Source organism: Durio zibethinus, chromosome 22 (genome assembly GCF_047325235.1).
Source record: "Durio zibethinus cultivar Kanyao isolate XHJ-2024 chromosome 22, ASM4732523v1, whole genome shotgun sequence".
Lineage (NCBI taxonomy): Eukaryota > Viridiplantae > Streptophyta > Magnoliopsida > Malvales > Malvaceae > Durio > Durio zibethinus.
In genome coordinates this window covers 16039465-16111553 of record NC_143183.1, presented here as the reverse complement: position 1 = coordinate 16111553, position 72089 = coordinate 16039465, and the positions used below count along the sequence as shown (strand labels likewise).

General features: G+C 31.4%; 4 protein-coding genes and 1 long non-coding RNA gene across 14 annotated transcripts; 2 read left to right on the top strand and 3 right to left on the bottom strand.

Annotated features, from left to right (window-relative positions):
* The first annotated feature begins 12597 nt into the window (after positions 1–12597).
* Positions 12598–22685, top strand: LOC111306665 (protein argonaute 10-like). 3 transcript variants are annotated; one of them, XM_022904462.2, is made up of 22 exons: positions 12598–12782; positions 13807–14485; positions 14800–15008; positions 15243–15392; positions 15487–15620; positions 15719–15828; positions 15915–16021; positions 16198–16336; positions 16441–16557; positions 16969–17076; positions 17160–17231; positions 17672–17794; positions 17918–18077; positions 18241–18362; positions 18528–18665; positions 18781–18923; positions 19010–19072; positions 19452–19515; positions 19611–19746; positions 19852–19925; positions 21778–21904; positions 22202–22685. In XM_022904462.2, exons 2-22 carry the CDS (start codon positions 13985–13987, stop codon positions 22390–22392), a joined length of 2988 nt encoding a protein of 995 aa, XP_022760197.2. In that variant the 5' UTR covers positions 12598–12782; positions 13807–13984; the 3' UTR covers positions 22393–22685. The 3 variants fall into 3 exon arrangements, with proteins under 3 accessions (XP_022760197.2, XP_089608136.1, XP_089608135.1); XM_089752010.1 differs by lacking the exons at positions 21778–21904; positions 22202–22685 and adding an exon at positions 20857–20997; XM_089752009.1 differs by lacking the exons at positions 21778–21904; positions 22202–22685 and adding an exon at positions 20692–20904.
* Positions 22686–25270: 2585 nt separating this feature from the next.
* On the bottom strand, positions 25271–28444 carry LOC149512633 (uncharacterized). The gene is made up of 2 exons (XR_016332141.1): positions 27544–28444; positions 25271–27366 (listed from the first exon to the last, which is right to left on the bottom strand). It is a non-coding gene; the product is annotated as an uncharacterized LOC149512633 (long non-coding RNA).
* A 7074-nt stretch (positions 28445–35518) lies between these two features.
* LOC111306664 (uncharacterized) lies at positions 35519–42209 on the bottom strand. Of its 4 annotated transcripts, XM_022904457.2 has the most exons (12): positions 41347–42209; positions 40708–40972; positions 39853–40015; positions 38982–39723; positions 38423–38849; positions 38113–38294; positions 37596–37752; positions 37138–37365; positions 37026–37053; positions 36703–36794; positions 36259–36360; positions 35519–36170 (listed from the first exon to the last, which is right to left on the bottom strand). In XM_022904457.2, the coding sequence occupies exons 1-12, from the start codon at positions 41913–41915 to the stop codon at positions 35934–35936; spliced, it is 3192 nt and encodes a 1063-aa protein (XP_022760192.2). In that variant the 5' UTR covers positions 41916–42209; the 3' UTR covers positions 35519–35933. The 4 variants fall into 4 exon arrangements, 3 of the variants coding, with proteins under 3 accessions (XP_022760192.2, XP_022760188.2, XP_022760193.2); XR_016331879.1 differs by lacking the exon at positions 37026–37053; XM_022904453.2 differs by having other exon boundaries at positions 36703–37053.
* Positions 42210–50416: 8207 nt separating this feature from the next.
* Positions 50417–54661, top strand: LOC111306662 (meiotic recombination protein DMC1 homolog). 5 transcript variants are annotated; one of them, XM_089751614.1, is made up of 16 exons: positions 50417–50651; positions 50738–50820; positions 51385–51476; positions 51568–51639; positions 51739–51777; positions 51886–51943; positions 52041–52086; positions 52232–52277; positions 52584–52706; positions 52801–52862; positions 53235–53301; positions 53384–53476; positions 53560–53628; positions 53721–53799; positions 53962–54128; positions 54356–54497. In XM_089751614.1, exons 1-16 carry the CDS (start codon positions 50635–50637, stop codon positions 54398–54400), a joined length of 1158 nt encoding a protein of 385 aa, XP_089607740.1. In that variant the 5' UTR covers positions 50417–50634; the 3' UTR covers positions 54401–54497. The 5 variants fall into 5 exon arrangements, with proteins under 5 accessions (XP_089607740.1, XP_089607741.1, XP_089607739.1 ...); XM_089751615.1 differs by having other exon boundaries at positions 52581–52706; positions 53420–53476; XM_089751613.1 differs by having other exon boundaries at positions 52581–52706.
* Positions 54662–54698: 37 nt separating this feature from the next.
* LOC111306663 (stem-specific protein TSJT1-like) lies at positions 54699–57428 on the bottom strand. The gene is made up of 4 exons (XM_022904451.2): positions 57070–57428; positions 55820–56060; positions 55608–55728; positions 54699–55108 (listed from the first exon to the last, which is right to left on the bottom strand). Exons 1-4 carry the CDS (start codon positions 57270–57272, stop codon positions 54918–54920), a joined length of 756 nt encoding a protein of 251 aa, XP_022760186.2. The 5' UTR covers positions 57273–57428; the 3' UTR covers positions 54699–54917.
* Between the last annotated feature and the right edge of the window lie 14661 nt (positions 57429–72089).

The window sequence follows — 72089 nt, the reverse complement described above, 5'->3', positions numbered from 1 at the left end:
TATGCATGATTAAGTATGATTTAATGTAATTTAAAATTTTAATTATGATGATGCAATTATATGAACATAAAGTGAAAAAAATATGTTAGCAAATACAATGGATACAAAAATAAAGAAAAAAATATATAATTTTACAAATAAAAAGTAAGAAATGTCCTTTCATATGTCCTATTTTAGGATTTTCTATATAAAGGGAAGCATAAGGCTCAACATAGGGTTGAATTTTTTAGATTTATTCACATGTTGGGTTTAAAGGTTTTAGCAATCTAAAAGTTTCCAAATTATTTTTTACATCATTGTCTATTATAAAATAGTAAGATACCTCAATCTTGACCCATTATAGGCTCAAATAGAAAAAGTTTAATTTGAGTAGGAGTCATTTATTAGCTCACATGAAAGTTATTACCTCATAAAAGTGCAAATACTCACTTTCTCTTAATAAAGAAAAAAGGTCAGGTCTAGAGCTTATGCATGAATGTGCATGTGTAGTATGTGTGAAAAGACATATTAACCTTTTAATATTTTATTCATAAATCCAAAATCTTACATGCCCCCAAATTAAATGCTATACAAAAGAACAAACAAAAATATTAGTACATATGGAAAACATAAATAATCACATAAATAAATAAGCAAAATAGAAACCATCAAAGTAAGGGTTAAGATAACATATGAATAACAACTGGCTTAACTTTTTAAATCTCTTCAATAAAATCCCTAAACTGTCATAACATTCAAATTCGAGAACCTACTCATTAGATACAAAAATATGAACTCACTACTAATATTTTTTATTTAAGTGTGATTGGTCATCTATGTAAATTTATTCATTTTAAGGTTATGTTGAGCTTAAACTAAAGGTTCCTAAAACTAATAAATTTTGGTCTACATTTTTAGAACTGGATTCGGGAGTCGATTTTGTGTAAAAAAGGTTTTAGCATCCCATAGAGTCAAAAAATTGGTACCAAATTAGTCTTATATTATTTTGTTTAAGCCCTAACAAAAAATAATTTTTATTAATTTCGGTATTTAAATATTAAATTTTTTTTTTAGGTTTTTACTATAAAAAAAAATTTCTCACCTTAAGATTATTAAGATAAACTTGTTATTTACTTAAAAAGATTCTGTTATCAAAAATATTAAATATCTTAAGATAAAGAAACCAATTTAATCCTTTTATTTATTTACAAATATTAATTACAAATAATGATGCAAACATATTTATAGCTTTTTAATCATAATATATTTACACTTTAAAAAAAAAAGGTTCAAGTTTTATTTTTATTAATTAAATAAATAAATAGGTAAAAAAATAGACCCTAAATAAATAATAAATAATGAATAAATATAGAAATAAATAAGTAATTCCTTCATTCTACCTGAGACCTCTTCCTTCAAAACTCAAAGTTTTGTATTTGCTCTATTTACTGTGTTAGTTGCTTGATGATTGTTGTAGACACCCATTTGTGTCTGGAGTCGATTTTCATCATTACTTTTTTATTATTTGTTATTATTAATACTATAGTATAGTATGCTCTTATTATTATTATTATTATTATTATTATTATTATTATTATTATTATTATTATTATTTATTTCCTTTTGATTTTCATTCCTAACTGGCAACCAATGAAACTGAAATTGGGAATTGAATTTGGTTAAAAGGCCAACCAGAACTAAATTACAGGACTTTGGGATTTAATCTAGAAAAAAACCTAGACCTAAAATCGGGTTAAGACAGAATTCAATCTCAAGATTTAAGCCTAGATTGATTTTGCCTGTTTCCTAAAAATCCTCCTAAGGTTGCCTATAAATTGAACTAAGAATCAAAAGAACAAACAAGGATTAATTGGAGGGTGGAAGGAAAACTTTAGAAAATTTTTAAGGGTAAGTTTCGGTTATTAGGGATTTTTTAGTTCTGGAATTTTTGGATTGAGATTTTCGGGGTTTGATTTGAAGTTTTTGGGCTTGCATTTAGGTTTTTAGAGTTGGAATTTGGATTCTTGAAGGAGTAATCTGGGCAAATTTGGGAGAAATCTGAAAAAGTTTGGAAATTTTGGGTTTTTTTTCTAGAAAACATTAATTTTTCGATGAATGTTTGAATTTTTCAATGAATTTTTCAGTGGAATATGGATTTTTTGATGAGTTTTCTGGCAAAATATGAATTTTTTGGTGTGATTTTCTAAAAACTAGTGAGGATTTCCAGTTTTCAGTGAGATGTCGACTGGGTTTTAGAAAGAAATCAAAGCTTTTGAAAATTAGAGAAAGAAGGAACTCGGGAATTCTGAGAAAAAAAAGCTAATGACTGTCTTTTATACCATTCCAAAATGATAACGTTTTGGAAGCCCCTGACCCGCGCGTCTACTCGACGACCCGTATATCGACTCCCGCACTGACTTGACCCATGTCGCAAGGTTTTTTTTTCCAATTTATTTTTTTTTTCTAATTTTATTTTATTTTATTTTTTAGCTTATCTTATTTTTAGTTTTTTTAATTATTTTTTTGGTTTTATTTTTGAGAAATTTTATTATTCTGTAAAAATTGTTTCTGTTTTTTTTTTTTTAAATTTTATAAATAAAAAATCTTTTTAGTAAAAAAAAAGAAAAAAATATTTTCAAATAAGTTTTTAAAATAAAATAAAACAAAACAAAAAAAAAGAAAAGATCTTTTTAAGTTTTCAAAAAAAATCCTTTTAATAAATAACAAAAAAAATCTTTTTCAAATAAAAATCCCTGCAAAATAAATTCATAAATTTTATTAAACTATTAGAAAATTTTCATAGATTGATTTTTTAAAATTGAATCCACCAAACTATTGGAAAATTCTATAAATTAGTTTTTTTTTTTAAAAAAAGATAATTTTATCCTCCAAACTATTAGAGGATTGCTTCAAGTAAGTCCTACCAAATTATTGGGAGGCTTTACTAATTTTTTTTAAATAAAATAAATTAATAAATCTGACGATGGAACATCTTCAAAATGTGACACTAGTCTACATAAATATTCCTGAGGTGAGAGGATTATCTTAAAGTCGCTACCAAACTATTTGGATGATTTTAAGACTAATTTTCAATATTAAACAATGTAGTAAATTGAGGCTTGGATAATCTGAAATCAAATTGGTACCATCCTTTAGATGGGTGCATAATCTTCTCCATGCGTAATTATACTTTCAAATCTAAACTTTGGTTTTATGGATCAGAGTCTACTTCAAGTGGTCAATCACACCTAAATAAAAAAGATTGATGACAACTCTCTTTCATCCATATTTAGCAGTAGGTATATAGATCTATATGTTATGACAATTACTGATTGTGCTTCTTATTCTTTCTAAGCTTGGAATTGAGTTTATATATGTATATATATATATATATATATATATATATATATATAAAGATTGAATTCCTTTTCAATTTAGAAAATTTTAATAACAATTGAATTTGTCAAGATCCTACCAAAATTTTTTTCTTTCCTGTAAAAACTTGATTTCCAAGATTACTAAAATTAAACTCAACCTTTAAATTCCAAAATTAAATAAATTACAATCTTTATAAAAAAAATCAAAATTTATGCTTTTTTTAATTAAATAATGAAACATAAAGAAAAATAAATAAAGAAAAGAAATTCTAATCAAAGATAAAAAAACAATGTATATATATTTTATTAAAAATAATCTCCAAATATATAGAGAAGTTGATATGTACAAAGAGAAGCCCATAAAATTAGGACATAATCGTTCAAACATAGAAACAAATAAAAGACCAAAAATATAAATCTCAACAAATTAAGAAATTTATCCTAATTTGATACGTAGTCTGTCAACACTCTTGCTCATGTTGGAAAATGAATATTTATCATTATCAACTTGTCAACAAGAATCTTAAAGCTTGGTTTATATAGTCCCTTATGTTAGGATATCTGTTACTTGTTATTTTGTAGAAACATAGGTCATATAAATTATTCATATATCAATGTTCTCTTTGATAAAATACCTACAACTTCCACATGCTTTATTAGGTCATGATGCACTGGATTATAAGCAATACTTATAGCAACCTTGTTATCAAAATACAACTTAATAAGTTATTAAGTTGTCATTGTCAATTCTATGAAAAGTCTTTTCAACCAAATAAGTTTACAAGTTCTTTATGTAAGAGTTCTAAATTCTGCTTATGTACTACTTTAAGTAACAATAGACTGTTTGTTGTTCTTCTACATAATAAGATTACCCTAAGCCTTTATATAATATCTAAAGGTGGATCTTTTGTCTTTAATTGATCCTACCTTATCTGCAATTGTAAATGCTTTCATATTTTTTTGTTCATTATTTTTAAACAACAAACTCTTACCATGTGCGGCTTTCAAATACCTTAAGATCTAATATATAGCTTCAAGATATTTTTTAAATGGAAAGTGCATGTATTGACTTATGACACTAACTACAAATGCAATATCAAGTGTTGTATGAGACAAATAGATAAGCTTTCCAACTAGTCATTGATATCTCCTCTTATCTACTAGAATTCTTCACTTTTTTCCAAGCTTTACATTAGAATTTATAGGTGTATCAGTTGATTTATAGCCAAGCATACTAGTTTCCTTTAAGAGATCAACCATATATTTCTTTTACGAAATAATAATGCCATTCTTGCTCCTTGTAACTTACATCCCTAAAAATTATTTTAGTTACCCAAAATCCTTAATTTTGAATTTTTTTTCAAGAATATTCTTTAGCCGCTCTATTTCTTTATGTCATCACCTGTTAGTACAATATTATCAACATAAACAATTAAGATAGTCTTTTTGTCATGCTTTGAGTGTTTTAAAAAAAAGTATGATTCTTTAGTTGCTCTATTTCTTCATGTCATCACCCGTTAGTATAATATCATCAACATAAATAATTAAAATAGTCTTTTTGTCATGCTTTGAGTGTTTAAAAAAAGAGCATGATTAGTTTGTCCTTGATTGAATCCATGTCTCTTACTAACTTTGTAAAGCAATCAAACCAAACCTTTGGTGACTGTTTTAAACCATAGAGAGATTTTTTCAGTTTGTATACTTTTTTATCATTATTTGCCCCTTTAAAACCTAGGAGGCAAATTCATATAAACTTTTTTGCCTAGCTCCTTATTAAGAAAGGCATTCTTGACATCCATTTGGTGTAATTGCTAGTTAAGATTAATACTTAGTGAAAACAGCACTCGTATAGTATTTGATTTAGTACTTGGAGCAAAAGTTGTGTGTTTTTATTCCACAATTTGAATTATACTTAATAGTAAACACCCACTTACATTCAACTAGTATTCTTCTTTTGGGTAACTCCACAACATCTCAAGTTTTGTTCTTTTTTAGTGTTCTCATCTCTTCAAGTACTGAACTTTCTATTTTGGGATTTTTAGGGATTTTTGAATATTTTATGGGACCTTAGTTACTTTAATCTTTCTAGAAGGGCATGAAATGTTGTAGATAAATGACAATAGGATAGATAATCAGAGAACACATGTTGAATGCATGATCTGATACCTTATTTAAATGCTATAAGTCTGTCTAGATGATCAGGTTGAGTATTCACTAGTGATGTGTTATAAGCCGAACATTTTCTAATTCAAAATTTACTTGTGGATTAGATTCTTGACAATGTGGCTAAGGCATAAAATGGTTTCATTGTGAATGAACATGAAGCATTGTTTTGTTAAGGACTAAGTATAGATGAATCTTTATCTATTTCCAATTTAGTTTCTATTGTGATATAATAGGAATGGTTGATTTTATTGGAAGAAGAACGAAAAAATCTTAAAGCCTATTTTCATAGATTGTTTCCCTTTAAAGAGTTGGTTTTGGGTAAAAGGATTGATTTTTAAAGAATGTGACATCTAATAAGACAAATGTCTATTTGGGGGATGAACAGTAGCCTTTAGTGGATGGATAATAACATTTATGCCCTTTTTGAGTTAGAAAGTACCCAACAAATATACATTTTATAACTCTAGGTTCTAGTTTCTTATATGATGGATCTTTTTTTTTAACAAAATATATACAACTAAAAACTTTTAAGGGTAAATAAGTAAACACCTAGTTTGTGGATATGACTTAGGTAACATGTTCAATGGTGTTTTGAACTTGAGAACTCTATTAAGAAATCTATTTATCAAATATAAAGCTGTTAAAATAGCAATTCCCAAAAAAAAAAAAACTAAAAAAATTTTATTGGTAAACATGATAGCACAAGCAACTTCTAATAAATGACTATTTTTTCGTTTTACAACCACATTTTGTTGAGAGGTGTTAACACTAGAACTTTGGTGAAAAATATCATTTTTTGTTAGATAATCACCAAAATTTGAATTGAAATATTTCTTCCCATTATTTGTGCAAAAAATTTGGATTTAAGCTTGAAATTGAATTTGGACATTTTGTTGAATTACTGAAAAATTTTCTTAGCATTAGACTTCTCTTTTAACAAGTAAATCCAACAAGCTCATGTGTTATGTTATCTATAAAGGTTATAAACTACCTAATTCTAGTTATGTTATTTTTCCTATAAGGGTCCTCAAATATCACTATGAATGAAATAAAAAGTTTTTAAAAAATCTATATGGATTTCTTTCCAAATATATATATATATATGGATGATTTGGATAAGGTACATGATTGTGTTTGGCAAGTTAACAAGTTTCACAACCAAAGGAATAGACATCTTTATTCTTAAAAGAGAAGAAAATATAGTTTTTAGATATGAAAAGTCCTAACCATTGTGTTGTAACATAATTTCACTAGAAATAGAAATAAATTCACCGCTCAAAGCCAAAGCATGTTTATTCACTTGTTAAGTATCCTCAAGGTAGTATAAGTTTTCATGCTCCTTAGCATTGCCAATCATCCCCCTCAAGAGTAAATCCTGAAACTCACAATATATAAGATAATACTAAGCCATATAGTTCAAGTCATTTGTCAACTTACTAATAGACATTAGGTTACATGTTAAATTAAGAACAAGCAAGACTAAAAGTAGTGTGATATTAAATACCTTAATATTTTTTTTCTAGCAATAGAGGATAGTGATCCATCATAATATGAATCTTAAGATTTTCAGGATAGGGATGATTTGTTGAAAATAGTTTATGGCAACTGGTCATATGGTTGAATGCCTTAGAATCTATAATCCAAGAGTTTTTAAAATTATATTACACCTAAAGTAGAAAGGTAATTATCTTTTTATGCAATTGTGCACTTTGGAGTAAGGTGTAGTCATTTAGGTGTTGCTTAGGAGTGTTTGGAGCTACTAAAGTTGCTTATTGCTAAAAATCAAACCTTTAACCTTGTTGTCTTCTATAGCAACTTGAAAACCCTTATTCTCTTTATTTGCATGGTTTCCAATTTGTTGGGTTTTCTTGAATTTTTCAACAAGTTTCTTTTGTATAATAAGGGCATTGACAATAACTGCACTAAGCTCCATCGTTCCTACAATTATCACGTTAATCTCCAAGTCTAGAATAATCATTTTTCTTAGAAATAAGGGTAGTTTTGAGAGGTGTCTATAGCAATGGTTTCTTTATTTCTTAACACGACTCTCATTCGACTTTTTTCTTTACTTCAACGAAAGCCTCCCTAATGCTTGAAACGGGTTTGGTTCTAAGTATTTTGCCTCTCACCTTATCAAGCTCCTTATTTAGATATAGAGAAAATAAAAAAACTTTTTTTTCAAGCATCATTTTGTATTTTTTGCTGTCCTCTACACAATACCAATTTTTATTAGAAAACAAATATGTTTCTTGCTAAACGCTTGTCAAGTCTTTGTATTACTCAATCACAGAATTATCCCCATGTTTCAAATCTTTCAAGGTTGACTTGATTTCAAAGAATTACGATGAGTTTTCAAGATTTGAATACATCCTCTTTACCATATCCTAAATTTCTTTAGCACTTCTATAGAAAAGATAGGTTCTTTCAATCCTGGACTCCATAGAATTAACTAATCATGCTATTACCATAGAGTTTTTTAGAAATCCATGTTGAATGATTTGATTCTCCTTCATTTGGTTCCTTTGTTACACCATCAGATAGCCAATTTTCCCTTTCCTTTGAATCACAAGCATCACAAATTGAGACCACTCTAGAAAGTAAGTTCCATTGAGTTTATGTTGTGTTATTTACAGGGAATACGAGTCACTTGTAATAGGAGCCATTAAAGAAGAATTTTGAATCAATTTAGAAGTTACCTCTAATGCATTGTCTTGAAAAGGTACTAGCCATGGTTGTTTTAGCCATTAGAAAAGAAAAAAAAAATCAAAAGCAAACCTTACTCTCATACCATGTAATCAACGACAAAAAAACAATTTTGAATTAGTTGAGAAGTTACCTCTGATGCATTGTCTTGAAAGGTACTAGCCATGGTTGTTTTGGCCATTAGAAAAAAAAAAAGAAGTAAACCTTACTCTCATACCATGTAATCAAAAACCAAAAAACAATGTTCTCTCTATATATTTTATTAAAAATAATCCCTTAATAGATAGAGGAATTGATATGTACACAAAAGCCTATAAAATCAAGATACAATAATCCAAAAATAGAAACAAATAAAAGATCAGAAATATAAATCCTAAGAAATCAAGAAATTGATCCTGATTTAATACATGATCTGTCAACAAATATAAATAAATTAAAAAAATACTTTTCAACCTTTAAATTTTGGCTTAAAATTCAATTTCATAAATTAAAGTTCGATTGAACAAATTCACAACCTTTTATTGAAATAAAATTTGAAACCCATTGAATATGAGAAAAAATTTTTAAACAAAATAAGGTGTGCACACATTAAGATTCCATTCAATTGCCTTGATTCATGGAACGTTTTGGAAATAGAAAGTACAAAAATGTGGTCAATTGCCTTTAGAGAGCACTCGACTACTCTAGTGAAAAATTATAATTTTTTGAAACATAAAAAATTATTTCTATTAGAATGAAAAATAGTGATCATTCAAATGAATTAATATAATTTAATGATTAAAAAATGTATCTTTCTGATAAAAGGAAATGATATTTGATTGAAATAACACAATCAAAGACACAACCATAGAATTAATCTTTATAAATAAAGATTATGAGTGTTCATTTGGTTGCGATTTTTTTTTTCAATAAGTTCAAGATATGAACATATTTAGAAAACTTTTTCTTCTCTTTCTAATTTGTTCAATATAAAGGTTTGTTTCTTTGGTATTGTTTTATTGCAAGAAATATTATTAAAAATAAGATATTTTCGTCTCTCATCAATGACCTTTTGGTGGTTAAATTTTTTTCGTATAAGGAAAATCAAATATAAATTTTATTCTTGGAGGCATTTTGACATATCTTTTTTGCATACCGTAATTGGTAGAGACAAAATAAACCTTAAAGAAAGTGACAGTTGTAGCATGCCTTGAAACCATTTCATTTTTTTCCAATTTTAGTTCAACAAAGTTGAAGGAGGGAAAACTACAATCAAAGATACAAGTAGAAGATCATCATCAACTACAAATTTGTGAAGTTGTAAGTCTTGAAACCAACAAGTTGGATATAAAATTTCTTTCAATTTATGGATCCGAAATTCATTTCTTTTTTTGACATAATAGGTCACTCATGAGGATAGAGGAAAATTTTGCTACTATTAAAATTTGAACTCTATATCTAGTGAATAACATTTTTTAGGAACAATTGTATAAATCAACTAAATGAAAATTTAAATTCAACTTCAATTTAGTTTTTCATATTCTATAATTATGATATTATTGGAGTAGAAAATTTTCCTTTTCTTTGTTTAGTAAAAAAGAAAAATGAAAGGCTTATAATTTAACAAAGGATCTTTTCTTTGTTTAGTAGGAAAAAATATGGAAGGCTTATAATTTACATAACAAGGGATGATTGATACCCAAATTCAACCAAACTCAAGTGATCAATTAAGATTTCATTTGAATTGACGGCCAACGCAGTGGTTGTTAAGCGGACAATTTTGTTAATGCTTTAAATTCCACTTATATTTCCAACAGGTACCATTATGCTTTCTGTTTTCTTATTTGACAGAAGGAATTTAGCAGGTTATGTATAGATAATTAACTTTGAAGTCAAAGATTGGCCTTTATAACAATTCAATTTTAAGGATTTAGTCCTTCACCCACAATTTTAGAAACTCTAACCCTCATTAAACTTTGAATAACCTCGGATTGATTCGAATTATTAAAAAATTGTGGCCTACAGTTAAATATTGTTTATTACTATTATTTTGCCAACACTTTTTGAAGGAAGGATGTCGTATTCACACTGATTATGCGTTTGGGGCACAAACCACTGTGCTCCGATTGTTTTATTACTCATTAGAAAGTCGAACAACACAGTGTCCCCAACAAACAGCAAAGCAGCCAAAGTTGAGATGGGTGGAATCATAGCAGCAATTAGCACTGTACAATGTGGAATGTTGTTGTTGGGATGTGTTGTTATTTGCAACCCCTTTGTATCGTGAAGGATGGGTCCCACTGTACTTTTTTTTATTTATTTAAAAATTTTAAATATAATACAATAATAAAAAGATATTAAATAATAAAATTTAAAATTTGAATAAAAATTATATATAAATTTAATAAAAATATATAATGTATTTTATATTTAATACAATAATATAAATTATTATATGATAATTTTTATATTTTATATTTATTTGATACAAAATAAATACAAATTATCATATATATATATATATATGTACGCATACATTCGGATAAGAATAAAACCCTCCCCATAATCCAAACAGCCTTCACTTAGTATATTTTTTGGTGACAAAAAAAATTCCAATCTCAAGCCAAAACAAACCTTGCCCATCTATCCTAGTATCAACTGTCACTAAAACTATTATATCTTCATTGACATTCAAATTAGAAAATTTCAAAAACTATTTGTATGTGCAAACAAAACAAAACAAACCCATATCCAATCCTTTTTTAGTTTTGACCCTTCCTTTCTCTTTCTTTTATGGCCTTGCTTTGGGGTAATGATTTGGTGCATTTATACTTTGATGGAGTTTTATGGGAATGCATGCCACCAACATTATCCAACATTGGAGTAAATCTCACATCACAAGATCTTGTGATGATACTAACCTTTTTTTTTTTCTTGCTCTTTAATTAATAGACATCCAATTAACAGAATCAAGAAGATCTTGGTGGCATGATCTTATTTGGAGGCAAATGGCCAAAGCAAGGGCTACAAACACACAATCATTTCAAACTATCTTGAAACTTGGTCAACAAAACAATGATCTACAAACCAGTTCATCAATGTGAAGCATCCAAAATATAATGAGTGAGGGAGGGGCTTTCCCTTCCATCAAAAAACTTAAATTGGATGAACTTTAGCATATTCTTAAGGTCTTAAAGCTGGGACCCAAAATCTCCTCAAGTCCAGAATGTCATAATACACACCTCTTTGCTGGTCTTTTGTCCTGTAACTCTCAGAGTCCACTGATCCATCATAAGGTATAATAGTGTGGATCCTACCCCCACCACATGACCACATCAGTACCTTTGATCTCTGGGTCCCAAAACAATAACAAAGTGGACCCAATCCAATGCACTCATAATTTTTTTGGGATGGAAACTTGATTTTCTTGGTATATAAATACTGGTATATAGTAGTAGTACTAGCATAACTTATTTGTCATTCTCTACCCAGCCAATTTATCTATACAATCATTTTGTCGCCAAAATTTAACATATGATTATTACTTTTGCCATTTTTTTTTATTTTTAAAATTTAATAGTACTAAATAATTTTAAAAATGTAAACTTTCTATAGCCGAGTTCATTTAATTTAAACAAATAGTCAACACGATGACAAGGCAAAAAAAACTAGTGGGCACAGTGGCCACATCAAAAAAGGAGGACCCAAACACCAATCTCTAATAAATCGACCGTTACAAATAGCCTTATGAAGATGGACGGTATAGAAGTAGTATGTGTAGAATAGATATTTTTAATTTAATTTAATAAAAAAATGTTTTATGGTTTTGGGGGGGGGGGGAGAGAGAGAGAGAGAGAGAGAGAGAGAGGAAGGCAAAGCAAAGCATTACATAAGGACTACAGAGAAGGGAGAGAGAGAGAGCAGCAAATGGAGAAGGTGCAGGAGAGAGTACTGCAAGTTCGAATTATTCTTCTTCTGTGTATGATTGCTTTTATAAAATCCTCAGTTAGTTGTTTTGGACTATTTAGCAAAGCCCCATCCATCCCTCCTCCACCGGAACACCATCACCAAAGCCAACCACTTTCTCTGTTTATGTATCCAACTATCCATATCTATACATAAATAATGTATGTGCTTTTCAAAGACAGGGGTTTTTACTTTATTAGTCTTAAAAAAATATATGTCATGGTACGTCCCCGAGGCTGCGCCATCAGTTCAGAACCAAGAACAAAGCGAAAAGAGAGAGAAAGAGGAGGCTAAGCTAAGGCCAAAGCCATTTTTTTAAAAGCAGAGAGAGAGGGGCTCACAAAGGCTTTTACACATGATAAAAGAAAACACCAAAAGCACTTTCCGTGCGTGTATAAAGATTCACCACCATCATCTCCTTTCTTTCACTACGCCATCTCTCTCTTTACTTCTCTGAATCCTCCTCAAAAACCCATCTTTTATCTCCCACTTTTGCCTTTTCTTTTAATCTCTATTCGCCTTCTCCGGCTTCAACCCATCTTTTCTATCCTCTTCTCTACTCTCTTGTTTTGCTTCAAAGTTCACTGCTTTGTATGTTTTTCCACTTGCTTGGTGAGTTTTTTTGGGGTATACTAGCAATATTTTACGATGCATTTAATGGCTTCATTTTATTTATTTTCTCAATCATTAAATTTTTGTATTTTTTTTGTTTGGGATAACCATGAGATAGTGATTTCACTGCCCTTTTCAATGTTTATTCCTTCTCTTTGTATACATGTTCTTGTTTTCTGGTTTTCTTCTAGATGGCTTTTATTCTTACTATATACCAAGTCTCATCATGGTTTCAGAATCTGTTCTTTACATAAAAAATAAATAAAATAAGTGAAGTTTCTTTAATGCTGTTGCTATGTTTTTATCTGCTTGGGCTTATATTTATTTGTGGTCTGATTTTTTTTTTCTTTTTCCTAATAAAATTTCAGTTTTTGGTAGGGACAAGCCTAGGGGAATGGTTTTGTCTTCTGGATATAACCACTTTTTGTTTTGGGTATTGTTATAAAATAATTCTTAACTCATTTTGCTAATGTTGTCTGTCTTACGATTTTATGGTCATTGGTTTCACAATAGAGGCTTCTCGAGAAGGTTTGGTTTTGGAGTTGATGTTCAGTTTGTCTTTGCTTCTTGCCATTTCTTTTTTCAAGTTGCAGAGCTGATTCTTTTTTTTAGTTCGGAGCCTGGTTTGGGGTTTTGTGCCTTTTTTTGTCCCTCCTTTGCTTGGCCTTTTGAGGTCTTTTTTGCATTTCTATTTTAAACGGACTTATAAAATGGTGTCTATAGTTATAAGTTTTGCATTTCTATTTTATTTTTTCATGAATTTTAATTTTAGTAGCATGTTGTTTTGGGAGTAAGATGCTGAAAAAAAGGTGAATGATTGAGGGATTAGTGTTGCAAAAGAATGGTAAAGCTTGTAATGAGCAAGAAAGTCTGGACTTTTTTCCCATAGCCATTTACTTTTGTCTATGCAACTTTGGTGCATTATCAACATTTATTTTTTAATCTTCTGCAGTTTTTGCAAGATTTGGTGTTTTTTCACTGACATACATTTCCCTATTTGTTTCTTGTATTTTCAAACTGAAAGGGTGATTAATCCGTGAAGGGTAGGAAGAGGAAACAAGTATGAGAATAGAGGAGAAACCAGTTCTTTATGCGTGTGCCATTTCGTGAAAATAGTCCATCTTCTTTTAACTCTTTTGGACAAAGCTTTTGTTCTTGTGTCGTATCAGTTTCAGTGAGCAAGTTAAGAAAAGCTGGCTACTATGCCTATAAAGCAAATGAAAGAGAACTCAGTGCAACACCTTGTGATAAAAAATCACTTGCAAAACACTATGAACCCAGTTCAAAGAGCACCAAAAACTGCACAAAATGGCAAAGGTCCTCTTCCAGCAGCTCATGAACCACAGAACACAAAACAGCCCCATAACCAAACCTCACCTCCATCAAAGAATGGAGGAAGAAGAAGAGGAAGAGGTGGTAGAAAATCTGATCAAGGGGATGTTTGTATGAGACCAAGTTCAAGGCCCTGCAGGGTAGCACATAACCCAGTGCGTCCATTTGCTACTGATCTTGTGGCAGCAACTTCAAATGAGTCTATTCAGAACGGTCGTAGTTCTTCTGGAACGGAAATGGGGTTTCCTACTTCAAGCAAGTCTTTGAATTTTGCACCTAGGCCTGGTTATGGTCAAGTTGGGACAAAGTGTATTGTAAAGGCTAATCATTTCTTTGCAGAGTTACCAGACAAGGACTTGAACCAGTATGATGTAAGCTCTTTTTTCTTGTATTGTGTTTTTTACATTAAATAGGGTTCATCGTATTACTGCAGCAAAGCAAAGACATCTTATGTAGTATCTTTTTTAAGTTTGTGGATTTTATAATTTGTTTCATGGCAATATTTTGTGGGTGGGGGGCCTTAATCTGACATAGTCGTCTTTTCATTTTTTCTGTTGCATTGAAGATGAAATTGAATAAGATTTCTGTTCTCACCATGTCCTTTCTTTTAATGGCATTTATGGTGTTTAAATTTTGTTCTCCTTGTTGTTTGCCTTTTTGCAACCTGTGTTCTGCTTCTTTGCAGGTTAGAATAACTCCTGAAGTGGCATCCAAAACGATGAATAGGGCAATTATGGCAGAGCTTGTGAGATTGTACAAAGAATCAGATTTAGGAATGAGATTGCCTGCTTATGATGGCAGAAAGAGTCTGTACACGGCCGGTGAACTTCCTTTTTCTCGGAAAGAGTTCACCATCAAGCTTGTAGATAAAGAGGATGGCATCAATGGCCCCAAGTGAGTACGAATTGTCTCTTCTTTTTCCTTTTTCATGGACATTCTACTTTCTTTTCTTGTGCAATGTGGGTTTTACTTCCTTGACAACAGTTCATGAAAAGGAAATAAATATAAAGATTAAATTATTTTACCATTTCTCTCTCTCATTATATTTTTTTCAATTTACTCAAGTAGTATAGATATGCATTAATTTCTTTTGTGTTGATCTCCAATGGCATCTATATGATTTTACAGAAGAGAAAGAGAATACAAAGTGGTAATAAAGTTTGTTGCGCGAGCAAACATGCATCATTTAGGCCAATTTCTAGCTGGTAAGCGCGCTGATGCTCCACAAGAAGCTTTGCAGATTCTTGACATTGTATTACGGCAGCTATCGACAAAGAGGTACGAGACTGAAAAGTGTTTGTGTTTATGGAAAAATGGTTCTTGTTATCAATATTGTTGTTCTGGGCATCTTACACTGTCTGATGCTGTTTAGTTACTGTCCTATTGGGAGATACTTCTTTTCACCTGATATTAGAGCACCAAAAAGGCTTGGTGATGGTTTGGAGTCATGGTGTGGTTTTTACCAGAGTATTAGGCCTACTCAGATGGGCTTGTCTCTGAATATTGGTATGAATAATGATAAAATTTACAAAATTACTTGGCAGTTACCTTTGATTAATGTTTCTCATATTTTGTTTTTACCTCTATTTTATCTTTTGTAACAGATATGGCTTCAGCTGCATTCATTGAGCCTCTCCCTGTAATAGAGTTTGGCGCTCAGCTTCTAGGCCAGGGTGTATTATCGAGGCAATTGTCTGATTCTGATCGTGTGAAGGTATCTTTTTCTTTTTACTGCTGCTGCAGCGTGGTCTCATTCTTGGCATTTGATTTAATCATAATTAAAGTTGAAATAAATGACAGATTAAAAAGGCACTCAGAGGAGTGAAAGTAGAGGTGACACATAGGGGGAATGTACGAAGAAAATACCGTGTTTCAGGATTGACTTCTCAGCCTACTAGAGAACTAGTGTAAGTTTCAGCTCTTTTCTTTTCTGATTTCTCCTTGAATTTCTGTAGCAAATCAAGTATATATTAGAGCTTGAATGACAGTGAAATAAAGAAGTTTCTCTTACCTTTCTAGGATGTATGATCTTGATGAGTGTTTACCCTCTCCTTATTAGTATTACCTATGGTGCTTTGTTCAGGTTTCCTGTTGATGACAAATCGACCATGAAGTCTGTTGTTGAATACTTCCAAGAGATGTATGGCTTCACAATTCAGCATACACATCTACCTTGCCTTCAAGTAGGAAACCAGAGGAAGGCAAATTATTTACCTATGGAGGTCGGAAGATGTCATAGGAAATTTTATCATTTTCTCAGTAAATTTTTTCTTTTTCTTTCTTTTGGCAGACTCTCATGAGAAATCTGGACTCTTTGCTTTGTTAGGCTTGCAAAATTGTTGAGGGACAACGATATACAAAAAGATTGAATGAGAGACAAATTACTGCTCTATTGAAAGTCACATGCCAAAGACCAAGAGATCGGGAAAATGACATTTTGCAGGTGCGCTTATATTGCAATCTTGTATGTATATCAAACTACGCCATTGTGTATTTGTGCAAACTTTACATTGTAGGATTTATAATCTTGGTCTTTCTGATGAGTGATGACCAAAGCACCGCAGAATTCCTACAATACATAACCTGTGGAACAGTTTAGGAAGTTGCTAAGCTATTCTAAGTCTGCTAAAATTTCTATTTCTCCTTGGAAATGTATGTTAATGTGAGGATGAAATTGATGCAAATAATTGACTCTATACATTAAGTTGCTGACTTATGGAGAAGTGAATCCTTAAAAAGGACTAAGATGCTGGTATCTGAAATAGAATTTATTGGTTTATTATCTTCAGAGTCTTTTGAGTATTTACCTGATTTTACCAATGACATTGTCTTTCCTGCAATTTAACACAAGCAGACAGTTCAACATAATGCTTACTACCAAGATCCTTATGCAAAGGAGTTTGGAATCAAAATCAGTGAAAAACTTGCTTCGGTTGAGGCTCGAATCCTTCCTGCCCCTTGGGTAATATATCATAAAATTTCTGCATAATCGGCAAGAAAAATGATTTTTTATTCATTATTGACCATTTCATTGGCTCCTTGCAGCTGAAATATCATGAAACTGGAAAAGAAAAGGATTGTCTGCCTCAAGTGGGGCAGTGGAATATGATGAACAAGGTAATATTCTCTTGTATATTTTCAATATTATTCATTTTCTTTCGTAAGTACTGGTGTGTTCTCCTTTTCCAACCCTTCGCATGTTCTATTTTAAGCAAGGAAAAGAGAAAAATTATAGAAGGGACAGGGAAGTTAATCAAGATTTTCTGAAATTTTTCTGAAGATTTATACCATTTTTTAAACTAATCAAGTTTGCTGATCGGTTGAGGTACAAGGTAGGAGAACTTGGCTCTTTTTCTTATGCCTAGTTTACAAAAATACAAGCTAAGCATGTGGTGCATGGGTTCATGTCTCTTCAGTGTAGTTCTTGTTGAGTGTGCTCTCTTGGATGGGTCATTAGCACTAAAGTCTAGAGGATCTTATAATTGTTCTTTTAGCTAGACCTATAACTTTTCTAGCTTGTTTTGCTGATATTTTGGCCTCATTTTTATGTGATCTAGAAAATGATCAATGGGATGACTGTTAGCCGATGGGCATGTATTAACTTCTCACGAAGTGTGCAAGAGACTGTTGCCCGTGGGTTTTGCAATGAACTTGCTCAAATGTGCCAAGTTTCTGGCATGGTAGTTTTCTATATCTTATAATCTTGGGCATTTAAGATCAGTAAATTCTAGTTTCTTTCCTCTATTTTTTGTATTTCATAATTTCAGTGGACTATAAGTTTGTAAGTCATTGCTGTTTTATAGGAGTTCAATCCAGAGCCTGTTATTCCAATATACAGTGCCAGGCCAGAGCAAGTGGAAAAAGCTTTGAAGCATGTTTATCATGCATCCATGAATAAATCTAAGGGAAAAGAACTAGAGCTTCTATTAGCTATATTGCCTGACAACAATGGGTCGCTTTATGGTATGTCATGTCATGATGGTTTGCAGTTCTAATCCTTTGATGTATGCTTTATTCCTCTGTGCTTATGTGTGCTTAAGGTGACTCCTTAAATCCTACCCTCCTTTGCTTCCAAAAGGATGGAAGGTTGGAAAACTGGAAGAATGACATCATTCTACTTCTTCAGGTGATCTCAAGCGAATTTGTGAAACTGATCTAGGCTTGATATCTCAATGCTGTCTCAATAAACATGTCTTCAAGATCAGTAAACAATACTTGGCTAATGTGGCCCTCAAGATCAATGTTAAGGTTAAATCATTTCTCCCAGTTATATACAATAAATTAGTTTGTTCCCAAAAATGATATGGTTTCAAACTTTAAACCAACATTTTGGTCAGTACATATGCCTCTAAACCCTTTGCACAATATATGTGAAAGTCCCCAATAAATGGCTATCCTTCATCACTGATGCAGATGGGTGGCAGAAACACTGTTCTTTTGGATGCTATCAGCTGCAGAATACCATTAGTCAGTGACATACCAACCATAATATTTGGAGCAGATGTGACTCACCCAGAAAATGGAGAAGATTCCAGCCCCTCAATTGCAGCAGTATGATTCTTTTTTCTAGTTTATATTCGTCAAACTTGTTTTCATCCTTGTTCTAATAGTTGGACTCTGGTGCTAATAGTTAGACTCTGGTTTCTGAAATATACTGGTTCTTTAGGTTGTAGCTTCACAAGATTGGCCTGAAGTGACAAAATATGCCGGACTAGTTTGTGCTCAAGCTCATAGACAGGAACTCATACAGGACTTGTACAAAACGTGGCAGGATCCTGTCCGTGGCACAGTTAGTGGTGGCATGATCAGGTAAGCCGATGTCAATTCCACCAGACCAGTACTTTTAACCATGAAGTAGCATGCACTTTCATTTCTAATTACAATTTCTCGTGTAGGGATCTTCTGGTATCCTTTAGGAAGGCAACAGGGCAGAAGCCTCTGAGGATTATATTTTACAGGTTTGTGATGAAGGATTTGTTGGTATATATTTCTGCTATTGTATTTCATTCTCAGTTGCCATACCTTCATTAAAATTGAACTTGAGATAGAAGTCCCATTCCCAAAGTTTTAGGAGGCCAAGAAGAGTTGTCTAGGTTTTTTGCATCATATCTGGGAGAGCTGATATGCTAGCAGTGGACTCATGCATCTGTAACTCTGACATGCATTTAGTAGGAGTACATGGATGCCTGCTTAGCCATGTTTTGTATTGTGAAAGCCCTGCGTTGACTTGTAGTCCTGCATTTAAACAATTAAAGTGGGTTGGATCCACTGTTCATGCATATTCATACGTGGTAGACCCTTCATGTCGGGTACTAATTGGGTAAATCATTTGAGCAGGGATGGTGTTAGTGAAGGGCAATTTTATCAAGTTCTGCTGTACGAGCTAGATGCAATACGGAAGGTGAGTATTAATACAGTTTCTTTTCTGATAACTGTTTTTAAATCAATTTAAACAGATTTGGGGACATCTATGGTTCTGATAGAATTTATTTGCAGGCCTGTGCTTCTCTAGAACCAAACTATCAACCACCAGTGACTTTCATTGTTGTACAAAAACGACACCACACTCGATTGTTTGCTAATAATCACAGGGACCGAAGCAGCACAGACAAGAGTGGAAACATTTTACCTGGTGAAAGATCAAGTCTCTTGGATAATTTGATTATTAAAGATAAATGGGCATTGCACAGCTTGAGGATCATTAATTGTTGTAATGGTGTTGTATTTTGTTTTTCAGGCACTGTTGTTGATTCGAAAATATGTCATCCAACAGAATTTGATTTTTATCTTTGCAGCCATGCTGGTATTCAGGTAGAAAATTAATATTCTTCATTCCATTTCAATTTCGGTAACCTTGGATTTTTTTACCTGAAATTTCCTTAACCGATTTGACTTTGATTTGGCTGTTGTTTTAATTTGTATGTATTTATATCTGTTAACCTATGTATGATGATATATGGTGGCTTCCTGTGGGTTAAATATGGGATGTTTGGGAGAAGTTTCTCAGTGATAAGTTCTGGATAGGGCTAAGCAAATGGTCGGTTCAGTTAATTCAGTTGTAAAAATTGAATAACTGATTTAATTGACTTAATCTATTATAAAAACCGAACCGACTGATGTATGTAAAGAAAACCGAAAAAACTGAACCGGATAAAGGTGATCGGTTTTGGTTGGTTTTGTTGGTTTTAAGCCTGTCACAATGTGAAGCACAGGGAAGGGAAGCTTTTGGGTAAAACCTTTGTTTCTCTTCTCCATCCCATTAATCATTAAATCAAAAAGAAGATTTTAAACCCAGAAATCAAATTCTCCTCTTCTTAAGGAAAAAAAACCCATAAACCCTCCTATCATCATTCATTTCTTCTCTCTAAAGCTATATATTTCCATTCTAATCCCATTGTCAATCTGACTTATTAGTCGGCTCCAACGTTTTCGAAGTAAGATCTCGTGTTCTTTACGTTCATTATCTGTTTCTAATTTCTTGAATTTTCAAGGCTGATTGGGTTTTCAAGATAGGGTTCATGTTTTCTTTTGATTCGGAGAAACGGGTTCTTATTGGTTTTTTATATTGTTGTTGCAGACTTTAGGGATTTGGGGTTTTTTATATCTATACAAACTTAAACACATTTATGCTTATAGCTTAAGAAACGGAAGTAGTTTGCAGTACCGTTCCCTTTTCTTTTAGTCATTCAAGAATCAAGAATTCAAGATAAATCTTGAAAAACTTACCTCGATACTGTTGAAGCCTTGAAGAGAAGGCAGGATAAGCTTAAGAGAGACAGCAAACGAGATGAGCATGAGAGACAGAGAGGAACTGAGGAATGAAAGAGGCGGAGATGCGGAGTGGTGCGGCATTAAAGACATGGCAGCGGTGCAGCGCACAGAAAAAACTGGCAAAGCAAGATTAGCGTGAAAGGGATTGTGGGATTTGAGAGACGAGGGAAAAGGAGAGGTTGGAGACTGGTGAGTCACGTGAGAACGCCAACTGAGATCTCAAATCTGGCCTGGGGGAGAAGATGGAGATGGGTTTCAGCAAATGCTTGGGTTTCAGAAGATGGAGCTGAGAGTGAGGGGCTAGGACTTCAAAAAACAAAAGAAAAGGGGTGTTTATTTTTTTTTAATTAGGTATTTCGGTTTATTCGGTTTCAACTTTTAAAACAAAAAATTGACCATTTTAACCATTTAAACCCAGCCAATAACTGAAATATCCATATAATCAGATTTAACTGATCTGATTTACACAAAAAATTTGGATTTTGTTGGTTTTTTCGGTTTCAACCGAATTTTGCTCTCCCCTAGCTCTGTAAGAAAGAAAAAAGGTTTAAATTTAAAGTAAAAAGGTTTTTCTTTTCTTCATTTGATTCTTGAATTGTTGAATGTGTGTGTACTCTGAACTCAACAAGACTTGTATGTGAGACCTTTGCAAAGCTATAATGCATGTAGAATTTGACACTGTTGAAGTAGTGACCTCGACATCAGTGGTGCTTTTAACTAGTTATACTTTTAAACCATGATGTACTAGAAATTTGTGTTTGCATCATTGCCCATATCATTTAAACATATAACTTTTTTATAAACTATCATCTCATTCTTTAAGCATCCTTTGTAGCATTAACTGTTTATTCATTTAACTTTAGAATTAATTTATCTTTATTAATATTGTTAGGGAACAAGTCGACCAGCACACTACCATGTTCTTTGGGATGAAAACAATTTTACCGCAGATGGAATACAGTCTCTAACAAACAACCTTTGTTACACATATGCAAGGTGCACCCGCTCAGTATCTGTTGGTAAGTGAGGTTTTTATATGTTATATCCTTGCAACCAAAGCTTCTTTCATTACCCCTGTAAGGACAATAAGATGAAGGCTGTTAGGACACTGAAAAGTTCATTTCAGTTTAAATTACAAATTTCTCATATTTTGAAGTGGGAATTTCATATTAGACTTAGAAAACAAGGATTTGGTCAAACCCATGAAGAGAAATCTTAATTTTAATATATTTGATGCCACCAGCATGAGGCGTAATAGCCAACTGTTTGATTAATGATTAGTAGCTTCTTTTGCTGATATGCGGTTTTGTTTGCAGTTCCTCCTGCATATTATGCACATTTAGCTGCATTCCGTGCCCGGTTCTACATGGAACCAGAGATGCAAGAGAATGGATCAACAGGTGGTGGTACAGGTCACACCAAAGGCACAAGGGCCGCAGGAGAATCCGGGGTGCGGCCATTGCCAGCCTTGAAGGAGAATGTGAAGCGAGTAATGTTCTACTGTTAGAATGAAGAGATGTTGAGCCGGAAGATGCAGCAATGATGAATAGCTTTTCATCTCTGAATTTACTTTGTACAGTTTTAATGATTAAAGCATGGTCGTAAGGTCTTCCAAATTCAGGGTTCCTTGATAAAAAAAAAAATGTCAAAAAAAAATGACACCATAGGTCGTCCTCTGGAGTTCTTAGTCCCTACTCTAGATGGATAGAATGTTAAACCAGGCTATGTAAATAAATGTTTATTTAGAATCTTGATGTAGGAAATTTTGGCTAACACCTATCACCAAGTTGTTCCATCTTATTTCGTTTCAACTTCCCCACCCACCCTTTCTTCCATGTATGCTGTATTTCATCCAAAGCTGGAATACTGGCTGAATTTTATCCCAGAGAATATCATTGAAAATGCCCTGTGCAAACAAATACCTCAGGAACCAGAAAAGTGAAAAAAAAGGCTAGTATCGCTGCTCCGACCCATTAGGGTGTTCATTTGGTTAATTTAATGGGTTACTGTTTAAAGGAGCTGTAGCTGCATTACTACCTATAAACAATTTTTAAAGGTTCTACCACAGGCGTGTGTCCTGATGATTCGGAAGCTAAACGGATTACTGTTTCATGTCTAGTAAGTGGAATGTTTGGACAGTAAGATGGAGTTCAATTAACCGAATGTTGAGTAGTGAGAAGTCTGGCTCTTCCTGTCTGACACTTGCTTGCCGGAGTCTGCGTTTGAGCCCGCGTGAGAGCTTGTTACTGGAGTCTGGACACACATCTTCAATGGGCTCAAGCTTCTTCCATAGCTTATCAACAATGGGTTAGGCTCGATTTCTTTTTTTGTTTTTTTGCTATCAACAATGGAGGGGCTTATCATGAGTTGGGAGAATTATTGACCTTTGAGGCCCAAATTTTAACTCTGCATGTACCAAAAGGCAAAGAAGGCTTTCTGCCAAATCTTGTTGATGAAATTTTCGTATCTCTATAAACGCCATAAGAGCGGCAAGAAACTCAATTTTTGTAAAATTTTAATTTCGAGTTTTGTAAATAAAAAAATAAATTTGAGAAAGTTTGTTTTTTTGTAGGATCCAATCCAATTAAACTCTGGATTAATCGAAACTTAAAGTGATTATCGGATATCAAAAGATCTCAGACAAAAAAAATTATCGTATTTCCCATTGTGTTTAATGTTTAAATTATTGATTAATACTTAATATTGCAGCTACAATATCTCTGCCAGTTTTTAAGTTTTGTTTGGTAGCAAGGAAAGAAATAAAAGAAAATGATGGGGAAGGAAAAGTTTGAGAAGCCCCAAGCTGTTACCAATGAGTATTCGGTTGTGGTAGGTTGAGACTTGAGACTGAGGGTCTAGCATTAGCGCATTGATTTTGGATGAGGAATTTAAATCTGTCATCATCAGCTCTCTTTAAACTGATTTTCCAAATGCAAAATTATTGATTCGCTCCACATGATCAATTCTAGACATGTTTTACACAGCTTGTTAGTTCAATATTTTAATTCCTTTTAAAATTAATTTCTAGGTTTAATTTTCATCATATGAGATTTTAGTTTACTTTTATGTTACATTTATAGAATATATTTATAGTTTTTTTTTTGTTTCTTTGATATAATTCTTTAATTTTTTATATGAGATGTAACATTTTATTAATTCTTTGACGTCACAAGTCAAAATTAGTCAAACGTTCAAATATAAAATAAAATAAATATTTAAAGGTATTAAAATCTTTTGACTTTTTATTAAAAATATTAGTAATTGAAGAAAAATTTTTTTAACTCATTATGTGCCTTTTTTTTTTTTTTTTTCACTCTAATAACTGTACCTGTACTACTCTCATAGCTTCTTTCATATTTAGATAAGTGTAACCTATTAATTTCCTCTGATTTTTTTAAATTTTTATCGTAATAATAATTTTTCTATTATTTCACTCAAAGAATGGAGAGCATCTAGTGTTTGTGAATGGTCTTGATTTTTCTTTAAGGAATAAGATCTTTTCTTTAAGCCATATAATTTTTGCAAAAGCACGCATCGCATGCATGGGTATATATATACTTAATCCTTGGCCAAAATAAACAAATAAATAGAAGTCACCATTTATTCTCTGTGAGTAGTTTGCCATTTTGGACAGGAAATTATTTGATTTATGTTTTTCGAAATAGCCACTGTTTTCAAGAGTTGGATGAAATTAGTTCCGCGAGCTCTGGCCTTTACCATGAATTTTCTAGACAATTTAAACTTGATCACCTAGTAAATATTATTGCTATCAGTCAGCAAAAGAGTTTTAGGGTTCATGATTCAAAAGTTTCTCCAGGTTTTGGTTCTTTGTTAAAAAAAGGTTTCTTACTCTCTCAATATCTTTTACATAAGTGATCTATATAGAATTAATGAGAAAAAAAAAATGGGTTCAGTAAGAAGACCTTTTCTTTTGTACATGTATAGTGCCAAAGGAATGTTAATTTCTAACTTGGGGTTTGATTTTTATGATCTTCACTTCCTAACAAGAGGAAAAGAAATGCTGATATTAATTCATCTTTCATTGAAGTCCATTTGGAACTAACTCACTCAACATGCCAGGCACTTTTATCTAACTCTGGCCTGAGGCCATATATGTGCCCCTCAAAGAAAGGAATAGTACATTTTAATTGTTGGATAGAACATGATCTGAGATTTTATGGGAATGTGATATTAATTGTTGTATTTAAATAATACATTTTTGGAATGAATCCCCATGTCCAAAAAAAAAACAGAACAAATTCTCCCATGTAATGGCTATACAATACAATTTTCCGTCGGTAAAACCCTTGATTTGTAACATAGTTGATAGATATCAGAGTATCCAGACATGTATATCAGATGCAAGTAATTAATAACTAGCAGTGTAAGGGAGTACTTTCCTTTTAACTTTATTCATTACTGTAAACAGTAATATCACAACAAATCTCATCAAAGTCCGGGAGCTTCCCTTACAAAAGCAAGCTCTGGGACTTTTGTTCTCACTTTGATGTAATTTTTCTTATCCCTTCTAGGTGTACATGCGATATTTACTGCAAAATTCATTAGTGAGAACTTGAAAATCAAGCAAAAGGATTTTCAGTTTTGTACATTCAATATTCATTGGGAACCATCCTTTGCTTATCCTCCTGAGATCCAACAGACCGTAGGTAAACGTATCAAATCCATTCTCATATTGTTGTCTCCCCTAGACACATGGGCAGTTCTAGCCCACTTCTTTTATTTTTTTTATTTTTAATTTCAAGTTATTTGGATGAACTAAAGAGTACAGCACTCTTATCAATACTTCTCTTTCAGAGAATGAAGTTAATCCATCTTTGATGTCCTTTAAAGAAGACAGTAGTGATTAAATGATGCCAAAGATATAGCTTGATGGGGGCTAATTCCCAAGAGGATCTTTAAATGGAATGTAAGGAGTACTTGTCAATGAATCATCACTCTAGTTTTTCTTCATGCATGATAGCTTACATATGAAAAACTCTGGAAACAGTGGGGGGGAATCAAAACTAATAACATTTCTGGGTACTTTATTAGTTAGGAAATATGAGAGATGCGTGGAATCTAGTCTACGAAAAGCTAACTACCATAAGAGAAGAGCCAAATTCCAGTATAGATGGATGAGAGAGAGAGAGAGAACTCAGTGAGAAGATCAGTTCATCAGATAACATTTACTCATGAAAACTATAAGGAGTTTCACATGATATAAACTTAGTTTTTGAATGAACAATTAACAGCTCTTAATCACACTCCTGTAATAAGGTTTAAGAAAAAAAATCATATTGGTTTTAGCAGATCTATTTAGACGGAAACTGCATGCAGCCAAAATATTACTCGTGTACTGTAAGCTGGAAAAAAATGAGAACAAAGTTATAGTCATGTTTTTTCTGTCATTTTCTCTTCCCATGAAGGAACTTATAACTTACAAGCACTTCAAAATTGATCTTCCATTTGCTTCATGGTGGGTATTAGGCGACAGGTTTCATTGTTTTGCTCCCAACAAAATGTTTTAGTATGTATTTTGATTACTTTGCCAATATATATATGCTCTTTTGACTTTGAAGTTGCACTCATATGCTTCTATTACGCCAGAATAAGCAACTATAATTAAGCTGAAAAAGAGAAGATATACAGTGGAATATTAGCGAGATTCAGAAATTAAGTTAAAACTCTTCACATAAAACAAAATTTTCTTTCTATTGCTATAGTCATCTAAGACTCCTATATGTAAAAAATGCTCCACCTCCTGTTCCATCGATCAAAGACAGCTGCTTCCATGACACAAGTTCAGCAAACTCAAGAAAGAACATTCTGCTACTTAAGATCCTATGACTATATAAACGTTTTGTGTTTGACATAATTTAAAAATAACACAAAAAATTTGTAAGTTTAACTCTCTCTCTCGAATCCACCCCCTCTTTCTCTACCTTCTCTCAGATTCACAAAATCTTTGCAACTCGAAAAAGATGGATCCAAGCTACAAGAATAAAAGAGATGGGAAACCCATGTTTACAACCTTTAAACCCTCACAGGGCATGTGAATTAAAGTCACTTACTTTTTCTCCCTCTGATTTTGTAAATCTGCTGTAGGTGGATTTCAAAGAATAAACCCCATTTTCAAAAAACAAGCCTTAGCTATAGGTACACCAAATATGGTAGAGTTCAAACCCAAATTAGTAGCAGGGTGGAGTCCTAAAACAAATATAAAAATATGTTCATGGAAAACCTGAAAGAGCAAATAGAATTATAACAAAATTGAGCTACAAAACCATATGTCATGAAAAACCCTAAACAAACAGCTTATCATACAGAGGAAATAACCAGTAGATATATACTGATATATCAGAATTTATTAAAGGAGAACTGTACGGAAGGTTTAAGGATAATACCAGAGTGGCTCAATCACCAAAGCAGTACTGATTTGGGATCTTGAAATCATCGAAACTGCACCGAGACCCACAAATTCCTGTCACGTAAAACATTAACAAACCTAAAAACAGTTAGCATTCCAGTGTAAAAGTTTCAAACATCTGCGGCAAAAAATGAAAAGAAAATCTATGCTCTAACATATATATGTACAAAGCAAAATATTCATAGATAAATTAAAGAAACCCCAGAGATCCAAATAAGCCTGAAATCATACAAAGAGGTTTAGATATGACAAACTTTTTCTAGGGGTTGAGAGAAAACAGAAATGATGGTGTTAACAAAAGAGAAAGATGTGGGAATTAGGGTTTCATTGTGAGAGAAATTAGGGTTTTTTTTTTTTTTTGGATTGTGCAAGCAGCAACAGGTGAAACTGCCACATGATCTGATCTTTCCTCAACAAAAAGAGGGAAATTAAGATCATGCTGGCAGCTTCATCTGATGGTGGAGCACCTAAGAAAATATGCACACGCTCCTCACTCAAAAGGCCTAGAAAACCAATTAAAACCACCATGAATGACCATACACTAAAAGGAAGAGCCTATATATTTTGATAGCAATAGCAGTGATAGGCTCTATGATGAGAAGAGAGCGATGAGAGGAGGGTTTAAATAGAAGAAGAATAAGAAGAGAACTGAGGGGATATATTAATTATCATATAATTTAATTTTACTTTGAGTATAGAATATAGTTGAAGACTCTCTCAAAAGCTAAAGGGTAAAAAAAAAAAAAAGATTATACAAAATAAAAACAAAAGAAAAGATGTAAGAAAAAAGAGTGGTCCCAAGTGATGCAAATTGAATATTGTCACGCCAAAGACTTCCCCCATGCAGTTTCGCAGACAGGTTAGTGAGTGTTTCCATATACATTTGTTAAGAGCATTAATAACTTTTAGGTTGGAGCAGTGGGGGACCTTTTAACCTCTTTCCTTTTCCTTTGCTCATCTCTCTCAATAACTGTGAGAAATTGGGCATGAGCCAAAACAGAGTGTAACCGCTAGTAGTTGTATAAATGGGGGACCAGATAAGATATAAATTACATGGTTTCATTCAAAAAATAAACAAGGAAAGCAACGGAAACAGGAAAGAGCATCTCTATTCTCTCCACCCCAACAAAATAAGTGGAATCATAAGGATTAGTCCAGATTACAAATAGAGAAGTTCTCTCTCTTTTTTTTATTTTTATTAAAAGGTATTTTAAAAATAAAATTTTAAATGTATCAAATTGCTCGAGAATAAGCTCTTGCTCGAGAAGAAATTAGGTTAAAGTAAATTTCGCAAGAACCTGTGACAATATTATAAAAAAAGAAAATGACGTGGAAATCTCTCTCTTTCTCTTTCTGTTTCATTAATTTTACTTTGCAATTATATGAAAGTGTATTTAATCCTATTATGCTTATAAGCATCTTCCTTTTGTTAGCAGATGATAGCCTTTTCCTTACAAAACTTTCCATATGTTGGATAGTTGCTAAATCCTTCATCTGATTGGTGCCAGCTGCAAAATACATATATAATTTTTATTTTTTTAAAATTTTGATTTAGACATTCATGAAAATGACTAGGATGCTATGAAAAAAAATTGTTGGTTTAGAAGCTTCATGCACCTTTTGGTTATGTGCCCTAGCCCTATAGGTGTAACGATGGAACCAACAAATATATATATAATTAAATATCTCTAGAATAAAGCTTTACATTATGAGGTAGAAAATGAGATGTTGTAATTAGTACTGTTAGTTATAACGTTTATGATTAATAAAATGTTTAGTGTTCTAATTAAATACCCGATGAGATTTGCCTAAGCTTTTTGAGATTTTGCATGTGTTGATTCCGGTATGGAATACCCTTTTCCTTTTCAATTCAAATTATTATTATTAAATTTTTTCTCTCCAATAAGAACATATTCTCTTTGGTTGTTATATTCATTGAACAATCATAATCAAGTCCTTGAATGTGAAATTGAAGTAAGCCAATCAAGACTTTACACTTCTGAACCCCATAATTATCATAATATAGGCCTAGTTGTTACCCTAGCTTTCTCTGGTGTTTATGGCTAATATTCTTCCAACATCTTCATGTCTTCGATAAAAAAGGGTAAATGTATATGTGAATTTTTATCAACAACATATATCTCTTTAATAGGATGTTAACTTTAATAATTTGATTTTTTATCCAAATGAAAATGAAGAAAAATATTAAATTTTGAAAATAAAGACAAGGTGGATATAATTTTAAAATTTTTATTGGATATGAAGATGAAGATAGGTAATAAAATATTCATCCCATTCATGTATCCTATACATATTTAAGAAATAGATTTTTTGTTAAATAATGTAAATTTTTATTTTAAATTAATTAGAATTAATATATTCATATTTAAAAAATATATATTTATAAAAAATTACATAAATATATAAACTAAACTAAACTAAAAATATTTTTTATTTTATTTTTTAAAAAAGTAACATGTATTAGAATGATTCGTACCAATTAAATATCCATGAGAATGAGATAGAGATAAATTTGAAATATTCGTTAAATATAAATATAGAGATAAGTATAATATAAAAATTCGATGATAAAGATAAGAAATGTTCTATCTGCCCAATACCTTACTCATCAACATCTCTACTCTTTAACAAGTTAAAGTTTCAAATCTATCATTGTTACTTATAAAAAAGATGTCATAATTACTATAAGAAAAATGTGTGTAAGTTGTGAACCAAAGGAGAACAGAGGAATATGATCAATAATGAAGTTTCTCTCTTTCTTGGTTTGGCATCAAAGTCGATTACATGAACCATATATGTTCATTCTCTCTCTCTCTCTCTCTCTCTCTCTCTCTCATGTGAAGTCATGTTGTACATGCCATATGAGGAATTGGTTATGATATTGTTGACCATTAGCAACATTGCAGCAAATATAATATATATATGTATGAACGATGATGAACATTGTGAATACATGGAGACTTGTGCAATTGAATTATTATAGAATAGTTTTGTTGTATAATTAAAGTTTATATTTGATGCAGTATCAGCGTATAATTTTTATACGCTATTAGTAAATTATATAATATAACTTTATTAATGAGAAAATTATAACACAAAAATAAAGTTTTTTGTATTTATTTTAAAAATTTATAAAAATTTATATTTGCACATATATAGAGTGACATCATATAGTTTATTGATAGTGTATAAAAACTATAGATTAAGAGTACATCAAATATAAAATCAATAAAGAAAGGCATCAAAGAAAGGTTCATTCCTTAAGGCTGTAACTACCTGCCCTAAATAGAAATCTGCATTAAAAAAATCTTACTATTAATTAATCTATTATAGTATTATTCTGAATTATATGCACTCCGCTGGGCATGGTGTTTTTCAATTTCATCATTATGGCTAATATAGTCAAGAGAATCATGTCCAAACTCTTTGCACATGATCTGAAATTTGTATTGGAATATATAACAATCTGTAGCAGCTAGCTAGATGTCTGTAATTTTCTTTTCAAGTTTGCAAGCTTACGTAATTACCCACTTTAGATTTCAACAAAGATTCAATTCTCTCAGCCATGATTGAAGAATATATCAATGATGTGGAGAAAAGAACCTTTCCTTTAATCCACGGACTCGGAAAATACCAATTAATATTGATGAATTCTCTTTAATTACTTTCCTAATCTTGGCCATTGAAGCATATAACACATATGAAATGGTTACAGTAATTATTCTGATGTAGGAGAGGATATTAAATATGCAATATTCCTGATATAAAGCATAAGTAAAATACCATTTGGATTGATCATCCAATAATATTTCTACATCTTATAAGTTCATCCAGTATTGTTAACAAATATGTAAGCAATTATTCTAGAAAAAACTGTTTGTAGTGATCATTTATTATATTAATTGGATTGTATGCTAAAGAATAAGATTTTGTGGCATTTATTCCAAAGTAAAATACATTTGCTCCCAAAACCATAAACCATCCAACAATGAAATTTTTGTTTCTTGATTCGATGTCATTCCCACACAAAATACTCATGCCAATAATATATTGTTCCTTCACTATATGTTTTTCATTTTAAAAAAATTTATAGTCTGAAAATAAGAGAAATAGTTATAGGTATTGGAATTTGAACGGTAGACTTGTTAGATACCACCTCATAAAAATGATTATATAAATCAATGAAAGGTATAAATCATAGTCTAAAAAAAAGAGAAATAATTGCAGGTGTTAAGATTTGAACTATAAACCTCTTAGATATCATCTCATAAAGATGATTACATAAACTAATTAAAGGTATAAATGAACAACATTCAACGAACAATTAATGAACAAACTAAGTTTAATAAATGATTATGAACAATATTTCAAGGTTCATTAATTAAATGAACGGACTATGAATATAACAAAATTCATTCATATTTAGTTCATTACAGATGAGGACGTAAATGAAGAGAATATTTAATAAACAGTTTAAGAATATGTTTGATTTTTATTCATTTTTATTTGTTTATTAAACTTAATAAACAATCATGAACAAAATTTTAAAATTCATTAATAAAATGAAATGGATATATTAAATTCGTTCTTTTTCTATTAGTTTACACTCCTAGAACCATCTTAGTTAAGCCATAAGTTCTATTCCTTCTATTGCTATAAAATACGTAATATTTGCGCATACATGTCTAGCCGGAAGATAATTTGGTTAATGAGAATTGTTATGAGAAACAAACACATAAAGGAGGTTACAGATTGATTGCCTAGTAAAGAAAACAGTGTCTGCTGTGTCACATGTTTTCATGAATTGTGGTCCAATATTTCCTCACGCATATGTAGTTATAAAAAACTTTTGTCATGTGATGGTGCCATTATTTGAAGATAAAGTTCTATAAGAGAATTGTAGATTAATAAACAAATTAGATGCTTTTGTCCCTTTCGTTCTATTGTTTCTCTTGGAGTTTAGTATTCAACCAGATATTCATCTGCTGTTTCTTGGCTGAGTGTTTTTTTTTTTCTTTTGCTGTTTTTGACAGTGTTTTAACCATGCGTCGCATGCACAGCTGCAAATGGTGTTACTATATCTGCCAAAAGATGTTTCTGATCATCAAGTGCATAAGCCCATAGCATTAGGTGGCCGACTGAGCAAGGCAGAGTTTAGGGTTTTATTTTTAACCTCTGCATGTTTCTTCAGAGAAAAGTTTAGTTCCTTAATTTGGGAAAAAAAATAACTTTATGGGTAGTTTCAATATTCAAAGGTTACTGATATTTTCCATTTATATGTATCTGTTCAAAACAAAAATTGCTGTAAAAATATTAGTCTCAGGTCAATAAAAAGAAAATTCAATTATTCATAGGCGGATTTATCCCTCGTCCATAGCCCATGCTCATGCTCTCAAGTCTCAAGCCATCCATTTCTAAAAGTTTCTGATATGCATAGTTCGACCAAAGAATTTTTCCCTTTTATTGAAACTATCGCTAGCTAGTTTATTTATGAGAATATTTTGGGGGTACTTTGTCCCGCAACTTTATTTCCTCGTCTTCGGAGTAGAAATTTTTTAACACATCCCATGCATTTCAATTCGATATTACTAAAGGAGATGATTCGGGACCAATTTTTGGATACCTTTCAGCTCAAACAAGGCAGTTCCTGGGCCACAAAATCTTTAGCAGGCACCTTATAGTACCATCAATTTCTACTAGAATGAACGAAACCAGCTATACTAGTTGCTACTTCGCCTTAATGTGGTCCAACTGCTGCAGTTAGGCGTGATTATTTTTGGCCAGGTCTTCTCCTTAGACCACCATTGGATCTCGACTTTTCCAACATATATAATTCCAAAAATTAGAATAGCATTAGCACCAAAATGAAGAATTTGCTTAGCTGTAACAATTTAAGAGCGTAGGAACGTGGTTGCTGAGATACAAATAAATAGTATTTAAGACCTAGTTCTAGCATATCAACATCCTTTTCCTCTACTAGGTAAAACTCTTGGCCAACTGTCGCTGTCACAGATTGACAGCAATTTTCTCTTTTGTATATCAAGTTGCAACTAAGTTGACAAGTAGATATGTAGTTCCTCCATGATTCATTTGGTTTCAAATCCTTAAGATTCCCAGGTGCGTATGTTAGTAAAAGGTAGATTTGGCAATTTGTTTCATATCATATTTATTTGGTTTAAAATACAAAATTTGTTGTCATAATTTGTGTTATATGTTAAAAAATATTTTTTTAATCAAATCCATATAGAGTTTTTATTCAAATTTCAAATCTTATAACTTTTGTAATGTATCATTTTTTTACTATATCATTTCATATTTAAAATTTTCTGGTCTAGTAAAATTCGATATATTAATGTAAGTAAAAGTTCCTCATATCAACAATTAGAACAACACTAGCTACTAAAAGTTTGATAATCATATCAAGAAAACAGAAAAGCAATGCTGTCCGTCCAACCCATTGTTACAATTTGTTTCTAAGTTCCCGCTCAGCGAAGTCATGAGTTCTATATCTACAGACTTTTAACAAATTCCATACTATATATAAATCATTTGGGTACAGTAGAATTATGATGACAAATGGCTGACTGATGCCAGAAGATGCGTTTAAACACGCGTGTAATTGACTAAGCAGTAACCAAATGAGGGGTTTCCTTTCACAAAGAGAAAATGGGGTTTGCCTTTGCCAGCCTGGCTGGCCCTGGATATACTTAAGTATATTAATCTTACGTTCATATCTTTGGTAAGTGTGTTCCCTAATAGCTCTTCTAGCACCCTAGAGTCTTAGACTCAAAGCGGAGTAGACTAATAAAAACCCTGGGGCCTGAGCTGCTGGACCTTCCAGGGATTGCCAGAGTTTGAGGGGCAGCAGCAGCAAAGTAGCAGTGCCGCACAGCAGAAAGGTGGGGTTTGAGAGAGTAGAGTGGTCCCTTACGGAGAGTTTTTAGTTTTTACAGTGAAGGGTAAGGGGGAAACAATAAAACATTTAACTTTCTCATGAAAGCCCACTTGCACATAAATATTCACAGAAATATAACATTATATGGTCACATAAAAGGTAACAAAAACAAAAGTAACAGCACAAAGACAGTGGGAGATAGATAAGAAGGGTATGAAAAAGCAACTACAAGCCTCATTAATCAGTCTACATCTTTGGAAGGGGAAGGATGGTATCTCTCTATGTCAATGACTCAATACATTTGCAGAGTGCAGGGGTTCTAGTATAGGTACAATGCAGAGACAGAGCTATAACAAGAGTTGGTTTGGATTTCTTTCCAACCAAATCTCACTTGTCTATTGTTTTATGTTCTGAAGACAGGATGGCATCTTTTCCCCTTCTCTCTCTCTCTCTCTCTCTCTCTTTTATATATGCTTTATTATGATTATTGGAAAGAAAAGATGGACAACTTTTTTCTTTCGGTAGAGAAGGGAAGGGTTAAATGATTGCAACACCTAACAAGCCCAAGTTGAGGAGCATCAGTTTTAGGATTCTTTTGGGTATAGAATAATCATATTTACTCCACCTATTCGAAGAAAAAATGTCTAAAGACCCTTTAATGTTAATTAAAAAGTCATATTTGCTTCTTTTCTCAAAGGCCTTTCGAGAATTTCAATAACTCCTGTGCGTTAAGGCAACAACAGAGACAGTGGACTACAATTTCAGGATTTTTTTTTTAAAGGGAATTTGAATAGGATTAATCAGAATGCTATATTGTCATAGACTACATATCAGCATAAAATTAAGTGACAACTTCAGGATTCTATGACTAGTTGATGTGCTTGCCTGAATGTTGAAAGTTCCATGAAGTTGGTTGGTTGTTCCCTGAATCGACAAACAAATGTTCCAAGAATAAAATTAAAATGTCAAAAATCCACACTCGTGATTTGCTCTTATGGAGAATTGTCTACACAAGGAGTTACCTTCACCTTCAAGAAGATGGTAAATGGCCAAGTCATAATAGGCCTGTCATATTCACCAGAAAATATATAATAACAATAATCACATCATATTGCATGAGTCATTCTATGATTTTACATATAGAACTAATATAAGTACTGATACGATATTTTTTGGGACGTCCCAGAAAATTCAATCTGACATCAATAGTCACCACAAGTTAAATCCAACATCCAGTTCTGTCAAATGCTTCTACAAAAAATTAAGAAAATAAGACCATACAAATGGAAATTACAAAAAATGAGTCAGCATAAAAAATAATAAAAATTCCTATGTATTCAAAATCATTCAATACAAATAAAAATGGGTAAAGATAGTAAATAACTCAGGTGTACTAATAAATGGTGTACCAGATACATTTGACGAGTAAGGATACCTACAAAATTTACAAATCTCAATAACATTACAGATAAAATCTGCTGGATGCATCTAACTCCTTGCATTGTTACTGCTAATACACAGAACAAAACTAAATCAGGCTGCTAATCCTAGTTAGTGCAACTAGCTGTGAGTGTAATTAGCTCCTGAAATAATCCAAATATCTGATCCTCAACGGAAATAAGCATTAAATATAATGATATGACATTCAGGCTAACAATAATTTGGGATGAGGAAACAATTATTAATATTCGCCAAGTTACAAATCCTAACCCGAATTCCTGAAATCATTTGTGTGTTTGAGCAACATATCATAAAGGTCTTCAGCTGTAGGGCGATCAGTGGGATTTTTCTCCGTACATCGACGGAACACGTCAACAAGAAATCTAAGTGTTTCTACTTCAGCTTCTGTTCCATCAAGCTCTGTTCCAGATTGGGTCATTGCACTTTCACTCGATGATTCCAATATCTCCAACTCTTCAGGTAGCGTTGGACGTCTTCCCATCTGCATATGGTAGATCAGAAGAAATAACCTGCTTAGATCAAAGGAATGAAAAAGATGAGACAATCTCAGGATTTACAATTGATGTTACCTGAAGAAGTTCATGAATGTGCAGCTCCAATAACCCAGAATAAGGAACTTTGAGAGTCAGTAATTCAAAAAGAAGGCATCCAAAAGACCAAATGTCCACTTCCTGCAACCAGTTAGAAACAGACTTAACATCCACATATGCAAGAAGTTTAAACAGAGTCAAGCAAATCAACTCAAAGCAAATAGCATGTAGCATATCACTTCAAACCAATATCTAGGAGTTAACTTTACATGTTATACCCACTTTGCCTCCCTCCTCTTTCCTCCCCCTCCCCTTCCTATTCAACATGCATATACACAATAGTCTTCCAAGTAAATTATCTTTTCTTTAGCCTAAAAATTATCTGCTTAAGCTTTCCATACTACTCGATCATTTTCACTGAATCAAGGAATTAGAAATCAACAATTTAATAATTACTGCTAAATGGCAAGAGAAAAAACTTACCAGTCCATACCGATTACGCTTATGCATTGCACTTAGAACCTCAGGAGCCATCCAGCGAGGTGTTCCAACACAAACATCAGGAGGAGGTATCCCTAAATGAGCAATACAGCATGTATGCAGTAAAGACCTAAGAGGTACAGCTCTATCAAAATCACAGAGCTTCACAACACGGCTCCCATCAACTCTCTTCCCATCCAAATCAATTAGAATGTTTTCACTTTTTATGTCACGATGAATAATGTGCTTTGAGTGCAACTCTGCCAATGCAGATGCAATATCACGTGCAATACACAATGCAAAATCCAAAGGGACATGCTTCTCACCAGATTTAGCTAGTTTCTCAATATGAGCCTGCTCATAAGAAACAGGCTAAATCAGGTATAAATACAAGTAACTCAAGTAACCATGAGGTGACATTTAACACAAAATAAGTACCTTCAAAGATCCTCCTTTTATGTACTCCATCAAAATTGCAGACTGCAAAATTCGACATTCTGACTTTCCATCTCCTATAGGAATCCACTTTGAAGATATTTGATGTCCATACATGTCCACTATGCATGGGTGTTTCAAAGCACCCAGTATTCTTACTTCCCCCAGGCAACTGTGCTCAAAATTTTTCACCTCATCAAATGAAGCACCATTTACTTCTAGAGTGCGCACCTACAAATCCACATCAAAGAAAGAATTAGAACTAAAAAAAAAAAAAAAAGAAGAATTGAAAAATTAATAATTAATTGATAGGCATGAGAATGTCACACCAATAAAATGTGCATCAATCACGATTACACTTAACTCATATATCTCAAAACCAATGAAACAATCTGAAATTTATCAAATCTCCAATGTCAGCATTACCATATAAACCAGACAAGACAATTCAAATAACACACCTTTGCTGCAGCCTCCATCGATCCAAATTTGCATTGAATGAGAGAACTGGAAGCCACTCTTTGAATTTCATTGCTTAATGTCATAGAAGGGAAAGAACTCAAGACAGGACTACATTCAGTTTTAGGACAAGCTTTTGCTCGACTAAGGGGAATGTATCTGGTAACAGAAAACAGATACCTATCAGAAAAATAATGAATAGAATACATCACATCTTATCTCAAACACACACACACACACATACACATGTTATCAGCACTAGATAAAAAGCAACAAATAATTCAAAATGAATCCAACTGGCTCAGTTAATAATTATAAAAATGTAAAATACAAGATTGAGCTTTCAGAAGCTCCCTCTTTCCAGATTCTAAACCTGCAGCACTATATTGAGACCAAATTTTCAAACCAAACCAGTTGGTTACAATGACAAAGTATGCTAGATACAGAACAGAGAATCTCCAAAATCACTTTTCCAAATACAAATATCCAAGAATATTTGCATTAAGTAAAGGGATTCACCGGCAAAAGTATTCAGGATCCATCTCTTCTCGTATATCAAGTGGGTGACACGCATCAAACACCATGCGAACCCATGAATCACCCCTCTTTATAGGAACGATATTCCAGGCATGTGGCATGAAATCCAAGTAGCCCCTGACAAGCTCACAAGGAACTGGTGGTTCCATCCGATCACATAGATACTGTAGCAATTAAAGTCATACCAGGTCATAATATTAAAAAAAAAAAAAGGGAAAAATATAACAATGAACCAAATTGATAAATAAAAACACAATATAAAAAATTCCAGAGAACAAAGGGAAAAAATCACCTTCATGAGCAGTGCTCTATGTCTACACATGCCAAATTGAAGAGTACCTATCGGAACAATGATGGAATTCCTCCTTGACTTTATTGACCGTAAAGATCTCTCACAAAGCTCAGAGAATACAACATCTTCTACAGTATCCAAGGTCTTGTTAGATGCACTGGCACTGTCACCATTTCCAGTTGAACAAGTGCAGATGAAAGGCTTCTTATAGTTAGAACCAGATACTGCTTTTCGAGTCCTTTCTACAATACCACTTCTATCACTCCCTCCAAAATGATTCGATACAAAAAGGGCAAGCAATGATGCTATCTGAAAGTTATCAACAGGAACCCGCTCTTTATCTTTAGCTAAACCATCTAAGTGCTTCAAATGAAATACCAAAGCTTGAGCAGAGAGAGCAGTTGCATCTAACTCTTCATCTCTTTCCCTAAAGATAACGATATAAACAATCACTACTCAAATAAAAGATTATAAATAAGATTTGCCAAGCCATTAAGCAAAATCTAGTACTCTTGACTCACAAAGCAACTTAATTCCCATTCACATATGTAAAATTAACCTGTCAACAAGAATTACTTCACGTGAGTCGAGATGAAAAATCTGCTCATAGCTATTCAACGGCATGAAAGGCCGATCACGTCCGGCATCATAAAAGCCATCTGGTAGACGGTCTTCAGTCCCACAAAATGAAGTGGTACTATACTTTTGTGATAAATTGGAGCAATAATCTGTTGGTTTTTGAGACTTGCATGGTTTGGGATTATTAGGATCCCTATCAGAATGCCTCTTTAACTTAGAATTAAACATGGATATTTCAGAAGATGAGCCTTCATCCTGCTCAATAGCTCCTCTTACCGGGACTAAAGATGCATCAAGCTGAGAACATTGAGCTTCACTACCTTTTTTTATTGACTCGTGACCAACTGATGTAATTCTTTTTACATAGATTTCTGAAGTAAGTGTATCATTCCCATGTCTAACAGTACTCAATTTTTCATCTTTGGCTTCTGATATAAGTAATATTTTGTCATCATCTTCGCCTATAAGTTCTGATACAGCTTCTGCACAAGTGCCACAGGTAAGGACATCATTATTGCCCGGTACTTCTCCACCTGCCTTCATTTTTAACACTTCAGTATGTCCTTCCCCTTTCCACTTCCTGCTGTTGTTTAGACGTTCTTGTCGAGCTCTTTGTTGCAAGTAATGTCTCCTCTTCCATCGTTTACTTGATCTCCGAGCAGCAAAACATCTACTATTTGACAATGGCACAGCTAAGATGCCTGATGAGGTCTTATAAGAGCCTGTATCCAATTTGAATGGAATAAATTAGTTTCACTGGTAAGCTAAAGACACATGTAAAAGAAATGGAAAATAATATTATGAGAAATGTGATAAGAGAAATATATAACAACTTATTATAAACAACTTACCATTATATGAAACGCTTCCATCATTATCCTGAGCACTACTTTCATATACATCCATTTCAACTGAAGAACTGGTTAAATCATCACTGGAGGCACCTTTGCCATTTCCTTCCAAATTGCAATATACCCAAGAAGGTATTTGAGAACAACTCAAAAGTTTATTGTACTGGATCGATGGTTTAAACATATAAAAACACAAAAAAGAGGTTAGATTTTAAAAAATAATAATAAATAGATAATGTGCACATGCATTAAAGTTTTAAGAAACAAACTACTAGTTCATATACCTATTACCATGAAAATCATCTGCTCCAACAAAGCAAAAAACAGAACAGAACAAAAGTAAATTGAATAGAAACTGATTGCCTACTTGTAGTGAAACACGATACTAATTAAAATATCATGAGTGAAGAAAAAAGCATATCTCAACTAAAATAGTACATCTAATCAGGATAACAGGGAAAATAATAATGAACACCAACTGCAAGTGCAATGAAGACCAAGCATAGCCAACAAAATAAAATATGATGTGGCATACGAGTTACAAACCAATTAATATACAATCCATTTAAAAGTAGAAAAATACTTAACGTCAGTACATGTACCAACTATGTTTTTGCTGCATAAGCATAAATAACACGCAAGTATATATCCTGAAATGAAATTTTAAAACAAATTAAAATTGGCTGTATCCTACAGAAAGGTGTGGAAAGGGCTTAGAGTTAGGATCATCTAAATCAGGTCAGTGCAAGCAAATAACAAGTGATTTGAAAATTTTCAGGATAACAGCTCATTCAATACCATCAGAACAGATTCCAGGATATGCATCAATCTAAGTCTACATTTATAAGAAAGTACCCGAAGATTCAAAGTCTGAAGGTTACGCATAAGGCTAAGTTCAAGAGACCCCAGTGACGTCAACCTATTATTCGACAAGTCAAAGTTCTCCAATCTTTGTAATGAGGACAAGCCTGAAGGTAGTTCGACCAATTTATTATTGGCAACTTTCAATGAAATCAAGTCATTCAAATAACTAATTTCAATAGGCAAACTCTTTATCTTATTGAATGAAAGATCCAGATATTGCAAATTCTTTAAGCATCCAATTTCTGGAGGAAGGTATCTGCAGGAAAAGGAAACATAAAGGTCATCAATTTTTCCCATGCATTGGCACACCAATGGATATACCTAATCAGGACAATTGAAGTGAACCCACAAGCATTGTTTCTAGCTGTCTTAACAGTTCAGGAAAAACAAACAATTTCAGTAAGATTTCCTATGCAAATTTCAGCTTTCACAGTATATTCAGCGAATGATTTCCTCATCACATTCTCAAATTGTCAATGAACGGAATAGAGCAAAAAAAAAAAAAAAACTCCTTTGCTATCATAATATAGCATGCGAATAAAAAACATATACGAAAAAAAAAAAGCCGAAATTTTCTTAACTGAATTAAAAAAAAAAAAAAAAAGCTTAAAGGGTTAATAAAACACATACCTGATAGAAAAATAACAAACAGAAAGTTTGGTCAAGCACTTAAGCCCAGCAATCTCACTCAACAGAGTCAAAATCGAAGGCCTAGGCGGAACCCTACTGAGTTCCAGCTCTTTCAAACCTTTTAATTTGCTTAAAGCCATCCCATTAAAACCCGGCGACGATATCTTAACCTGTAAACACTCCAACCCTGCCAAACCCCCAACCTCCGATGGAAACAAATTAATTTCGTTTCCGAAAAACTTCAAATTCCTTAACCGACTAAACGCCCCAACCGATTTAGGAATCAAATTGAACACGTTCTTGTATAAATAAAGCCCATCAACGGAATCCCTTGAGTCTCCTAATATCGAAAACTCCACGCTTTTCCCAGAAACATCAAGAACCGAGTCTTCATCCGTACTACCATTACCACCAGCGTTTTTGTTATCACCCCCGCCGTCAATGTCTCCGGTAACGGCGGCGGTGTTGTTATTTTGGTCGCTATCCCTTTCGCCTTTTTGTAGGTTGGGTTCTTGGTCCGGGTTCTCCAGGGGCTTGTTATCAATGTCGCTGGAGTCAGGGAGCTGCATTGGGATTGGGGAAGCAAAGTCGTAACTTCAGTGAGGGTAAACGGAAAGAGAAAAGAAGAAAGAGGGATTTGAAAAAGAAATCAGTTTAGCAAGGAGGACAAAGCGTGGGGAAATTGCAGAGAAAGCGAACGGAAATGGAAGAGATGGGAGCGGAGAGGGAAAAAGTTGGAAGCAACCGCTCCCCTAGCGTTTTCAGTAGAAAGAATTCAAAGGGAAGAGAAACCCTAGAGCCTAGAGGAACCGTAGTACTTCTGTTAAAAATTCTCTGTATTTTTTTTACAAATAAAATGATGTGTAATTTTTTATGATTTAATTTATTTTATGCGACTTTTTTGGAATGACAGAAATAACCTTCAGTTGTAAGTGGAGGAGTCAATATTAGTGCCCAAGTGAGCAAATTTGAAATTGCTTTTATAAACTAGCGTTTGGCCCGCTATGCCGGGGTTAGTTTTTATATTTTAATAGGGAAAAATCAAAATTATCTTGATAAAATTTAAATTAAATTTTTTATATAAATTTTCTTAAATAATTTAATAAAAATTTTAATAAAAAATTAAATTCATAAATTGATAAAATTCAATATGAAAATTAAGAAATATAAAAAAATTGTTGTAAAAATTATTTATAATTTAAATTTGATAAATACTTATTTAATGATAAAAATTATGTTAAAATTTTTACCGAAAATTTTTATCTAAAACATATATCAAAATTTTTTATTTTTATTTTTTAAATTTTAATCAATGTCTAAGTCTTTTTAATTTATCAATTTTGATTTTCAATTTTAATTTTTATTTAATCATTTTTAATAAAAAATTTTACGAACTTTACTTAAAAAATTTCATATAAGTCTTTCTCCTAATTGATTTGAAATTTGATATTTATTACTTTACTTTTTTTTAGGATACTTTTATTTACACCACATTTTTTATTGTTCACACCAAAACACTAAATACACCCTCAATTCAAATCCTAAACTCATATTGATACTCTGTTACACCTAAAACCTAAATCCTTATTGTCCTAAAAACACCTTCACACCCCTCACCCATCACACCCAACCCCCATTTCAAACCTTAAACCAATCCATCCTCTTTTTCAAACTCAAACCCAAAACTCTCCTTAAAATCAATAAGGTAGGAATTAAATTACTAATGAAGCTATAATTTATAGGTAATCTCTTTTGATTGTGTTTGATTTTTGCATTGAATTTGTGATGGAATTCATATGTTTAAGTGTAATTTTTTACTAAAATTGTAGAGCAAGATTTGAGAAACATGTTGAAAAGCTAGTTGTTGACCGTATAAAGGATGATTTGTTATAGAGGAAGGGCCTCCACCCATCAATGCAATGATAAGCATGGAAATGATGCAAATAAGCAGTGTGAACATTTTCTTAAAAGGCTGATGGATACTTAAATCTTTAAAAGCTTCAGGTTTCACATTACAAGCAAAATATGGTTTGGACAGGTAATCAATTCAATCACGATGATGGTTATACTTTATTATTGTTACTTAATGTTTGTAAAATTAATAAGTAGTTTCTATTTGTTATTGTCATAATAGGATCAAGGCTTCTGGAAATTGATAAACCATGGGCCAAAATTATAGCAATGGCCTCTAGATGGCTCTCAGCAACGTATTTGTGCCAGCATAATTCAATTTAGGTTTGCGTCTTTAATTGAGTACACCTATCAATTATGCAATAATACGATAGTTTTGACATTTTGTAAAAGGTGACAGCCTGAGACAAACACCTTTCACTTCTTATTCAATGAGATGACAATCACACTGGATGACGTGTTTACCATTCTTGACAAACCTGTCATGGGAGCTATGGTCCCATTTCATTATGTGTCAATTGATGAGGTGAACGCGATTTTGATGGAGTTACTTAGAGTGTCGACAATTAAAACAATGATTAAAATGAAAGCATGTTGTGATCCATCAATTAAGCTATAATGGTTATAAGATATATTTAAAAATATTATGGATAAAACATCTAATGAAGACATATAGTGTGCTAGCAGGGTTTATTTGCTTCATCTTTTAAGGTGCGTACTATTTGTTGACAAAAGTGCAATTAGTGTATCAATATCTTACTTAGGTCTGTTGAGAGACCTCAAAAACATTGTGGCAATTGACTTCTCTCTTCATTAGGGCTTGGGGACCATTTTAGATTGTTAAGGCAGTCAAATGCTTTATTAGGAAGTTGAATGCTCCTTTGATTTATTGATAAAATGATATTTTTAGGGTTTGAGAAGCATTCTGGATTATTGATGTAGTCGACTACTTCATTGGAGCAATCAACTAATTCATTGTGGAAGTTAACTTTTTCAACAAGGTAATCGATTTCTTTCTTCATTAGGATTTAGTGAGCATTCTAGATTATAAGAACAGCTAACTGTTTGTTGATGCAGTCAAATAAACATTTGATTTATTAACAAAATAATGTTTTGAGGGTTTGAAAGGTATTCTGGATTGTTGAGGCAACCAACTGCTTTAATAAAACAATTAATTATTTATTCATTAGGGTTTAGTGAGCATTTTAAATTATAAGGGCAGCTAACTATTTCATTGAGATAGTCGATTGCCCTTTTGATTTTCTAATAAAATGATGTTTTCAGGGTTTGAGGAGAATTTTGAATTGTTAGGACAATCAACAACTTCATTATAACAATCAACTTCTCTCTTCATCAAGGCTTATTAAGTATTCTATTTTGTAAAGGCAATTGACTACTTTATTGAGACAATCAACTACTTTTTGATTTATTGATAAAATGATGCTTTTAAGGTTTGAGAAGCATTTTAGATTGTTAAGGAGTCAACTGCTTCATTGTAGTCAAATTTTTCAACAAGACAATTAACTTCTCTATTCATTAGGGTTTAACGAGCATTTTGGATTGTAAAGGCAGTCAATTGCTCATTTGATTTTTTTATCAAATTATCGCTTTTAACAAATTTATTGGTTATCATCCATTTAAAAACATGCTAAACCTAAACACAACATTGAAAAAACAAGGCAAAAAGGTTAAAAAAAAAAAAAACCCTTAAACAAAAATTCATTAATCATTTAAACCTCTAATATTTTATTACATTCAATCAAGCCTTGAATTCTCTATTTTAGATTAGTTGAACCTTTAAATATATATTTTCACCTCAACTGAGCCCTTAATTGAATAGAAATAGATGTTGATGGTTAGTCAATTTTTGTCTAATAAGGGCTTAATTGATGAAAATATATGTTTAAAGCTTAATTGATTGCAATAAAACAATAAAGACTTGGATAATTATTGAATTTTTGTTCAAGGGCTTTTTTTTGCTTTTTAGCTGAAAAACAATAATGAAAATTACATTATAAGTTACAACATTACCAACATATACATAAAACAAAAAATGTGTTTGTTGAACAATAAATTTAAATCATTGATGTAAAGTACATTTGAAACCTCATATTATTGAGCAAACTCATATCAATTGCTATGCCAGTTGCATGCAATTGGAGGTACTGGTGAGACCAACTTCATTAATACTTGCAATAAATTTTGTGCAATTATTTCAAATGTAATTATAAATAATAAAACACGATACTATCAAATATAATTTTTAGTACCAACACAAAATGAAAATCATTAACAAATCAAATCTTCATAACTTTGTATTTTAATGGTGTAGTTAGTTCAAATCTAAGAGGGAAATATATGAGGCATTGTCTCAAATTGACGTGGAATAGAATGACATTATACTATAAGGATATCAATTGGCTCATATAAGGTAAAGTTATCAAATTATAGTATGAAGTATAAGTCTTGAAACACAATAATATTTTTTTCAACTCTTTTGCACGCTCAATGGATTTATATAACATCACATATTTGTCTAATGATTAAGTTCATCAATTAAATTTCTTCACACTTGTGCCCAACGATCTAAACCCATTCCAAGCAACCCAATAATAGAATGAAAATCATAGTGTCCACCTGCCTTTATGGTACTCTTTATGTATAGTTATTACTTCACTGGTAAATTATTCAAATATCTCAATTTTGCTTTACCCTAGGAATGAAGAATGAAAAGTACATTCATCTATGTGGTCAATTTCACTAAATTAACAATGATTAATGTTGATGTACAATCTTGAGTAGATAACACAATCTTTCTATGTGAAGGGTCACGTTAGGTAGATGTATCTATTTTGATAGCTCTATGACCTTTTATCTTATCCATATATAGTAGTGAAACCAGGAAAGTTGTTGACAAATTAACTAATTCAATTAACTTTCTTGTCATGGCCAATTTATTAGCCTTATCACATTAGTTGAAATGTTTTATAATTCATTCCACCTCATTCAATGGCAACTCAAAAGACATCTCATTAACTGACTCTTTATTAAGTTCAATTTTGTCTAATAAAGATACATTTCAATAAAGAAATTGGACTTTCTTTCTTTATATACTCTAGAATTTCATGCGCAAAAAGTATTATGCTTGCCACTAATTACGCAATCACATGCCTTCTTATTAATCCTAACTTGATTTGCTCATTTGGCTTCTATTAAAATCATATTGAGTGCATTTTTAGATACCAACCATCACAACTTTTTAAATAATGTTGGCTTGTATTTATGTTCAACAATTGTAACGCTTTCTCAAGTAAAACCTTTATCTTCGTATGTTGGAGCTTTAAAAAGGAGTTGATTATCTTACATGATTATTCAAAATCCTTTGAAATAATCTGAGGTGCCCTTTTAACTTTATATATGCACTAATAGCTTTAAACGAATATACAAAGGTATATTATAATGAATGTCTTGTTATAATTTATGGATAACAAAATAATCTTAATAAAGGAATAGAAATCATACATATTTGTTGTAAGATTACCAAAGTACATTATTTTGTTCGTCCAAGTAGCAATAATTTTATCCTTATACTTTATCAATAATTGTTCCTTTATATACTTGATTACTCTTGGATAAGTCTGATAATCAATTTTTAATAAATTTAGATGCCTTTGGTACTCATCTTAGGTATAATAAAACACAAAGACACTTCAATCTGACATGAACACCTTTCATTTTTTCTTATGTTAAAAAAATTTCTTACAATTTGCAAGCATATTTCTTTACGATAGGCAATTTGCAAAGAGGATTTGTTATGCTAAGGAACACTGCTAGTGTTGCATTCATCAATGCCAAGTTTGTGTCAGTAGCAATAGTAAAAGGAAATATACCTTCCGACATCAAACTTTTTAATGTACAGTGCCCAGTTATAATTATCATAGCATTCAACCTTTATGTACACAAATGCAACAAAAATGTCATTTTAGTGAATGTCACACCACTAATTTCAAGCAATATGGGACGATATTTGTTGGTTTTATAAGTACAATCCATAATGAGAATACTTGAAAAGGCATGCAACAAATCTATACTAATAAGATGAGGCAAAATAAGTCTTTCACATTGTCACTTGTCTCATTACTAATATACCACTACACGTATTTACAATTGTTCAACCTTTTCATGAGTTATTGCATTTTGTGATCTATTAATTTTTTTCAATAAATTTATATATTTACGTTTATTATATATAGTCTTTATAGTACTGACATTTCTTTTCATCATGTTGGTTTAAGGTTAATAATATGTTACCATATTATTTGACATATAAGTTATTGTTAGTTTTTTTATTAGATATTCTACCCACAAATGAATATCCTTTTAATTATTTTGCTAGTAGATGATTATGAAACCTACAAACTACTTTTACACCCCATTCATTATCTCTTACCGATTTAATCTTATTTAACTCAAATGGACAACCATACTTATTTGTTCTCGTTCCTTTATGTTGCATTTCTTATACATTTGTCTTATTCTTTTGTTTCTTGTATTTTCTACTAGTTTATATGTCAATCTTATTCTAGGTTTCCTCGTTAGACCCCCCAATTCAGAGTTCTTAATTAGAACAATAAAAGCTATTATTTTTTTCAATTTGCCTAACCCATGAAATTAGGACTTTTCTACTAAAAAAAAACCTCACAACATATTTGACTTATCATTTTGTGTGTCTATATAAATTAACCTTAAAATAAAATCTTTATCAATTTGTACAATCTAAATTTAATAACATAATAACTCTCCAGTTGTAAACGAAGAATCATAATCGTATTTATTATCCAAAATTATGTAGTGATTTATTCCACTTAACAAGTGTAGTTTTTCAAACTATTCTGCATTTTCAAATAAGTTAAAATATTAGAATAAAATGTTTTTGGATACACATATTCAAAAATCACATTACATTTTCATATATGCATATTCAATAATATAAAGTATATTTTGGATATGCATATTTGAAAGCTAGTGTATATTATCAGATATGTATAATTAAGAAGACAATATTTTTCAGATATGCATATCCAATAACATCATTTATTTTTTAAATCTAGAGATCTAGAGGTGCAAATTTTGGAACTAAAATTAGCTTGAAATTTTGCCTTTTTTTTTTTTTTTTTTGCATTCTTTATCCCACCAATTTTCTTTTCCATTTCGTTATTCATTTTCATAATGAACAAAATAAGAAGAGAAGTAGTAATGATTTAGGGTTTGTGATTGAAATAGGGATGACAAAAAGAAAAAAGAAAAAGAAAAAAGTAGGATGGGTGTAGGAAAGGTAGAAAAGTAATTTCATAAAAAATATTTAAATTATTTCACTTAAGAATAATTTTGTGAAAAAAAGATAACGAGCAAAACTAATGGTGTAAATAGATAGCGTCTTGTTAAATTCAATTTTACCTACATTTTTGGATGCAATTATAGTCACCTTTGATGGAAATAGAATATTCCATTTACATTATAGATTATTCTATTAAGAATTTTAATTGTTTTTTAATTTTTATTATACAAAAATAAAATAATTTATTTTAAAATCTAATTAAGGATAATAAAAATTAAAATAAAATAGATTTTTTTTCTTAAAATATCAAGAATGCCATTTTTTCTTTTTAAAAATAATCTTACTCCTCAAAGAAATTTTAATAACAAATAACTCTAATAATAATAATAATAATAATAATAATAATAATAATATAAGACTTTATTTAACTTACTAAGAAATCATCAGAAACAAGATTTAAGATAAACATTAAAATTGAATGAATTGATCACTGAATATTATGCAGTTGATGGGAGGACTAAAATTAATGCATAATGGTTCTCATTGGCATAAAATCTGTCAAGTTTTTTCATGAAATTGTGTCATTCAATTAAATTTATTTGTTACAAATTTGTATAATTTCTTGAGGCTAAATTCATTCTTTTCTTGTAAAAATTCACAGTACATAAGCACATGCATAATCTCTACATGACTGCTGCTGTCATCACTCCTGTCTCCACGCTTTTACGGGGTTTCAGAGCCTACATTTTCCAAGCATGAGAATCCATTTCAGCAGAAATCTATTTTGAATCGACCTCTCTGTTGAATGCTGTTCATTTCAGCAAGTTTAGGACAAAGAAACAAAAAGAACAAGAAGAAGAAAAACAATATAATTAGAACCTTTATATAACCAGAAAACATAAAATAATAATAAAAAAAAAATCTAATGTTTAGATGGAATCTCACCCTCCACAAGTCTCGCGCATCAAACCATAGTTGGTAGCTTAAGACCTGTATCTGACGAATAAGCAGTGATGTTTAATAAATTTTTTGTTAAAAATTTTTGGGAATAAAATTTTTTTAAATGAAAAAAATGAAATTATTGGTTTTTTTAAATTAATTTTTTAATTTTTATAATTCTTATTTAAATTTTGAAATAAAATATTTTTATTTTTCATATAATAAAATTAAAGAAATAATTATAATACTTTATAGAATATTTTTTAATCTAGATGAAATATTCTATTTTCAGTTTTAACTAGAATTGATAAAAATATATGTATATAGTAAGATAGTAAAATTGTATAAAAAAAAGTAAAATGGTAAATATAGAACTCCCGATCTAGTAAAGTGATAAATTTGACCATTATCCCTATTTTAAATGTAAATTGCTTAAATTTTTATTTTAATAGAAAGTATATATACTTAGTTCATTTGATAATTTATTTATTTTTAAATAAAGTAAAAAATAAGATTGACAATTTGTTTTGTTTTAATAAAATAAAATGAAAATAAAAATTTAAGTTCTTCGAATTTAATTTTATTTGAATATATAAAAAATATTGTTTAACATTAAATAAATATTTATTAGTATAATTATGATTTTTTTTTTTTTTTGTTTAAGTGAGAGAGACCTATTACTTCTTCTGTCCCAACCTTATCCAAAATGAATTATTTCTCAAAATTCGATTTAAAGGGTACAAAATGCCCAATCAGATTTTCCACTTGATGGTTAATCAGCAATGCCGAAGTGGACCTCATTTACTACTGTGATAACCTGGCAGCATCATAGCTGCTTAATGTATCCATCGTAGAGATTATAACTGGCTATGAACTCTGAAACCAAGCGGGAAGAGGCTAACACAGCCAAACTGTCTTTCTCAGTTCTCACACAACCAAACGCGGGTCTCAAGCGTCGTTTAAACGAAATTCCACAAGCTTCTTCCTGCCTTTTAAATCTCAGGTCCTTCGTTAATTCACTCCCATTTCAAATCAAAATCTCCCTCTCCTTCACTCTCTCGCACGCGAAAAACAAACAGAAATTCTATACTGCGACGAAGATGATCGCTACACTAAAGTAAGTTTAATATTTCTTTTACAAATTCTTGTTCTTCCTTTTTCTTTTCTTGTTTGAGTCGTAAACGAGAATTTGCTTGAAATCAGAACTGAAGAAGCGAGCCAGTTACAGCTGGTGGAGCGAGAAGATATCGATGACGAAGAGTATTTGTTTGAAGCCATCGACAAATGTAGACTATTTTCATTCTTCAGATTCTGACTATATTTCCGTTTAAAATTTGTGATTCTGAGTTGCACAATTTTTGAATCATTTCTGCTGTCTACGATTTCTTCATCTTCTCGTATCAGCTTGTACGCGTTCTTAATCTTCGTTTTGATCTTATGCTTGCGATTTGATTGACTACGTAGCTCTTCTTGTTGGAGATTTTTGAGTTGTCGCGATTTTTAAGTGAATTAGCCTGATTTTCTTGATTATTCTAGAAGTTTTATTTTCTTTCTTTTGAGCTTCAGATCTGTGTTCTGTTATTCTCTGTTTCAACTAAGTTGTAAATTTTAATAAATAAGCATGTTTCCCTGATGTCGCTTGCAAATCGTTGTTGAAAATATATGAATTTGAACATTTCTTTGTTTTTTTAAATTACATTTAAAAAAAAATCATTTCTCTTTGTTATGTCATAAGATTCCATTATTTAACGAAGATTATAGATTTTTAGTAATTTTCTATGCTTTAATGAGATGCTTAACGAGTTTCTCAGTTTATTAGATTTGAACTCCAATATTTTCTTTTGGTGCAGTGATATCTGCAGGAATCAATGCCGGAGACGTGAAGAAGCTTCAAGATGCTGGGATCTACACCTGTAACGGTTTAATGATGCACACTAAGAAGGTGAATTCAAATTTAATTAACATAATTGGAGTTTTTAGTATTATGGAGGAAATAGTTTTTTAAATTATTATCATATTCATGTCTTTTGCAGAACTTGACTGGAATCAGAGGTTTATCCGAAGCTAAAGTTGATAAGATCTGTGAAGCAGCAGAGAAGATAGTGGTTGGTTGAATTCATCTCATTGATTTGGTTCTTTTTTTCCTTTTGTCAATTTTGTTATTTCTTTTTTTTTTTTTTTTTTTTCATGTTTTGTTTCCTCAGAACTATGGTTATATCACCGGAAGCGATGCTCTACTAAGAGTAAGTTCAAATTTCATGTTTTGTTTTTCTTTTCTTGTTTCACGTTTTTAATTTATGTTTATGGTAAAACTGAATGCCATTTGGGTATTCTTGTTTTTGGCTTTATAGAGAAAATCTGTGATTCGCATCACAACTGGAAGCCAAGCCCTCGATGAACTCTTAGGCGGTAAGTACTTCTGCTCTTTGGGAGATATTTCATTACTGTTAATATATTGATTAAAGTTCTTTGTAAATGATTTGTAATTATGCCTAAACTTTTAAAGGTGGAATAGAAACTTCGGCTATCACAGAAGCTTTTGGAGAATTTAGGTCAGAACAAGAGCATATCGTTTACCATTTTCTCCTATATGGATATTAAATACTACTATCATTTGCCAGTTGATATCTTTCCTGCTGGTTCATGTCTATCCTAATTCATGATTAACTTGTATTCTAATATACAATGTTGATTTAGGTCTGGCAAAACACAGCTGGCACATACTCTATGCGTTTCTACACAGGTTTCTAATCTCATCTTTGTGATCCATGATTAATGCGAGATCTTTATTAATTCTTTGAAATTGGGGATGAAAGAAAAACAAAATAAAGAATTGAGCTAACCCCGTTTAATCTACTCGAAACTACCTGTGTTAATTGGCTTGATCTGAAGGAAATTTGATTTGTTCAAATTGACTCTTGGAATGAGAAATTCCCTCAAGGTTTAACATTGTTAATGCTGGATATATGACATGTCTGAACTTTGAATCATAAAAAGTAGTACTTAGTAAATCACGTTTGTTCACTTAACCTTGATTTGTTTTCAGCAGAAGGCAGGACGGCAGGAGCATATATCTTCTCAGAATATCATAATTAAATATTTTTTGTCAGCCAAATATTTTTTAAGTGCTGGTATACTGAACATTGATTACGTGGCAAAAATATTATGCGGGGTGAATGGTATTTCGATTTAGTTCAAGCAGCTGACCCTATTTTGCCATATACACATTGAACTTTGTTAATCAGGCTTTTATATTGCCTTCGCAGCTTCCTGCAAACATGCGAGGAGGGAATGGGAAAGTTGCTTACATTGATACAGAAGGAACTTTGTATCCTTTCTATTTTTACTTAGGACAATATTATGTTACTTACCCATAAAAAACATACACATAAGTATAAATAACTGTTTTGTGATGACATTTTTTTAAAATAAAGGAATAAGATGGTTTTTTATTAGGTTAGAAATTTTATGTGAGAAAAACCCACTTATGTGTACATATATATATATATATATATATTTGTTTATATATGTATGAATGTTTTATGTGTAAATAACCCTTCCCTTTTAAAAACTTCTAGGTTTTTTAATTTTCGTATTCTAGTTTCTCTTGTTTGAGAAGCTAACTAAGATAGGCGTATTATCTTCAATGTATTTCCAACTAGTCACTTAATTTGTCTACTTTAACTATATACACTTGCAGCCGGCCTGATCGAATTATACCAATAGCGGAAAGATTTGGGATGGACCCGGGAGCTGTTCTTGACAATGTAAGCATCAATATCCATGTATCATCAATTGAATTGTAGAAATAGATTTCAAGTATTTTTCTTATTTTTATGAATGTCAAAGATCGTTTATGCTCGTGCATACACATATGAGCATCAGTACAATCTGCTTCTGGGTTTGGCAGCGAAAATGTCGGAAGAACCATTCAGGCTTCTGGTGAGCATTGTTGATAGCATCATTCTATAATGCTGATATCATGGAGTCCGTTTGATGATGTTTGTTTGCGCTCATATTTTCAGATTGTGGATTCTGTTATTGCTCTATTTCGAGTAGATTTTACAGGGAGAGGAGAACTGGCCGAGCGCCAGGTTTATCTTGAAAAAGCTTATTACAACTTAAATATGTATGCTTGTGCATGAGTTTATCATCTTTCATAAAATAAACCTTTTATCATTTGCAGCAAAAATTGGCTCAGATGCTCTCCCGATTGACAAAAATAGCTGAAGAATTTAACGTTGCAGTCTACATGACCAACCAAGGTACGTGCTCCAATCAGTCTAGTTAATCTCTTTAGTTGTTGATATTTTCCGGAGGCAAAAGTGCAAGTCGATAACAAGGATCACTAGATTTGTATCTAATTTTTACCAAGCCCAAAGTAGAGGTCCATCGCTAAACTATATTATATGGTCTGTTGGTTGCAGTTATTGCCGACCCTGGTGGTGGGGTGTTTATATCAGATCCAAAGAAACCAGCAGGAGGGCACGTGCTAGCCCATGCAGCCACAATAAGGTTGATGTTCAGGAAAGGCAAAGGTGAACAGCGCGTGTGCAAGGTGTTTGACGCCCCTAATCTGCCTGAAGCTGAAGCAATATCCTTGCATTATTACTATTTTTAATTATGAAGAATTTTTTTGATTGCCCCAAATTACTTAAACCCATATCTTTTTATCATGATGGCCAAACTCAAAATGACTCACCGTCATTGTTCATCATGATCATTGACTATAATCAGGGCTTCTCACATAGCATAGCATATAGCAAATTTTTATCTTCACAGTACTACAGCTTTTTGTTTAGTTATCCTTGATAGAAACACGTCTTTCAGATAACACCAGGGGGCATTGCAGACGCAAAGGACTAGCTCAGAGATGAGAGACCAAAATTGGCAGCTATATTTTCTAATATTTTCCAACTATGGAACAACTCTTTTCGTTTAATTGACTGTTTATAGTTCTTCCTCTTAGAACTTAAGTTCGCAGGGAAAGGATTTGTCTTCCCTTGTATGTTTCATACCTATATGCTAGGTTATGTTATATGGGCGGACAAGATATAACATCTAACGACGTTTCTGTAGGCAAGGTAAAAAAAATGTGAGTAGCAGTAGAGAAATAGTATTCCATCACTTCTAGCTTCAAAAATATTTGCTTTCTATAATCTACTAGAGAGGAAAACCTGTTTAGACAGAAATATTATTCCATGTTATGTACTATGTCAAGCTCAGTTTTGATGGTAAGCGAACATGTACAGCTGCATAAAATGCTGTCTTAGTTTGAAAAATACCACAACAATTCTAGAATTTGAATAGCCAAGTCATTGAGATAGAAAATTAGGACTTTTAAGACTAAGTAGAATGGATAAAACCGGGAGACATTCTAAGCTCAGTACTGGGAGGACCAGTTTGCAGCACTTCCAACTTTTTTCATTCCAGCTGATTCCTTCTTTGCGTCTACATCCACACTAAAATTTGCACCACAAACATGACCTGAACTGTCAACCCTTGGCACTGGCTTCAACTCATTAAGGGGGTGCTCAAAGCTCCTCAACCCTCCAGAGGATGTGAAGAAGCACCCTGAAAGAAAGAAATGGGGGATAAAGTTCTCGTGCTCCTAAATTTAGAAAATAATCATAGTGAAAACTATCTTAACAAAGTGAAAAAAAAACTTCAAGACATGCGTAAAGTTAAGGAAAAAGATAGGTGATCCCCAATTTAAACCAAAGTTTGAAAGATAAAAACACAATCATTATGATAGAAAAACAATATAAGAAACAAATGTAGAAAGTTATATCATGCATGTTTAAGCATTAAAATCTGCATCCCACCCCAATTTCCTGTTCCAACTTGATTTTCATTCAGTTCCCATTTCACCTTGATTTTCATTCAGTCACTTTACACCAGTCTCAAAATCCACTTCAAACATGCTTTTAATCTTTACCCAAGTCTGTTTCCCCCATTTTTTTCTACCTACTTGTGCCCAACAAGATTACTTAGAATGAAAGTAAAGGAAGCCCTAGCTTGTAAAATGATGTGATGATCAACAATAGATTAGGATATTCCCTTATAGTTTTACCTTTTGGGAATGGAGCAAAAGACTTCCCACAGCCCTTCTTGACAGTCTCCTCATCATCTGCAAGAACAAGATGGCCTTCGGCGTCAGTTCCCCAGAAGAAAGGTACATTTCCTTCAGCATCCTGCGCAAGACAAAGGTAAAGAAAACTGAATCATATGGATCAAATATTAGAGACATCCACTGCATTAGCTGACAAAATTAGGTTTACTTACAGAAGCTATAAATGTGGCTTTTGAAGAGCCATCATAGAGAATGAAAGCAAACTTCCCCTGAATATCTCTTACAACCTGGTCAGGAGGGTAAGGACCTCTGTCTCTAAGGGTTCTGTAAGCTTCAATAACAATGATCCCCTCATTTGCTGTTTTGTTCAAGCCATATTGTTGCTTAAGAATAGCAACATTCTCAATGTGGCCTCGAAACATACAGAAAATGTCATCCACAACTGCAAAGAGTCTGAGAACATAAAACAAAAAATATTAAAATGTCAATTTCTGAATCTCCATTGCATTGCTAAAAGAATAAAAGAAAAGAACAAACTTGTAAACTTTCTTGTTATAGTTAATCTCATTATATGAAATGTAAACATGTACGATTCAAAAAGGCATAGCAGCATCAATAAGTCGATCGCCTTAAATGAAATAACCAAACAAGTAACGGAGGGCCAAATCATTTAAAGTACTAGAATAAAATAAATCCAATCAAGTCAATCTATCTTTTGTCTTTCTCAAAACCATTACATTAGTTCTTTAGTTTTGGACCAACTCAATGTCTATATCCCATGGTAAAATAATTCACCTAGAATAAAAACAAATCGGGCCTTATAAGCCATTGAATTAAAGAAAACAAAGAAACAAAAGATTTGAAAGTAATGACTTATTATAAAAGAACCCATATTATACATGATTGAATGACATACTGCTCAAGGGTCCAACGTTAGAACTTCCTCAAGCAGCATGTCGTTCTCAAATAATTCTAGAAAAAATAAATAACTGAAAATCTAGCAGGATAGTCGTCAACGACCGGCGAACAACCATTAATGTAAATAATTCTTTTCTTTGGATAAGCAAACATTGAACTAGGAATTGCATTTATAAATCACAGTTCTCATACCAAGTGTAAACAACAGAACGACCAACAAAATCTCAAGTAATGTGAAAAAGATCTAAGAAGCAAATCAACCCAACAAGAACTTGGGTTTCTCCAAATCAATAATCACATATAATCTTTGTATCGCATTATGAGCCATACAAAAAAAATCATCATCACAAGAAACAAAAGAACAAAAAAAGCAGAGAAAGCAAGGAAAAAAAAACACAAATTTTCTACAAGATTTTCACCACCAGGAGAAACGATAAGCAACGAAACCAAAAAAAAAAATTATTGGGATTGGATCAATAAAAAACCACCAAAAATGAAATCTTGAGAATGACAAAAAAGATTAAAAAATGAAGAAAAGTTTTACCTGGGAAGAAGTGGGTTTTGTTTTTCAAGAGAGTAAGCCATGACACCAGAAGAGCCGAGACTGACGGTGACAGAACCAGGATGAACAGACGCAAAGTGGTTAGCCAAGAAGCCATTTTTGAGAGCAGCAACTCTCTCAGAGGGATCAGGAGAATTAAGAGCATCTGGGCCCTTGGCAACCGATTTGTCAAAAACTGCTAGCATCTTTTATCCCTTCTTTTTTTTTTGCAAAGATCCAAAAACAATCACAGATACAAAACAAAAGGAAAAGGTTTCTTGATCTTTCTTTGATTGATGGATGCAGAATGATAGAAATTGGTGATGTTGTGACAGGTAAGAGGAATGGGAACTTTGTAGGAGAAATTTCGGAGACTTATATAAGCAGTTGAATTCAGTTTTCTATTTCCAATATTACCCTTTTGTCTAATGCTGAAGACCGAAAATTCATACGAATCGCAACACATCCAATGAAACCCAACATTGTTCCAAAACTTGCATATATTTCTATTAAAGGGAATTTTATCTAAAAAATAAATGGATATTATTTATTTATCCACATATTTTTATAGTTAAATAATATGGGTTTTTTTGTTTTTTTTTTTCAAATTAAAAAAGTGCTCATGATTAAGTTAGAAGCTAAATGGAAATTAATTGTATTGATTTTGTATGCTCTTGATTCCATGATTTGGGGGCATAATTTCTCATGGTAAACTGATTTTTGAACGTGCAATTATAATCCAATTAAATGTAAATATATTTTTTCTAAATCATAACTAAAGAAAGAACGAGTAGACTCAAGCTTTATCAGGAATGATCCATTCACTTTCCGGTAAAATCAATTCGATTTCATTGTTTATAATTTTTTTAAATGAAAAGGTTGTTTCAGTAACTTGAGCCGCATATATTTTTTTTTAGTACAGGAATCGGTGGCGTGGCAAGTGGCTGGGCACATTTATGGAATATAATATAATAAAAAGAAGGTTTAAGTTGAACTTTGATTCGAAAGCATAAATTTTTTTATCAGAATTTCGTATTTAATTTTTACATTTAATTTCAAATAATGCGATTAAAAAAAAGATAAATTTTTAATGATATCTAAAATTTTAAAATCAAAAACCTTCTTATGATATTTTAGAATTTTTTTTAAAAAAATAATGATATTTACAAATTTAACTTAAATAAAAAAAATTTTTTTGAAAAAATATGTTTAAAAATGATTGTAATTAATTAAAAATTTTTGTAATTAAAAATTTTTTACATCATTGTTAATAATATTTGACGTAAAAATTATTTTAAATAATTCATCATTTAAAATATTTTTGTTGAAAAAATATCATATAAGATTTTTACAGAGTGCTCATGTTAGTTTCGTTATAAGATTTTTAGATAAAAAAAAATGATGTAATCATATAAGACATACTATAACAAGGACAAATTGCAAAAGGACATGATATTACTGTATTCTATGCCCATTGTCCCATATCATGGTCTTTTATTTCAGAGTAAGTATTCTTATAATTAATCAAATAAATAAAATTATTATTTTATTGAATTTTTTTTTTGGGTGGGGGAGAATTATTATAATAACATTTTTTCAATGTCGTTTTTGTGCACGAGTCGTACATTTGTCATGTATATAGATTAGAGATATAAATAATACATTAGTATTCGCAAGTTATTCAAATTCAATTTGATTAAAATTTAAATTTGATTCGATAATTATCGAGTCGAGTTCGAACTCGAGTAATTTGACTTATCGAACGAATCGAGTTGAGTATATTAGTACCTGGTTCAAATAACTCGTGAGTCTAATCGAACTTTTTTATTATATATATTGTTATTATTTTATTTATAAAATTATCATTTGACCCTTAACCTAAAAGATCCTAAACTTTTATTTTCTTCTTCCCCTCTTTTCTTTCCCCATTTCTCCTTGTCTCTTTCATCTCACAAAAAAACCCTTTGCAATACCATTTCCTCCCACTACACTCTCTTCCAATCCTTTCGAAGCTGGTTTAGATCAAAGCCAACTCAAATCCAAGACACATCAAAGTTGGAATATCCAAGACCAATCAAATAAATTGCCTTTTTGTTAGTCTTTCCATTTTACTTTCTTTGTTCGTCTCTTGCACACTTTTTCTACTACTTCGCCTTCTCCATCCTGTAATATTCTTATCAATGCCTTAAATAATTTGCGTTTATTTCACTCTACCTTATTATTATTATTATTATTATTATTATTATTATTATTATTATTATTCTCCAATCTTTTCCAAAAACCCTAAATTTATTTATTCATTTGTTTTTTTTCAAAGATTTGCTGGTGCGATTAAAGTTAGGGTTTAAAGAGAGGCTTGAATCAAATTCTGAGATAAATTTCAGGTATATGATCTTCTATCTCCTGCTTACCTGCTAAGAAAATGTGGAAAAATGAAAAATAAACAGGAAAATGTTTGTTTTTCTTTGCATAATTTTGTTTTGCATGTCGAAAAATTTTTATCTCTGAGTCATATAAGCAGGAATATTAATATTGATTTAATTTGTTGATTTTGATTCTCTTATTTGTCATCCTAATTGCATTGTTGTTTTGCTAATAGCCACATTGTTGATTTGACTAATGCTGCTAGTCTAGAAATGGTGAATTTTCCTTTTTTTTTTTTGTTTTTAAATGCTAATTAAATTGATGCTCATTGGGAGTTGAAGGTAAATTTCTTGGACAGAATGGGGTTTGATAACGAGTGCATACTGAATATCCAATCTTTGGCCGTAGAGTACTTCTATCTTCTTTGTCGTCTACTTGTCGACCTAAATGAAGCATTATAGTTACAATGCACCCATCTTTACTGCAAACATGTTTAACCCATCATAACAAGAGAAATCTCTCTGATTTTCTTGATAATAATAATTGAGAGAATGACATAGTAAACTTTTTTTTTTGGATTTGGCTAAGTGAAATGTTTTTGAAATGTAATAAACTACTGTTGTTAATTTGTCTAATGAAGCTCTAAAACACAGTTAAAGGAAATGTCTAAACTGTTTAGTTTTGTAGGTTTCAATTTGTACAAAACCTGTTATCATTTGAAAAGAGGTGATAGCTTTTGAGATAAGAACAATATATATTTGATAATCCTAAGAGGATTTTCACTTGCATCAATAAGAAAAGCTAAAATAAATCTAAAACATTTAGAAAAATGAAAAACTCAAGATTACAAAAACATGAACAATAGAACAAATGAAATGATATCCAATTGATAATTAAGTCAATTAAGTCAAATGGGGATTGAAGATGGCTGTATCCCATTAAATTGAACAAGAATTTGCAACTTTTACATATATATGCTGGCAATAGTGAAATGTTAAAATTTTCTTATAGGTGATCATCTCATGAATTTTACTCAAAATTTATAATTCTAGGTATTCAAAATTTATTTTGATTATGTGATTAACTAGCTAGTTAATTATATGTTAATAAAGGGTAAGTTATGCCTAATTGTGGGATGTATGATAAAGTTATATATGGGTAAAATTTTGTTAGAAAAAAAAATATGTTAATAAAAAATGTTAAGGCATTGGAGATTTTAGTTACTACATGTGTAAAATGAATTTAGATTTTATTTATTTACATAGTTTTACGTTCTAGATATATGAAAAAGCAAAAATTGATCAATTGTTTTAGTTATTGCATGTGTAGAATCAATTAGATTTTATTTATTTACATAGTTACTGTCATCCCACTACATTTTAGTCTTTGATCAATTCTTATATCTGGCAATGACTATGTATATTGCTTACAATTTCCATAGATGATTATCATTTACTGTTAAATTTCCATACTCTTGTAATAACTTGTTTCTAGCAACTTGCTTGGCATGTTTCTCATAAAAAAATTTACCACATGTTTCTAACAACTTGTTTGGCATTATTGTTTGATTCCAAAATTGAATTATTGTTTTGATTTGTTTTTTTTTTTTTTTTGTTATAGAAAACTAAACATGTCATAAATCATACCAAATATCTCCTCTGTACTAGTTCAATTGACAACAAATTCTTTTGCTAGTCAAAATGTGTCAGATGATGATAATGATTCAATGAATGAAACTTTAGATGTCATTGATGGTAACACAAATAAAACACCAGTCATCGATACCAATGATAGAGAATGTGATGATGCTGACCTTGAAGAGTGTGAGGAAGATAATGAGAAAAAGAGGCAAAAGACATTTGCTGTTTGGTTAGAGTTCAAAGAAGTCACTTTTTCTGATGGTTTTAAAAAAATAAAGTCTGTCCATTGCAAAAAAAAGCTAGCAATAAATGTAAGTAAAAGTACAATTCAATTTAAGAAGCACTTGATAACTTGTGTTAAGCGAAAAATTTTTTAGAATCAATAACAAATGATCAACTTTCTACTAGTAGACATATGTGGTGATGTACAGATACTACATACTCTCACAGATGTCAAGTTTGATATGACAAAAATGAGAGAGACAGCTGCACATAGGATACTTATGCATGAGCATCCTTTTTCAATTATGAAAGAGAAAGATTTTAACATAATGCAAAAATATGGGATGCCTGAATGGAAAAAGATATCACATAATATTATTAAAAAGGATTGCATGCAAGTTTATGAAATAGAAAAAAAGAAATTAAAGGCACTGTTGAAAACTGTCAGCAAGATTAGTTTGACAATATATTTGTGAAAGTCAAGTAATCAAAAGATTGAGTACATGGTTCTTACAACACACTTTATAAATTCTAATTGGAGATTGCAAAAATGCGTTATTGATTGTATTTTTAAGTGTCTAAAGGAATGAAGATTTGAAAACAAGGTGTTTACACTTTCTGTGGATAATGCTTCAAGCAATGATGTGATGATTAGAATTCTTAAAGAAACCTTTTCAAGAAATAGAAGGTTGCTTTGTAGAGGAAAATTATTTCATGTTTGGTATTGTGCGCATATTTTAAAATTCACGGTTCAAGATGGTCTTTCTGAGATTAAGAATATGATTTGTGATGTTCATGAAAGAGTCTGTTTTATTAATCAAAATGAGGCAAGACTTAACTCATTTTCTGACATAGTATAGCACTTACAGTTGCCTAATAGAAAACTTATTCTCAATTGTAAAACATGTTGAAATTCACATTTGAGATGTTATCGACTACAATCATATTCAAATAAGTGTTTTCAAGACTCAAAAAACGAGAATCTTATTACGAATGTTATCCAAGTCATGAAAATTGAGAAAAGGTGGAGAAAGCTTGCGAGATTTTAGAAGTCTTTAATTCAGCCACTAAAATCATCTCTGGAAATGATTATCCAACTTCAAACCTATTTCTGAATAAAGTTTATCATGTGAAAGTGTTGTTGGATAAAATGATGAATGAAGACACCTATTTTGTATTTTATTTTCTCTTTTTCTTTTTCTTTTCCTTTTTTCTTCTTTTTTTTATGGCAACTTTTCTGCTAGCCTCTTAACAGCCGTCGGTAGCTGCCTAATAGCCACTGACAACCATTCTAACAGCCACCAGCCATAATCTCACAAATCTCAAAACTTTTAGGATTTTAATCTTGTTTTTTGCTCTATAAATAGAGCATTGAAAACCCATAACAAATGAGGAAAAAAAAAAAGAGGAAAACCTCTGCAAAAAAAAATTTATTGAAAAAAAAACTAGTTAAAAAAAACTTTATTAAAAAGCCAAAAGACTAAAACAAAAAAAAACAACACAAACCTAAAAAAAACATAACCCTTGGTAGCGAAGATCTCAGTGCCAAAAATATAAAAGAATTTTTTTTTATTCTGACCAAAATTTTAGACCTCGATCTATGTGGTTCAAGGATGTTTTTCATGAAATGGAGGTTGGATTTGAGTTTAGAGAGTCAAAAATAATTTTTTAGGTATTTTTTGAGAATTTTTTTGACACATTTAACGGTGGCCAATGACGGCACCGGTGACTAGCAAAGCCGATCGGTGACAACATAACCCATCGAAAACTGGGGAAGGTGAGAGAAGAAGAATTCTAAGAGATGCAAGAGAGAAAGAAGAGAGAAGAAGAAGGAAAGAAAAATGGAAGAGTTGGGTGTTTTAGTGGCTATTTATAGTGAAATCAAAACGACGTCGTTTTGATTAAAATGTGGCTAAGCCACCAAGTCGAGCCAGGAATTGAGCTGAGCCATATATCCAATCGGTCAAGCCATTGACTATAGGTCTAAACCAGTTGACTGAGCTATTTTAAGTCGCCTTTCAATTTTGACCGTGTTAATCATGGGCATTTTAGGTATTTTTATCATATCTTTTTATTTCTTTTATTTTTTTGCTCAATTTTTTAATATATATTTTATTATTTAATTTATGATTTTTTTGTTATTTTTGTATAAACTTTTCATATAAAATAAAATAAATGGTAAAAAATATAAAATAGTTTTAATTTAATTAATTTAAAATAATTGCTAAACATAAACTTATTAAAATTTTAAAGAACAAGAATAAAGAAAAATAAACAATAAAGAATAATAATAAAAAAATTTATATAAATAATAAAAACTAGTAAAAACATAAGAAAAGGAAATTTTTATCTGACGATAAAATTCAATGATACTCTAAGTAGTGATATCTATAAAATTTCTAGGTGAGAAGACTTTTTTTAAATACTACCAACGTATTTGAGTATTTATATAAAGTTTTCAATACAATAAAAAAAATTTTATTAATAACAAATAAAATTAACTAACAAAATAAAAATAAGGTGATAAAAAAATGAGAAAAAAAATTTATTTGATAACGGCATTTTAAGAGTATTCCGAGTAGAAATGCTTTAAGAAATCCCTAGGTGAGAAGATCTTTTTAAATATTACCAGTGTATTGAAATATTTATAAAAAATCTTCAATATAATAAAAATTTCTCTTTTCTTTAAAAACTTAAATAAATAATAAAAAGATAATAAAAATCAATAATAAAATGTGTGCATTAACATATTAGCATTTTTTACATTGCCTGCACAACATAGTTTTTACGAAAAATAAATTGAATCTCCAATGATGAGATTCTAAGGTATTCCGAGAAACGATGCCTAAGAAATCTCTAGGTGATAAAAAGTTCTTCTAATGTTACCAACGTATTAAAACATTTTAAGGAATATTTCGATAAAAATAGTTCTAATTTATTTTTCTCAAATAAAATTTGAGCACTAAAAAAATAAAATAAAATTTAAAAAATCAATTTCTAATAAATGAAAAATCAAGAAAATTATTTTTCAAACACCGAAAATAAGAATGTTTTTATTAAAATCAATGGATAACACATAGTTAATAGGTGCCATTTTAAATGGATGCTGTGAGGGTGCTAATCATTTCCCACGTGTAATTGACTTCCGAACCTAGACTGTTTCGTAGACCATAAAATTATCTTTTTAATAAATTTTAATTAATTTTAAAATCTAATTAAAAGGATAAATTTTAATAGGTGGCTAATCACACCTAGCCAAAAAAGATTGGTAGCGACTCTTTTTTTTTTCAAATTCGTCGGACGAACGTAAAATCGTTACTATAGCTTGGCGACTCCACCGAGGACGTTATTTATTTTCGAGAGTCAGGCCAAAGTTAACTACATGTTATCCTCAATTTTTAATTTAAACAGTCTTAATCAGTATTTAATTTTAAATTTCCTAGATTTTTATTTTTCAAAAAAAACCAAAAATAAAAAAAATCTTAAACAAAAAAATTTCACACATGTTTCTTTTACTATGCCCTTTTATGCTTTATTTTTCTATATATATTAATAAATTAGGATACATTTTCACACACAATGATACGTTGCATTACATACATGAGCTTTATACCCAGGCTGCATCCTTTATAGGAGAAAATAAAGTACCTATGCTCTCGTAAGGTGATAACCTTCATAATAACAAACGAAATACTTCCATTCAAATTGAACAATTTTCGTTCGTAGCCTGTAATGGGTGAGGATCAGGGCACCTTACTAGCCCAACATGGACGATAGTAAGAAACAATTTGGGAACCTTTATATGCGTGTCAATCCAAACTAAACACGTAATAAGCTATAGGAAGCCAACTTTAGGTAGAGCTTTGCTAACCCTTTTGTAGAAAGTACCTAAGTCCAAAACATGTAAGAATAAAGCAAAACAAAACAACAAAACAAAAACAAAAAAAAATCTCTCAAAATTTTTTAATCTCAAACCACATCTCACGCTAACTCAGTTTTATTTTATTTTCCTTTTCTTTTTACATAAATCATATAATATAGTTTTGCATCGAGGTATTTGCATTAAGACATCTTCTCCTGAGAAGTTTTTCATGGATTACATAGTATTACAGATTTGCTCATCATCTTCTAGGATGATAAATCTCATGTAACAAAAATTATATGAATCAATGAAAGTTTTTAGTGCTAAAATTTGTCGAAGAGCAAATATCTCCCATTTGCATTCATGCATCATGTGCACCATTTTTTTCAAAAAATCAAAAATCAAAAAAATAAAATTTTCAATGCATGGCATTCTGATTTTAAAAATTTATGGTAATAAAGGTTCAAGAGTAGCTCGTCCACCCAAAAATTTTGACTCAACCTACTTGCCATTCATACAACACCAGAGCTCAAATAAGAATCATGGAATAAGAATAAGCTAGTCGATTTGAAAAGATGGAAAAGGTTCAAGAAGAACTATAAAGGGATATTGATATAATAATGGATATGTTTAAGAAACTTGACAAAGAAAAAACAGTGGAAGGAAATCCTAACTTTCAAGAGCAATCGCCATACATGATGGATCATGTTTACCCTCCAAGGTTTGAACCATGATCGATCGAACCTTCACAAAGAACCAGAGTGCAAATTCTTACTCCCGATGGATATTTCAACCTTATCCAGGAATAACATCCACACCTGTTCTAGGATAATTTCAAAATTTTGTTAATCCTATTATGATGAAAAAACCACCTGAGCCAATCTTGGTTCCTAATTTAGATAATCCTAAGAAGAGAAAAAAGCTAGGGATAAAGACAATCAAGAAAGTAGAAGATACCAGTGCCCAACATAATATGAAAATATTAGAAGAAAGACTTAGGACCGAGAAAGAATGAATTTTTATGGCTTCATGAATGTAATCGAGCTTTGTTTGGTCCTGGATGTGATCATTCTACCTAAATTCAAGGTCTTTGAATTTAAAAAATATGATGGCACAAAATGTCTAATGACTCATGTCATCATGTATTGTCGTAAGATAGCGGCATATACTCATGACGAGAAGTTATTAATGCATATATTTCAAGATAATCTTATGAGATCTGCAGTTAGATGGTATGTTCAATTAGACAAGACTCGTATTTGTTCTTGACAAGAGCTTACAAGGTATTTCTTACATAATATCGACATGTCATGGATCTAGCTTTAAACCGTCTATCTTTATAAAACATGAAAAAAAAGGTAACAAAAAGCTTTAAAGAGTATGCATAGAGATGCAAATATGTGGCCGTACAAGTACAACCTTCATTCACTAAGAAAGAGATAATTGTCTTGCTCTTGAACACCCTTAAAGCACCATACTATGAGAGACTGATAAGTAACGTAACCAAAAACTTTGTAAGTATGGTGATATCAAGTGAAATTATTGAAAATGCCATAAAAAGTGGCAAACTTGATACATGAGAGATGAACGAAGCAAAAAAAAAATGGAGCTACCAAAAAGAAAGAAAATGAAGCCTAAGCAATGAAATACGTAGGGCAATAGTTTGAAAGTTTCACTCCATACCCCACACTAGATACCAAACCCATTACCCTCTTATAAATAATGTTACATCTATCCCTTATCCTTATCAACCATATTAGCCACCATAACAACCAGTTTATCCACCTTATTTTCAACTACCTTTTCAGACACCTAGCCATTCATACAACCGTTCTGTTGTACCTATCAAATCAGAATAAAAATTTAATCCAAGTAGTGGTCTGAGAGCCCTAAGAAATACTATAAAAAAAACCATTTTTGACCCTATTCTTATATCTTACACAGAATTATTATCTCAACTTATCCAGAATCAACTTTTGAAATTTATGCATCTAGAACCCACTCAACCCCCTTACCCAAAATGGTATGATCCTAATGTAAAATGTGATTATCATAAAGGAAATCAAGGTCACTTGACAGAAAACTGTCTCGCACTGAAATACAAGGTTAGAGATCTCATTAAAGTTTAAAAATAAAATTTAAAACTAAGAGGGATCATCATATCGCTGAAAGCTCTTTATCTTGATATGAATAATTTGGATGCAATAGACAGATGAGGAATCGAAGAATGGTTCTGTGGGTTTTTTGAAAAAATAATGGTTTGTTTGGTGTTGCAAATAGGTGGATTGATTCAAAAAATGTGCCCCTTTTGTTTCGTTTTTCACTTCTGTATTAGACATGTATACGAACTCCGTGACTTGTTTGAAAGTTGAATCTGAATGCTAATTGAGAGGATTTTTTTTGTCTAAAGTGTTAATTAAAAAAATCTTTTATCTTCCTAATAAAAAGTCTCAAAAGAATTAGTGGTCATTATTATGAACCTATCTAAATAAAATATTCCCATGTCTTTTTCATGTCCCAAAATCACTTGACAAAAAAACCTTATTGCTCCAAAGGATACAAGTTTAAACTTTATGATGCCTTTCTCGAGGCAACAAACATTGTAATGATCAATCTGAAAAAAAAAACTTTTAAGTTCATTGAAAATCAGACAAATATGATGCTCTTTTATCTAGATATTGGTGAGTTGATAAGTGTCAAGACTATGCTTCAAACAAAAAGTCATAACCATGAATATACAAATGTACCCTTTTCTCTAGGGGCATATTGACAAAAGAGAATGATTTTTAATTACCCCAAAATTACCTAATGCATGCCATTATCCAATTTGGTGATGATGTACACGATCAAGACCTAAATAAGCCTTTTCAACATGATTCTCATTGTCACATAAACCTTATTGACTTACCAAGATAGGATAAAGATTGGTTGTCATATGAGTTGTGAAAATAAGAAGAAAAAAAAAAGTAAAAAAAAATGATGGGTACATCATGCACTCTATATATGCCAACGATCCCAAAAAAAAAAAGTGAAAAAAAAGCAAAAAAAGCAAAAAAGCAAAAAGCAAAAAAAAAAATGATAAAAAAAGGTGATAAAAACAAAATTTTGATTTTTTAAAAAATTACTTTTTAGCACAAGTGACCAGGCTTGAGATGAAAAATGGTCATCTTTTTTTATCCTTTCACAAACAAGAAATTATCCATTTGCTACCCCCTTTGAGCCTAGTGAATTCTTTCTAAATGAACCTTGATCAAGGATTACCTTATACAAAAAAAGATTTATTTGATGAAGTTATAAATTGTAGGGGCAAATGTCAAACAAATTGAGTTTTAGAAGTCTTGAACATATTTTAGCAAATGTTGGAATATGCAAAAAAAGCAAAAGTCAAAGCAATAAAAAAAACAAAAAAAAAAGGAAGAAAAGATGAGATGGTTGAATTTTATGATTAAAAAAATAAAAGGGATGAATGCCTAAAAGAAAGTCGCTCACAGGATATAAAATGATCCTTGGTCTGATCACCTTTAAACACATATTCTAGGCCTATTTATCCATTTCTTTAGAACCTTAAACCCTGGCCTATGTTACATATCTTGAAAAGTTCATTTTGATCAAACATGGATACTTGAACTGAAGAGTTTGTTCCTTGTAGAATCCTCATGACCAATTTTGCTTTTGTTTTTTTTTTTTTGCAAAATTTTCTCTTTCACACGAGTGCTTCAGTGCATGATGAAATCATTAAAAAAATAAAAACAAAAAAAAATGAAAGAATGAAGCTCTAGAGTAAAAAACAAAAAATGGGCAATCTAGAGTAAGAATGAGATTGCAACATAAAAGCTCATTGCAACCAATGATTAAGATGAGAAAATCTTGGCCTTTCGCAATATGATCTTGAATATAGCATAGCTAGTTTTGACATCTATTAAAATATCACATTGTGATACTAAAAAAAGTGTCAAATATGATTTAACCATAAAAGAACCTTCCAAAAGAATTTGTTATTGAGCCTGGATAAAAATTCAATTTTCCATATCAAGTTGAAGTCTTTTTGACAATTAATCATCCAAGCCATTTGAAAAAGAAAATTACCATTCTGTTCAGATATGTACATAATGATGATCACCATTTTTTAGAGACTTAAGAGTCAAATGAATGTTGATTAAGGTAATTTTTTTGTGAATTAAAATAAAATGTTTTTAGGGAATGTAAATAAAATTTTGAAAAAAAAATTTGAGAAAAATAAATGGCACAATGAAAAATATTTTTTTAATCATTTAAGTTTCACCATAGTTTGATGGCTTTCACTTTCATCAAATTCGAGTTGATCATATGCATGTTTAATTTGAAGATGAAAAATAGAAAGAAAAATTGAGAAATCCAAATTGTGAAGAAAGAAAGCAAAATTGATGAAAAATGCGTAGCAAGGAAAAGATTTGAAATTGAAATGAGATGAAAGATTCGGGATTGAAAGAAAAGAGCTTTGGAAAATTTAAGAAAAGAAAACTTTTGGGCAGTTGCATATCTTGACTTTGGTTTTTTTTTTCTATAACAAAAGAAAATTTTGAGCATTTGAATCTTTTGAATTTGTATTTGCATCATTAGCTTGTCCATCATTGATAGGAATGTATACATTGGCATTTTTGGAAAAGACATTTGTATTTCATTTTCATCATTTTAAGAAAAGACACTTGCATTTCATATCCATCATTTTAAGAAAAAAGATTTGCATTTCATTTTCATCATTTTGAGAGAAAACATTTGCATCATAGTTGTGTTTATCAATTTTGGTAACATGAAAGAAGAAAAAAGAAAAGAAAACATATTAAAAAAAATCAAGATTTTTAGAAATTTCATTGAGATGGCATAAGATAAGAGCTTTAAACCTAATCTAGCTAGCAAAAAAGTTGTTAACCTAGTGAAATCGACATCAGCCAAGAAAAATATTATGATAAATCATTTTCAAAATCACTCAATAGTGATATCTGAGTTTAAAGTTTGAATTTACATTCTTCTTGATGGTGATATCCGAGTATTAAAGTATGAATTTCATTTTCTTGAAGGTAGTATTCAAGACATTTTCAAAATCACTCAGTAGTGATATTCGAGTTTAAAGTTTGACTTTACATTCTTTCTCTACATTTGCATTCTTTTTGTGATATCCAAGTATTAAAGTATGAATTTCATTTTCTTAAAAGTGACATTCAAGATATTTTCAAAATCATTCGGTAATGATATTTGAGTTTAAAGTTTGAATTTACATTCTTCTTGGTGATATTTGAGTATTAAAGTATGAATTTTATTTTTTTTAAGGTAATATTCAAGACATTTTCAAAATCACTCGGTGGTGATATCCGAGTTTAAAGTTTGACTTTACATTCTTTCTCTATATTTGCATTTTTTCAGTGATATCCGAGTATTAAAGTATGAATTTTATTTCTTAATGGTGATATTCAAGAGATTTTCAAAATCACTTGGTGGAGATATCTAAGTTTAAAGTTTGAATTTGCACTCTTTCTTTATGTTTTCATTTTTTCAATGGCGATATTCGAGTTTCCTTCGGTGGTGATATTCGAAGTCATTTGCATCTTCTCGGTGGTGATTTCTGAGTGTTAAAATTTGAATTACATCTTCTTAATGGTGATACCTGAGTGATAAAGTTTAAATTGCAATTTCTCGATGGCGATATTCGAGTTTTCTTCGATGGTGATATCCGAAGTCATTTGCATCATCTTAGTGGTGATATCTGAGCGTTAAAGTTTGAATTGCATCTTTTCAGTGGTGATATTTAAGTGATAAAGTTTGAATTGCATCTCCTCGGTGGTGATATCCGAGTGTTAAAGTTTGAATTGTATTTTCTCGTTGGTGATATCTGAGTGTTAAAGCTTAAAATATATTTTCTCGATGGTGATATTTGATTTTCCTTTAGTGGCGATATCCGAACTCATTTGCATATTCTCAATGGTGATATCAAAGGGTTAAAAGTTAAATTACATTTTTTCGGTGGTGATATTCAAGTTTTCTTCAATGGTGATATCCAAAGTCATTTGCATATTTTCAATGGTGATATCGAGTGTTAAAGCTTGAATTGCATTTTCTTGATGGTGATATTCGAGTTTTCTTCAGTGGCGATATCCGAAGTCATTCATATCTTTTCGATGGCGACATTCGAGTTTTCGATGGTTATATTCAAAGTTATTTTTCGATGGTTCAATTTAAAGTTATTGAGTCTCTACTTATAGGAGCTTTTTTAAGATAAAATTTTTAAAGTTGTTGAGCCTCTACTTAGAGGAGTCATTTATATTTTTAAAAGTTATTGAACCTCTACTTAGAGGAGCCCTCTTAAATTTTTAAAAGTCATCGAGCCTTTGTTGAGAGGAGCCCTTTTAAATTTGAAAAAAATTGAACCTTTACTTAGATAAACTTTTTAATTTTTTTTAAAAAAAAAAGAAGAAAAAACTGTGTTTAATGTTTTATCTTTGCTTGAACAAAATGGTTGTCTTTTAGTTTTTGCCTTATTCCTAATTCTCAGAAATAGGCAAAGAATGGCAGCTGAAGACACCCATTTTGTATTTTATTTTCTCTTTTTCTTTTTTTTTCCTTTTTTTCTTTTTTTTTTCTGACAACTTTTCTGTCAGTCGCTTGACAGCCACCGGTAATCGCCTGACAGCCATCGGTAGCCTCCTGACAGCCATCGGCATCCATTCTGATAACCACCAGCCATAATCTCACAAATCTCATATTTTTTGGGATTTTAATCTTGTTTTTTGCTTTATAAATAGAGCCACGAAAACCTATAACAAAAGGGGAAAAAAAAAACAAACCTTTGCAAAAAAAATTTACAAAAAAACAAAAAAAACTAGTTAAAAAAAAAACTCTATTAAAAAGCCAAAAAAAAAAAAACAAAAAAAAAACAACACAAACCCAAAAAAAACACAACC

Coding starts and splice junctions, on each gene's coding strand:
- LOC111306664 (XM_022904453.2), bottom strand. CDS start 41,915: ATGCAGCTCCCTGACTCCAGCGACATTGATAACAAGCCCCTGGAGAAC. Junction 38,295..38,422: donor ATAGAGCACTGCTCATGAAG/GTGATTTTTTCC, acceptor TAATTGCTACAG/TATCTATGTGATCGGATGGA. Junction 37,366..37,595: donor CGATGGAGGCTGCAGCAAAG/GTGTGTTATTTG, acceptor GTGGATTTGTAG/GTGCGCACTCTAGAAGTAAA.
- LOC111306663 (XM_022904451.2), bottom strand. CDS start 57,272: ATGCTAGCAGTTTTTGACAAATCGGTTGCCAAGGGCCCAGATGCTCTT. Junction 56,061..57,069: donor CAAAACCCACTTCTTCCCAG/GTAAAACTTTTC, acceptor TTATGTTCTCAG/ACTCTTTGCAGTTGTGGATG. Junction 55,729..55,819: donor AAGCCACATTTATAGCTTCT/GTAAGTAAACCT, acceptor TGTCTTGCGCAG/GATGCTGAAGGAAATGTACC.
- LOC111306662 (XM_089751613.1), top strand. Junction 52,707..52,800: donor TGGCAAAAATATTATGCGGG/GTGAATGGTATT, acceptor TTGCCTTCGCAG/CTTCCTGCAAACATGCGAGG. Junction 54,129..54,355: donor ATCTGCCTGAAGCTGAAGCA/ATATCCTTGCAT, acceptor TGATAGAAACAC/GTCTTTCAGATAACACCAGG.
- LOC111306665 (XM_022904462.2), top strand. CDS start 13,985: ATGCCTATAAAGCAAATGAAAGAGAACTCAGTGCAACACCTTGTGATA. Junction 14,486..14,799: donor AGGACTTGAACCAGTATGAT/GTAAGCTCTTTT, acceptor GCTTCTTTGCAG/GTTAGAATAACTCCTGAAGT. Junction 19,516..19,610: donor AGCTAGATGCAATACGGAAG/GTGAGTATTAAT, acceptor ATTTATTTGCAG/GCCTGTGCTTCTCTAGAACC.